At 36.3% G+C, this 72,089-nt stretch overlaps 4 protein-coding genes across 6 annotated transcripts; 2 read left to right on the plus strand and 2 right to left on the minus strand.

Annotated features, from left to right (window-relative positions):
- The first annotated feature begins 2,994 nt into the window (after positions 1-2,994).
- On the plus strand, positions 2,995-8,169 carry LOC104587361 (ACT domain-containing protein ACR10-like). Its single transcript, XM_010244939.3, has 6 exons — positions 2,995-3,467; positions 3,588-3,797; positions 4,119-4,224; positions 6,043-6,376; positions 7,034-7,318; positions 7,430-8,169. Exons 1-6 carry the CDS (start codon positions 3,314-3,316, stop codon positions 7,565-7,567), a joined length of 1,227 nt encoding a protein of 408 aa, XP_010243241.1. The 5' UTR covers positions 2,995-3,313; the 3' UTR covers positions 7,568-8,169.
- An 8,863-nt stretch (positions 8,170-17,032) lies between these two features.
- Positions 17,033-19,618, minus strand: LOC104587360 (putative glucuronoxylan glucuronosyltransferase IRX7). Its single transcript, XM_010244938.3, has 4 exons — positions 18,952-19,618; positions 18,504-18,865; positions 18,119-18,369; positions 17,033-17,868 (listed from the first exon to the last, which is right to left on the minus strand). Exons 1-4 carry the CDS (start codon positions 19,262-19,264, stop codon positions 17,409-17,411), a joined length of 1,386 nt encoding a protein of 461 aa, XP_010243240.1. The 5' UTR covers positions 19,265-19,618; the 3' UTR covers positions 17,033-17,408.
- Positions 19,619-23,371: 3,753 nt separating this feature from the next.
- LOC148802243 (uncharacterized) lies at positions 23,372-25,097 on the minus strand. Its single transcript, XM_088897850.1, has 6 exons — positions 24,542-25,097; positions 24,377-24,444; positions 24,169-24,278; positions 24,033-24,113; positions 23,633-23,924; positions 23,372-23,521 (listed from the first exon to the last, which is right to left on the minus strand). The coding sequence occupies exons 1-6, from the start codon at positions 25,095-25,097 to the stop codon at positions 23,372-23,374; spliced, it is 1,257 nt and encodes a 418-aa protein (XP_088753976.1).
- Positions 25,098-52,377: 27,280 nt separating this feature from the next.
- Positions 52,378-60,936, plus strand: ATRZ-1C (RNA-binding (RRM/RBD/RNP motifs) family protein with retrovirus zinc finger-like domain-containing protein). 3 transcript variants are annotated; one of them, XM_019196001.2, is made up of 4 exons: positions 52,742-52,836; positions 56,334-56,405; positions 56,504-57,202; positions 59,988-60,936. In XM_019196001.2, exon 4 carries the CDS (start codon positions 59,991-59,993, stop codon positions 60,792-60,794), a length of 804 nt encoding a protein of 267 aa, XP_019051546.1. In that variant the 5' UTR covers positions 52,742-52,836; positions 56,334-56,405; positions 56,504-57,202; positions 59,988-59,990; the 3' UTR covers positions 60,795-60,936. The 3 variants fall into 3 exon arrangements, with proteins under 3 accessions (XP_010243236.1, XP_010243235.1, XP_019051546.1); XM_010244934.3 differs by lacking the exons at positions 56,334-56,405; positions 56,504-57,202 and adding an exon at positions 52,378-52,538 and having other exon boundaries at positions 52,680-52,836; XM_010244933.3 differs by lacking the exons at positions 56,334-56,405; positions 56,504-57,202 and adding an exon at positions 52,378-52,538 and having other exon boundaries at positions 52,715-52,836.
- The last annotated feature ends 11,153 nt before the right edge of the window (positions 60,937-72,089 follow it).

The following is a 72,089-nucleotide window of genomic DNA, read 5'->3' on the forward strand; positions in this document are numbered from 1 at the left end:
AGCCCTTGCCTTGCCCCAACCCCAATTGTATACTTAAAATTTTTCATTTATTTATGTAAATATTTTTTCCAACAAAAAATTAATTAAAAAAAAGTCAAGGGGATGGAGGTTAACTTTTCTCTCTCTCCAATAAAAGGGTTGGGGTTGGGGATGAGGAGCGCTGTCTCTGTTTCAAACCCATATTGTTATGACTAAACTGATATTATGATAACGATTGCCTCCCATTGATCAAAGGTCTTGATCCACCACTGTGAATTCGCATTTCAATATATATGACAACGGCCTCAGTAGATTTTTTTTTTCTTTAAAAATTTGCAAACTGGACCTTGGCCATGTTGTTGTAGAAAGATCGGATTGATTTGGATCATTTGAAACTGATTTGAGAATCCAAGAAATCTGAATTTGATTTATACAGGGAGTATAATTTAATTCTTTTGTATGTCCAAATACCATATTTGAATTCGATTGAATTTAAATATCAACAAATTTGTATCAATCAGAAAATTTTACAAAATTAAATATAAAACAAAGAAAATGTTGTAAATAGAAATGTAGGTGTATCTGAAAATTCCATTGATCAACTTTCCCCCCTCTCAAAATCCGAAAAAACAACGCCCCCTAAAAGTTGGTCAATGGGATTTTGGTTTCTATTGATCAAGATTCTCATGTTCTTCTTTCAGATTTATGTGGGGATTAGGGAAAGTTTATTTTCCCGGGTATCACTTACCCCGATAAGTAATACCCATCTCCTATGTGGATAAATAACTTTCTCACCTAGGGGGAAAGTTGCCAACACTTGAATGAGATAAAAATGCCCCTTTTAATAATGGATTTTTATGGCTAAAATGGTCATTGCCTTGTTTATATGAGAAATAAAAGAACATGGGTAAATGCACTTACCCGGGCAAGTGTTTCTTAGGAAAAAATTACCTAGATAACTGCATTTACCTAGGTTGCTTACTTACCGAAAAGCAAATAGGGCCTTAAAACTAAAATTTTAAAAGAACTTTTGTAATAAGTGTATTTGATTATATCAGATTGTATCATAATGGATGAAATCAGTATGATTATAGCTATATGTGCAAATGCCTGATCCTGACTTGAACAATTTGAATTTGAACCGAATCAAATCCTATCCATTTGAAACCTGTTCAGATATATATATATATATATAGAGAGAGAGAGAGAGTATATCTCTATCTCACTATATGTCATTTTCTTCTTTACGCTTGCATAAACAAGAAATATGCTAATAAAGTTCAATTTGGAAAGAGTATAAATATAAATACATAGAATACAAATGCATACAAAATACAAAGTTTTACATTCCATATATTTGTATTTGTACTTTTTCCAAACTGAGCCTAAACAACGAAATTTATGCAACTCTTACGCTGTGTTGGGACTAATCCAAGAACACTAAAAGGCAAAGTTTGACATGTCTTATCATGGTTCTTATTTGTAAATTAATTAAAAAAAAATCATAGAAGCTGCATAAATGTTGATGATTACTCTCTAACTCTCCAACATCCCATGCCTCCATTTAACTCCCAAAATTAAAAAATTTTGTTAATTTTTTCTTTTCAAACCTTACCTCTTATAGACTTCTACTCCCTATCTCATTTTCTTGTTTTTGTCAAGAAGGCAACCAAGGGAAAAGTAACCCTGTGAGTGCCCTCCCTCTCTCTATTTGTGTTGTTTATGTGGCCAATCTCTATTATATAATTTACTTAATATAATTTTTTCATTATCATAAGTAGGGGTGGATTTGAGCTGAGCCAAGCTGAATAGCTAGCTAATCGAGTTCGGTTCACCAAAAAAATATGAGACTCAAGCTCAGTTCAAACTAGAGATTTGAGTTCGAGTTCAGTCGAGTCAAAAGCTCATAAGCTCGAGTTCGATTGTGAGTCAAATGTTTTATAAAAATAAAAAAATTATATATAAAAATTACTTTATTTGATATTTAAAAATTAAGAATTATAATAATTAGTTGTTATTATTATTATATATATAAATAAAAATATTATATATATATATATTATTTTCTTTATGTATAACATTTTTATATTTATTATTTTTATACATGTACATGTACATATACATGTATGTATGTATGTATGTATGTATGTATGTATGTATGTATGTATGTATGTATGTATGTATGTATGTATGTATGTATGTATACATACATATATGTAGAAAATCGATTAGGCTCACAAGCCTCATAAGCCGGGCTTTACTAGGCTCGACTAGTAAATGAGCCTGTAAATTGGGCTCAAACTCGACTTGAAGCTCGATTTAAACCGAACCAAGCCAAGTTCGAATAGCTCATAAAAAACTCAGCTCGTGGCCACCCCTAACCATAAGCCAAAAAAATTATATAAATTGGCCCCTCAAAAGAAATTCCTAGCTCCACCACCGGATATAGATATACATAAAATATTTTATATTTGAATGAAATGTACACCAATGAAGGATAATAATAATTTAAAAAAGAAATGTGTTTCAATAATATTTATTCACATAGTGTTAAATATTTTGTAAGTATTTTTTATATTACACAATACAGATTATGTGAGAATGATGGTAAATATTACAATGAATTATATAACAGCTGAATTAATGGAGTCAATTGCTTAGGATAAAATAATTAAATAAATAAAACATTCAGAATATATTAACCTATCTAACTTCAGCTAATCAGCTTTAGCCATTAAGGAACCCCCAACCACTTAAAAATCTTAAGATAAAACAATAAGTTTTTCAGCTGTTTTCAAATGATCCCTTTAAAGTAACTTTTCAAATTTGCATCTATATTAATCAATCTTTTGTTACCATTTTGGCTTTACACTGTTGCTGAGTTTACTCGCCCGAGTCACGCTTGCTTCAGGCTGTTGAATCGTCCGCTGAGTTTTCATACCATAACTGTTGCCGGTATCTCGTTGCAAGATTTTTTGACAGTTATATTAATATCATCCATGTCTCCCAGTCGCCATTGGCCGATGTGAGAGAGGGGAAAAAAAAGTGGGGAAGACACAGGAAGCAAAACGAGAACCAGAGAAGAACAAGTGAAGGAGAAGCAGAGAGACCCATATCTGCTTTACTGTTTGTTGCCTGATATTCTGTCCAGTCTCTTGGTGGATTGGAGAAGAAAGAAGAAAACTCTTTTCTTTTTGTACTTAAATATGCTCTGATTCCGCTTCTTTCGGAGCTTTTCTGGCCAGTTAGAGAAGAACAGAGCAAAAACAATCGAGCAAGAAGAAGAGAAGAGAGAAAGTCTTTACTTTTCTGAACGATCGAAGAGGAAGAAGAGATGGGTATTCCTTCCGATGACGTGGTTCTCATTAGGGAACCAGAAAAACCAGGTGACCCGAGTGTGATTACTGTCAACTGCCCAGACAAAACAGGCTTAGGATGCGATCTTTGCCGCATAATACTCTTCTTTGGGTTGAGCATTGTGAGAGGAGGTGAGGAAGATTTGTAGAATGAAGAAAAAAACCAAACATGGATGTTCTGGTCCTTCTTCCTTATGGACTATTGGTTGGTATTTTTTGATAATTTGTTTTCTCTTTGATTTCGTGGTCCAGATATTTCGACGGATGGGAAATGGTGTTACATAGTGTTCTGGGTCGTTGGAAGGCCGGCGACAAGGTGGAGTTTGTTGAAGATAAGACTGGCAGAAGCTTGCCCTTCGGCTTCAGGGATATACTATTACAGGGCAGAGTTGCAGCAGCCGAAGCCCCCAGACCTTTTCCTGTTGAAATTATGTTGTTATGATCGAACAGGGCTTTTGCACGGTCTCTCTCTCACTCTCTCTCTTCCCTCAAGTTTCTTCAACATTTTTTTTTTTTTGAAAATCATTAGACAGCGGAGTTTACAGTTAAATCTTTACTTATTATTTAGTTCTCTTACAACCTTTTTTTTCTTTCCTTTTGTTCTTTGTGGGTTTTGAGGGTTACAGTTGAACCTTTGCTCGTTATTTTATTTATTTTTGGGACTTTGGGATCTTTATTCTCTAAGTTTTGTTTCTCAGTCTGATGTGAGAATTGTAATTCAAGATATTGCTTGAATTCAGCTTTAGGGGTTGAACAATAAATAATTTTGTGGGGATTTTGCAGATGTCACCAAGGTACTCGGCGAGCTCGAGCTTATAATAAGGAGAGTGAAGGTATCCACCACACCAGACGGGAAGGTGATGGACTTGTTCGTCATCAAAGATACCAGGTTCCATATCTACCTTTCATTCTTTTCCTTTCCTTTCCTTAACATATGATATTGCATATCTGCATGGTCTATTTCATGTTCTTTCTTTTTGCCCTGTTTGTTTAATTTCTTGACTTTATTCTAGTTTAGTTCATTTTCATGGTCTTAACTAATCCAAATGGTATTGAGTTAATCACTTGGGATGGTGGATAATTTAAGGAGGCAAATTGATCCCCAATAATGGTCATAATAGTTAAGGGAGAATCTTCAGTTCACATATAGGAATAACAAGTTATACGTGTTTATTCATCTGTACTCAGGCCAGAGATAAAATCCTTGTTCACCAGTAATTGTGTTAGTTATTAAGTCTGATGGTTCAATAAATTCAATTGATCAAATATTACAAAATTGTTGAAAGATTCTGCTGAAAATTTTCTAATTACATGGTAAGTATAAGGTTGTTGATTGTGAATTACAAATGGTATTAAATGAGTGGAGACAGAAAAGTCTGTGGAGATGACAGGATATACCTTTCAATGGTAGTGGAATGTTAGGGAAAAAATAGAAAACTCGATTGTATTTATTTGAATGCTAAAATGACCTCATTTTTAGTTTCTTGCAAGAAAAATGATCTATGGAGGGACTTCAGCTTCAGCTCTGAACCATTGATTGATTAATATATATAGCAGAGATCAGGACCATTCAATGGGTCCCTGCCTGCCAAGAGGTTGTCTGTACCAAAATCAGTGTGATCTGATTTTCTTTTACCATCTGATCTGACAGATCTGTATGGTATTTCTAAAGCGTAGTAGCTTACTACTATTAAAATGAGCACACTAGACTTTTCGGTTATAACCATTTGATCAAACTGAATCTTGTTATAGGTAATCACTGTGGCAGGATCCATTAAGTGGCAGGCCATGTTCTTTGTTTTGTACACCCAAACATTCATGTGGTTTTAGGTAGATATAATATATAATGTGTGTATGTACCTCTGATGATGCTTAGGTAAAGCTAAAGGTCCACTACAATAAAAAAGAAAAATACTATTTCTAGGTGGTTTCCAATTAGCATATAGAAATCATACTATTTCTTGATTATAGGGGCTATCTACCCCTTTTTTAACATTTGAACTGTTATTTCTGTTTACTTTTCATTTGATTGAACAAGCCTTGCATTCAGAATACTCTTAGGTGAGATTGATTTTTTTATTTTCTATTGTATTTTCTGTGTATGGTGCCTCATCATGTGGCTGTATTGTTTTTCTTGTAAGAACAGTTTTTGGACTTGGTTTATTACATTGAAATTAAGATATGGCCATGTGGCCATTAATTGGACTCATGAAGGCTAGGCATCCTGTTAACAGGAACATCTCAGAATTTTGTATAATCCAGACTCTGTAAGAATCCTTTTATATGTGATCTGGAGGGATAGCTCTGTTGGATCACCAGCCTTGACTATTTAGTCCATTTAAATGTAGGTGCTCCTTACATATACTATGCCAAATATCATGGTGGCAACTTTGATCTGGATGATCAGTAATCAGTACCATAAAGAAAATGATGTAGTGAGCAGAAGCTCATTTCCTAAAAATTAGAGAGGCTTCAGTGTATCAAATTTGCATAACATCCAGAGTTTAGTCAGATTGGTAACTGCTTGCTGACATGTAGTATACATGTAACAGACAGTGACAAGACCCAGAACTGTGTTCATAGAAATGGGGGAATTTTCTTTCATTCATATGTGCATATCTCTTTTGGCAACAACTTTAAATGTAATTGTAGCTATATTATTCTTGTTCTCAACTTATGTTCAAATATTTTATGGGACATTGAACAGGGAACTCCTACATACAAAGAAGAGACAAGAAGATACATGTGAATATTTGAGAGCAGTTCTAGGTGATGCTATGATAAGTTGTGATATTGATTTGGCCGGTTCTGAGATGGTATCATGTCCACAGGGTTCCTCATTTCTCCTATCAGCAATCACAGAAGAAATGTTCAGTCTAGAAATGCCTGAACACAAAAGTGGGTCTTCTGCACAATGCAATGTATCCGTTACAATGGACAACATACTCAGTCCTTCTCACACAGTCATCCAAATCACATGCCAAGATCACAAAGGCCTCCTCTATGACATTATGAGAACTCTGAAGGATTACAATATCCAGGTGAACATTACTGGAACTCTAACACTACTTGAAATACAGTTTAGATCTTGGTATTACAAATATGGTGGTGGAAGGTGATTCTCTAAATGTCATTAAAGCTCTGTTGGAGACGAATTCATCTCCTCATTGGCGACTGCACTTGCTGCTAGCTGATTGCAGAGTTTACCTCTCAAGATTTCAAATGTGCTCAGTACAGTTTGCTCCTAGATTGGCCAACAGTGCTACTCATCATTTAGCCAAACATGGCCTTACCATTGAGCATACTCAGACATGGTCGCTTTGCCCTGATTTTCTTTTGTCTTGTATTAACAAAGACTCTATTGAGAGTGCATGTTAATTGAATTTCGCCTTTTCAGGCTTCAAAAAAAAATTCCCTTTCTAGATTACTTAATAGGTTCCCATGCATTGACAACAAAAAGCAGTATCACAGCACAAATATGATCCAAATTGTTTGGTTTGGGATTTTTATTGACTGACCAATTCCATATTTCCACCAATGATCAATATTTTTGCATGCTATGCGTTGCCATTCAGTATCACAGTATCACCTCTTTTGATGTATAATTTGATATGTTTTTTTCCAATTTAACTGTTTCAAGAATGAAGAACAGTAAAGTTGTATTCTTTAAACATTGTTTATAAATTTTATTGTGTCAGATTTCTTATGGAAGGTTTTCTGCAAAGCAAAGGGGTAGCTGCGAGGTGGAATTGTTTGTAATGCAATCAGATAGGAAGAAGATAGTTGATCCAAACAAGCAAAATGCATTATCCTCGCGCCTACGGATGGAACTCTTTCATCCTCTCCGAGTAGCTGTTGTAAGCCGAGGTCCTGACACAGAGCTGCTGGTTGTGAACCCTGTAGAATTTTCTGGAAAGGGGCGGCCTCTTGTGTTTTATGACATCACCCTTGCTCTCAGGATGCTCAAAACGTGCATCTTCTCGGTACATTTCTATCTTGTCTATTGTATAAATTCAAGTTTTTTTTTTCTATGCATGTGTATATCCCTAGTTAACTCAAAACAAATTAATCTGAACATTTTTTTTCTTTCCTAGGCTGAAATTGGTAGGCATGTGATTGGTGATCGGGAATGGGAAGTTTACAGAATCCTTCTTGATGAAGGGGATGGCTCTTCTGTACCAAGGAATGTGATTAAGGACTGTGTTAGGAAAATGTTGATGGGTTGGGAGTGATTATGGCTGAGAATGAGTTTGAATCAGATGACTAGAAGTTCCTTCGCCATATTGTACAGAATACTTCAATTGCTCTCTTCACTTCTCCACCTGTAGTTAGGTATCAGGTATCAAGTGAAAATTATGAGATATATGTTGTGAAAAAGTTTGAGAGCGAACCCCTAGCCTAAGGTCTTCACATAACTTGATTGTACAGATGAAAATGATGATGATGCTGTTAAGTCCGAAGAAGAGGAAGCATATGACTCCCCTGGCATTGTATATTAGTGACCAAATGGGAGATAATCTGTTCATAAATGTTTCTTTCTGCTGATGCACGTTTTTCCATTCTAATGGTCTCCCTCTGAGTTACCTTGATAATATATTTCACTGTTGTCTGTAGACGTTCCAAGAGAATCAAGTAACTTCTGCCTTCACAGAAACATGTAGACGTTCCAAGAGGATCAAGTAACTTCTGCCTTCACAGAAACAAAGTTCTCCACATGCGAGTAGCCCTGGTAGAGACATTTTGGTGAAAGTGGGTGTACTCTGACATGGAAAAAGATATATGTGCTTAGTTGATTTTTATATATGTGATGGCGCCAAAGGGTTAGACAGAGGAATTTGCCTAGTTGTAAAGTTTGAGTTTCAATAACTGTACCACCTTGAGGAAAGACCAGTGCATCTAATGGCAGCAGCTGGGGGACACACCACTAAAAGAATCACTAGATAGGAGCTTCCTACCATTCAAAAGAAAGGATCTTTTGCAGATAATTTTGTTGACAAGTTGAAAGATGGGTTTGGCTAATGGGTATGTTTAGAATTGCTCTTGCAGCAACTTTGAACAGTCCATGGTTTTAATTTTGTGGGCACTGAACAATCCATGGTTAGAACTCCCAAGAAAATATAGAAAAGCATTGAAACATAATCAGAATTTGAGAAACTTAGCTCATCTGAGCTGAGCCTCGTCCCCAAGTATATGGGGTCGGCTGCATGAATCCTGTTCTACCTGTTATGCTGTTCCACTCTGTTTAAGTATCAGATTCATTGTTATATTACTTACGGGCTCTCAAATAATTTCACTACCCCAACCCATGTCTTTTCTGACCTGCTCCCAACTCTTCCCAGACTTTCAAACTTGGAACATATTCTCACTGGTGCTGTTGTAGATGTCTTTTCTAACATCCTGACTTTCAACAACTTACTGTTAATAAATAGAGTAAGATGCAACTGTTTTAGAGAGCCAAGGAAGATAGGTTGAAATGATACAACCATATCTCTATAATCATCAGTCGAAAGGATTATGATTTCTGTCGTTAGTGAATAGCCCAAGCTCACCGGTAGGAATTAGAATTACTCATAACCTGTTGCATCAAAAGTTTTCTATAACCCTTCCAGCAATTCCACAAGGTTAAGATTTTATTGCTTATTAGCCCCGAAAGCAAGGTGCTTTGCTAGGCTATCAAGTAGCAATTCCACATCGTCCCATACTAGTTTTCACCCAGTGTCTTAAAAGAAATGGGAGTTGACACGACACCACACATCAGAGAGAAAAAAGATCAGCTTCATACCTTGAAATCTCTTCATTTTTTACTGGAAAATGGAAATAGGCGATGAGCACCCAACCCTTTCTCATAGACTGGGCTTCAATTTCCTTACTTCGAAATGGGCCTGGGGAAGAAATTGGGCCTCATTCCAGCTTGGAATTGATTGTCGGTAGTTGGGATTTGGCCTAAGGCCATTCAGAGCCCACAAAACATTACATAATGTATAGTACAAATTTGTACATTATTGTACTTGATATAGGCCTATATGCTTTTTAATTATATAACGCTTATACTTTATCATGTATATTTAAATTGTATTTATGTAGGATATTCGGCCCATGTTGAGCCCAACCCGACTGCCTGACCCGCTTAAATTGTATCTCAGTAACCTTAGTAGGGGGTGTGTTTGGTATCATTGTGCTGTGTGTCTGTTTCTCCATCATATGGGTGATTAGATTTTACCAAACCCTAATCCTGTTTGGTTGGGCTGATCAGGTACAAATTTTTCTGTACTGCATTCTATCTTGGGTTATTTGAAAATCACTTTTGGAGGGAACACCTTTTGGATGTTTCCTGCTCAAGGGGGTGTTGTGTAGGCATTTTTTTGGTATACTGCTTAGTGGTGTGTTAACGCTTTTTGCCGAGATCGGCTTCTATCAGGGAAAACCTGTGCCCATACCGTTCTAACATCTTTTTGCAACCTTGCATTGGGAATATCTCTCTATAAAATAAAGCATATAAGTACAGAGATATTCTCAATGCAAGGCAGTAAAAGCTGCTTGAACGGGCTTTATCCTGACTGAAGTCAAACTCTTTTTCGCCACTCTATATGATCCTGGTTGCTTTGGTTGTATTTGACAAGTCTTTCTATGCAGATCTTTCAACAGCCTAGTAGAAGAAAAGATACATTGAACGTTCGGTATCTTATCTTTAAAGACCAAGACTGTTTGATAAGCATCGTGGTCTATTGGGCTGTTTTCAGTATAGAAAGGCCAAATGAAAAATTTCCCAATTTTCATCCTTTTGGTTTTTCCAACACTCGTCTTGTCTTTGGGCTTTATGACTTAGGAAAAATATCTTTTATGCAGGATCCGCCCCAAAACTAGCCAGATGTCATAGTATCAAGGATCAGGAGATATTGACCAGAGAGGAATCAACTTGCACAGATGATCACTTTTAAGTTTTAACTGTGTCAAATTGGATGGCTGAGAAAAGTTTACTTTCAAAGTACAAAATATCTAGCATAAAGTGAGCTCCAATTAGATGGTCAAAAATAAAATTCTAGATATGACGGTGGGTCATGATGTGTATATGTCAATGGGACACGTGGCAAGCTATGAAAGGCCCAAGTTGAGTGCCTTATCAAATCAAATATTTTGATTAGTGTCACTAGTTTAGTGCTAAATAATACAAAAGATGAAGTAAAATTTTGTTCTGATTAGGCTGTGTTTGGTTGCAGTGCAATTGTATTTGCACTAGTAGAAATGCATGGGAGTGCAAATGAAAAGAATGCAAATTCTTGTTTAATTTTTTTTTATATTTTACTTTATTCTCTTCAGGTTTTAATGTATTTCTTTTGTACTAAAATCAAACAAAATATGTTAAAATTTAAAACAATAATAAATCAGAATTTACACTCAAATCATTTGCACTATAATAATTTTGCATCAATGCAAATAACCAAACGCAGCCTTAAGGGCACAAATGATAAGAGCATGAAATATTTATACCATGGTTTTTAAAAACGAACTGGAAACAGAACCGGCCAGGGGACTGGTTTCCGGTTAAGCGGTTCAACCGTTCGGGTCAAACGGTTTGAACCATGACATCATAAATAAATTAAAAATAAAAAAATATGGATAAATAATAAAAAATAGCATAAATTAAATAAAAAACAGAAAAATACAGAAAATAAAACTATCTAAATAAAAAATAGTACAGTACAAAATACATAGAAAATATAATAATAATATACAGAAAAATTCTAAAAAATACATAAAAAACACAAAAAAATTAAAAAATACAGAAAAATAAAGCTATCTAAATACAAAAATAACAAAGTATATAACAAATAGAAAATATAAAAAAAGTACAGAAAATATGGAAAGAAAACAGAAAACAGAAAAATAAAACAGAAAATTGCAAAATAAATACAGAAAAATACTGAAAAAACACAGAAAATAAAACAGAAAATTGCAAGTTCTTCATTTCAAGGTCATACAAGTTTTTAATCCTCGTCATGCTGCATATTAAGATTTCAATTATAGAGAACCAAACAGATAACAAATTGTCAGCACAACTGCACAAGTAAAATAATAGCTTCTGTATTATTGAGTTTGTAGAAAATACAAAAACCATATTTTGCAAAAAAATAAAAAAATCCAAAAAAAAGAGATTTTAATATCTTATCATTCCTTGACATCATTTGATCATCATCATCATCATCATTCACATAGCAAATAAGCATCGAATTGAAAAAAAAATAATAAAACAAAATTAATTAAGCCAATTTGATAATGTGAATCTCTATAATTAATTAAGCAAAGGATTCAGAAAAAAATTATTAAGTAAGATTAATTAAACAAATAATTAAGCAAAAAAATCAGAGAATCAATTAAATTCAGAAAAAATTATACCTTCAGGTCATTCACGGTTTCATTGTCGGTAATGGTGGTGTAATAGTGGGCTTGCCGCCTGTGGGCTTGGGCTTGGTTGCAAGCAAGTTGCCACTACAAGTGTTGTTGCAACTCGCAAAATCGCCAATGGTGGTGTTTGCAAACTCCCCACCCGCAGCTGCAAACTCACCGGACAACCGCTGCAAATTCGCCTGCTGCAAAGCCTAGAAGTGCTGCAAATTGCAAAAAATGTTGGCCGCCACTGCAAACTTGTCGTCGGTCGGTATGTGTCACCATCGAACGTTGGAGGTGCTAGCCGCCGCAGGTGGTCGATTGGGTGTGAGGGATGGCCGTTGCTGCAAACTCGCCTGCCGCAAAGCCTAGAAGTGCTGCAAATTTCAAAAAACGCTGGCTGCCACTACAAACTCGTCGTCGCCGATCGCCGTTAATCGCCATCGATCGGTGTGTGTGTGTGTGTGTGTGTCACCGTTGAATGCCGAAGGTGCTGGCCGCTGCAAGTGGTCAATTGGGTGTGAGGGCTGAGAGGAGGGAAGAATGAAGGGTTAGAATGAAAATGGGGTATTGGGGTTCTAACCCTACATTTGATTAATCGATTTGAGTTGGGGATATTAAAGTAATTTTATTTTTTTTTCTATTTTTATTTAAAACAGTGACAATAAAAAAGAGAACCCACGAACCGCTGCCTGGGTCGAATGGTTTAGCGGTCCCACTGCCTGGATCAATGGTTTTTTGACTTTTTCAACGTTTTTTAGAAATTTCCGGTTTTTAGTATAACTGGACCCGGGGGCCTGACTGATTAACGGTTTTTCCGGTCCAGTCTGGTTTTGAAAACCATAATTTATACACTTACACTTTGTTGTTTTGATCCAAGGATTAAAAGAGGAAGTACGTCATTGTAGCTTTAATCAAATGGTAAAATACACCTCTTGTAAGGGGCGCCTTATCCCACCATACATTTTAGTTTTAAACGGAGAACCATGGATTTTTTTTAAACATGATAAGGTGGAATTCATTCAGTAATGCTCAGTTACAATTCAAGAAGCCTACCCACAAACTGTTCCAACATTCATACCCAGGTGGCACTATAGGTATATTGGGAATATCCCTCTTTGTCATTCATGAAGAAATTTTCCCAACACACACTAGTAGTGCCTGGTGGGTATGGAGACGAAGCAGTTGGTAGGTATATAAGAGATCCAGAATGAAATACATGTAGCAATAAAAGTCTAAAAAATCAAGCATCTCTGAACATGACAATATAGAATATTTCACTAGGGGTGGATTTGAGCCAAGCCGAGTTGAATACTTGGTTATTCATATCAAGCTCAAGTTCAAGCTCGAGCTCAAACTCGATTTGATCTTAAGACTTGAGCTCGAGCTCAACTCAATTCATAGTTTGCAAGTTTGTGCTCGACTACAAGCTAAGTTTTTTTTGAAAAATAAAAAATTATATGTATAAAATTATTTTTTATTTTTTAGACAAAAAAATTAAAAATTATAAAAACTAATTACTATTATACATAAAAAATAAAATATTATTATATATAATAAAATTATTATATATATGTATATTTATTATATATGTATATATGTATGTATGTATGTATATATATATATAATAAAATTATTTATTTAATACTAAGCTCGCAAGTCTCATAAGCCAAACCTTTCATGAGATATTAAAGCTCGGAACGGTTTATTAACTACAAAAGGAACAAGAAAAAGATGCAGAGAGACTTGGAGCTGGATCAAACAAGAACTGTTAGCATTAGCCGTTTGAATATGGTTGAAGTGGTTAAACTTAATGACTGACGTATTGTCTCTTAGTAGATAAAACAATTAATTAATAAATCATCGAGGGTATGTATAATAATCAACCCAACTTCAGCTCCATTCAGTCAAAAAGCAAAATTTTCAAACTTATATTCAAGATTCGAGAGTACAAGTGGTCTTTCAATTCAGCCATATGACCACCGCTACCAGAGGTGCTCTCATAAACAGCTTAAGTGGTTGACAACAGTGAGATGCTATACCAATTCTAGACATACCCTACTGAAATATATATCTTTTCTGTTGATCAACAGTAAAAGAAAGAAAAAGGTGATCGATGCTTAAATTTTTAAAAATAGAAGTTTTTATCGTTCAAGGTGGAATATCATAATTCCCAACTGAAACTACTAGAGTCTATAAGATGGCAAGCCCAGTTACTTGTTTCAGTTTTCCTTTTTTGAATGACAATAAGTAGAAGCATAATATAATGAGGACGTCCTCATCAAAATACCAATATAATCCAAACTATTATGAGGTTTATAAGTTCTTAGACCCAAAATTCAGCACGCCCTAATGATTCTAATTATGTATATTTGGATAGAAAGCTACATTTTTTCTAATAATGATGAATTGCCTAATTTTCTTTTTATTCTTTCGTATGGGCGATACTTTTTATACACGATTTAATTAGTAGGTCAATAGGATTAATGACAAAATGTACATAGGACCCATTGGTTCATAATGGGAGGAGCCGGAGAGATTGACTTCCATGATATAACCCCACGACTCATCAATACAAGAGATGCCTTATGACCAACTTGGCAGTTGGCACCAAGTGGTCTGGTTGATAGGAAGAGGACACCCTCAATGTGGGCTGGTTGAAAATTGAAAGTAGTAGTAACAATGAAAAGTAGCAATAAACTCATATTCAAACTAAGGGAGAATTATAACCCACTAGCAACAAACCAGAATTCGGACTTACAGGCATTTGCATCAAAGCAAATAAAATCGCATTGCAAAAAAAAACCATGAAAATGTCTAAAATACTCATATAGTTATTATTGAAGCTGGTTTCTACCGGAAGAAAACAATACAAAATTTATGAACAACAAAAATAAAGAGAATTTAAAGTTGTACCTTTATCTTTGAGTGATTAATATGAAGAAAAATTTTAAAAAATAAATCAATTTCAGAAAAGAAATTAGAAAAATTTGAGATAGTGATTCATATGAAGAGAAATTTTAAAATATAAACATTTTTATTGAAAATAACTAAATGGATATTTTAGACATTTTTTACAAAGTTAGAGGTTTAAGCCATTTACCCTTAATATAATATGCAAAACGGCATCCGTGAGTTCATAATTGTTATAATCATGAATGGTGCCTTGTTGATTGTTTGAGCTAGTACAAATTAAAATAATGGCGTCCCAAAATGCGATACAGTTACTTATAGACGTGATGAAATAATATGAATGCAAATATCAAGACCTCACCGGTCACCAGTACGTGGGGCTGGGATGTGCTATTATTGCCTCGCGCTGTATGTTGATTGTTGATTGTTATGCATGGCTCCCTCAAATTGTGTTTTGCAATAAACCCCGAGTTTCATTCACTTTTTTCACAAGGGCAACTTTTGGGTCTTAATTTCAATAAAATTAATCTTTTTAATATAATTTTTGGAATAGGATAATTTTTTTAAAAATATTAAAAAATGGTAAAATCAATGTTCATCTCTTTCCTCCTTCAGACCACCGAACAAATCTCACCGCCTCAGGTTTCTATCTTTCTCTTTCCATCTCCTCCTCCTCTTATTCTTTCTTCTTCTTCTCCACATCTGAATTTAGAGCAGAGCTGCTATGAGTTTTTTTGAAATAGTTAGAAGAACACATGAAACAATATACCAAGTACAAGAATCGATAGTTTGGTTCTAGCTAATAAGCATGTTAGAGGTATCTGAAACAGTTCTGATTTCTAAACACCATTAAGTGGAGAAGCGAGGTGCATAAAATAAAATACAAAAAATGCAAGAATGGGCTTCGCCATTTTTACTTGTAGCAAGCCAATAAGTACAAGGTTGAACAAAAAACTAGAGATTTATGATCAATATTTATTAATTTTGAGAGAATTTATTCGATGGTTTGGAGGAGAAAGAAGATGAATAACATTTTTGCCCTTATTTGATATATTTTTAAAAGAATTATTTTTATTGATATTAGGGCCCAAAAGTTACAAGCTATAACCCGTTTTCACAACACAATTAAATCCCTAACTCATTCTATGAATCTTCCTCCAATGGATAGTTTAATAATTTTACCTTTGCTCTCAGCCTCATTGTCATTGGGGGGTAGGGAAGAAGTGCTAAAATCCAAAATTTCAAGGCGTTAAATATCACTACCCCTATCACTACCCCTAAATACAGGTGGTAGTCTGTAATTTACACTGAAGAAACATTGTGTGAGGAGCGGATCCGTTCCGTGAAGATGAAAGACCTATGGGCCCACCTTAAAAGTCAATAATTGGATTACTGCAACCGTTCAAGGTTTCACAAGTGGCAAGCTGCTACAGCCCACCCACGCGTCTAAAGGGGTTGGGTTGGGTTGGCTTGGTTAGCGCTGACAAGAGTTGCACATCAGCTACCAACACACGGTCCCAACCATGTCCCAAGCATTTTGTTGATATTTGATAATATATCTCTACCTGGACTGTGAATAGAGCCTAAATTCAGTATCCGATCTGACATCTGATCCCATTAGTCGGATTTGAGTTCAGATTAGCTACTAATACATTGTCCCAACCACGTCCAAATAAGCCATTGCAGCCATAGATTGGGAACATCTCCCCGTAGGATTGTTGAAGCATTCTGGTGAAAGTATATCCCTACTTAGACTGTCAATGGATTCCAAAAATTCAATGTCCGATCTGACATCAGATCCCATTACTCGGATTTGAATGTTAAGACCTGTATCCGTAATGACCGGATCCCTTGCGGATTTGACCCGTCCGATCCGATAAGAGTATTATACTCATATATCGTATATAGATATTTAATATTATATATTCGTTAAATATAATTAACTTTTTTTATTTACTTCAACGATAATATAGCGGAGTCGGAGTAATCTGATCCGAATCCAATATTTCGGATAGGATTTCAGTGTTTCGAATTTCAACAAACCAGAAGTCCAACCCGATTACAGCCCCATGTTTGGTTCAGCGTGTGAATGTGTGATGGCCTGATGGGAGAGGTCAGACTTCATTTTACACGGCCACGGCCACAGGGCCCAACGCCCAAGTTGGTGTCCACACTTACCGCCCTGGTGTACAAGGACAAGCAGGCAAATACACAAAATGGGGAGAACACATTACACAACAGAGACAAAGTCCACGTTTGCTGCCCACAAATTGATTCCGTGACCACCACCTAAAAAACAAGCAAACACGCAAAAGTATTTAAAGCTTTCTGACACTTCAGCTGGCAACCAGCCCACTTCCCTTTTGCCATTAAAGATTCTCTCCTAGCCCAGCTGTAAATTTATCCATTTCCGTTTTTTTATTCTTTTCAAAAATAAATAATAAATAATAAACAATATTTCCTCTCTCTCTCTCTCTCTCTCTTTCTCCACATACATGATCAATTCCATTATTTTATTCCTCTTCTCTTTGTCAAAGCCTTTTTTTTTATTTTATCCTGTAGCGCTGAGACCATCGTAGATCCGGTCTCATCGTAGTTCCCGCACTACGGATCATCCAGCCAACCAGATGTCCCCATCTCCAATGTACATACACGTGTCCCCACCAGGGCTCCCGTGAATTCGAAGCAGTCCAACAGAAACACAGCTGTCCTCCATTATTTTGCCTGCATCAGCACCCACGTTGGGAAAAGCGCCACGTATCCCGCTTTCACTCGCTACGAAGTGGCCCGTCTCCGGTACGACCTCTGAAGCTTCTTTGACAGTTCTTGTAGCACTTGCCAGGTGGCATCTCCTTCTTGGACTTGATCGTTGAACAGTAGGGCCCGCCTATTGGCTGGGTCCCACAAGTTCCTTTGGATGGTCGACAGGTTAGTTGAAGCAACGTGGTCGAGTATTTTGTCGAGGCTCCCGACGTCCCTTTGCGCAACGGTGAGCGATATCTCCGGCCACCGGACGGCATCCGAGAATGGCAACCGAATGCCGTCCGCAATGATGATCGGAACACAGCCGAGGGCGACCGATTCGACAAGTCGAGGGCTCCACGGGGCCCAGCCAAGTGGGCAGAGGCAGAAGACCGACCGTACAATCTCTGACTGATAACCGACAAACCTATGCCGCTTCAAGTAAAACTTCCGGTGCCGGTTGTATTTCTCCCAAATCACCGTCCGTACTCGCCTACAAAAATTAAGGGAATTATCTCAGAAAGTTAAATTCTAGACATCGTGTCGTTCGTTTTTACAGAAATACCCTAGAAAATCCCGCCCGCTTTGTCAGACAAGACTCTTTATTGTTAGTTCTTCGGATTGACCAAAGAGTCCTATACATCTACTGATTTTCGCCGCAGACGACCCTCTTCGTAAGGGGTATTGCTGTAATTTAAGATTTTTTTGGGATTTTGGTTGACAGGGGATAACTAAGTAATTACTTGCTGTAAAACCGTCCGCTGATGTTCTTGGGATGAACTTCCATCTTGCCTCTGAAAAATGCCCATATGTCCCTTTTGCCGTTCTCCGGCGCCGTTTCCAGCGTCGACCGTATACTCTCCGGCGAAACGTAGGGCGGTATCAACACATTTTCGACGTCTTGACAGGGATGCCGGAAACTGACACCAAATGTTTGCAGTATGATCGATTTCTTCAAGAACGGAGGAATCCCGTCTGCGATAGCTACTTCCTCCTTCACGAAATTACAAAGAAGACAAAAGATTAAAATAAGTAAAACCCTTGTTTCTTCGAGCAGCCCATTTTGAGTAAACTGGAAAACCTGCACCGGAGAAGACAACAAAGGAAAATGAAGAATCTTTGACTCACCATAGCGTGAAAACAAGCTCCGTAATCGTGGGAAGCGACAAAGACGTGATCGGACCCGCCGCTTCGGTTCCAGAACGGCATTTCCAAAGAGATGAGCTGCACAGCTGACGCTAGAAGAGGCCGCGCGTGACCGAGCGACGGGAAGCCATTAACGGTGCTGAAGTTACAGGACACGTAAACGGGAACAAAGAAGAAATCGGCTTCCCATGGGTTTAGCGTCCGGACGTCACTATCCATTAATGCCTTGTGTATGGCTACTTCGGCTGCAAAGAGATGGTTGCTGCATCGCTCGTTTGCTAACCAGTCTGCGTTGTACCTCAAAGGGAGATCGTAGATATAAACCTTCAAATTGTCGAACGACCCTAAAGAAAACGAAAGAAAATCGAATGAGATGGATGAGTAACCAGAGTTATGAAGCAGGAAGCGAAACAGATCAAATTTATCGAACCTCGAGACAACTCAGACAAGTGTATTTGTTTGGTTCTACTGAGTTGTTGTGAAAGAGTTGTATTGGACTCGAACAAGGCTCGAGAGACAAAGCTGGTCTTTGAAACTGAGACGGTGGTTTTAGGGAGCAAGGTGGGTTTGCTGGAGCTACTAATGAGGTAATAGCTGAAGAAATAGAGGGATAAAGAAACCCAGACAACCCATCTGAAATATCTGTAGCAGGAGCTCTTCTCTTGTCTTCCATGTCTGTTGTGCAAGAGCTTCATCCTGACATAGAACCCCCTGCTCTTGGTGGTTCTCTGCAGTTCCACCATGCCACCGGGGATTTGAAGAATAACCAAATAAGAGAGCTTGGAGAGAGGTTCAGTAGTTGAGATGGGGCTTTCGTTTTAGGTTGGAGAAAAAGTGAAGGCGAAGACACAAAGATTAAAGAGATGGGTAGTTGGTAGTTCGTTTTTCCATCGTTTCTTTAAGAAATGAAGTCGATTTTCTTGGTTGGTTCGGTTGGGATTTGGATGTTCAGTCCTCTTTCTTTCTTGAATTTCTTTTTCATCTATTAGTGTGATTCTTTCTTTGAAGAACAGAGGAAGAAGGGGAGAGAGAGAGAGAGGGAATTGGGATGGGCGTTTTCAGGAAGTCACATGGAGGAGTAGCATAGATGTGACCGTGAGGAGAGTCTCCGTTATCGGCTTCTTTTGTCTTTAGGAATGAGAGGATGAAATGACTAAAATATCCTCAATGTTTTCAAAATGGAGTATTCCAGGTTTTCGGTACTACAGCCTTTTTATGGTATTATCCAACCAAATTGGAGTGTTCTACTGATCTTCTTACCTCGGTGTAACGTATCGGCTCCGGATGCAACTTGCAACGAAACGTATCGGTTTTGGATAAACGGAGTCATGTTTTCGTGTCCTTCGAAGTTCAAAGTATGGGAACTCCAAGATAAAATCTGACATTACCTAATTAATTAATGAATTATTATACATTAATTGGCATTATGTCATTATGGAGCTAATAAAGAAACACAAATCACATGGTAGACATGTGCCCAATGGGCTGATCGAACGTTTCCCCAAATCCCAAGAACTGATGGAATACCCGGCTGACCCTCCGATCTATTCAGCCAACAAAACATGTTCCAACCCCACATGTTGGTCGAGAGGTGGAACGTGTTTTATTGTCAAGGTGAACCGGACTCTATTCCACCATGAGGTGGAGGTGGTATGGTGCGGGAAGGATGATATATTAAGGTTCTGTTTGTTCGTCGATATCTTGTCGGATAAGTTGGTCATCTGGATAGTTGATAATTTCTCTGCATTCGTGCATCATTATAATGAGTTTACAGAAAATGAATATTTTAGAAACTATCAGTTTTTCAGGCAATTGGTGCTTTTCTTGGAGGCTGAATAAATTGCTTATCATACACTAAAAACGTTAATCATTTTCTGCCTTTATTATTATTAAAAAATGTAAAACCCGATCAAACATTGGCACTTAAGCAATTCCTGCCTGTTTATCACGTTACCTGGATACTGAAAAACGAACCAGGCATGTTTGGTTTGAATGAAAATGTAGGTAAAGGTAAGAAAACCTTTACAAATTTTGTACTGGTTTCCCGTCTTTCTCTTCCTTTCCCTATCTTTCCCTTCAAACCAAACATAGATGGCCGGGATTCCTGGGGACCAATACTGTAATACCCAAAAGAACCCACTAAGGTTAATAATGGGAGAGTGGGTGTTGTAGGAGGGGGCTATTTGGAAATTCTTTTTAAGGGAGGATTTCTTAGCAAAAGGGAAAAATGTATTCAGAAAAGAAAACCTAATTTCTTTAGCTAATGCAAGAATTATTTCCTCCTTTTTTTCTCTTCAAGCTAAGAGAAGGTAAAAACAATCCATCTGTCAATAAAAGAAATTAAAGGAGTAGACCGTTAACAAAAGCAATTGAAAAGATAGAGAACCCAGGACTTAGATAAGAGAAATGTGTTTCTCTCTCTCTGTATCTTTATTCAGAAGTCTTGAACCCAATAAATAGACAAATTCATAATAGAAAATGCATGTAAATAGGACTCCAAACAAACCCACGTTCTGCACAATTACTTTAACTATGGACTCTAAACAAACCCATATTCAAATACTATAATTAATCTCCTAAAGACTAGGACACATTGACTGAGACTACAACTAGAAACATAAACGTGCAGAAAACAATTAATATTATCTTAACAATCCCTCCCTTTAACTGAACACTGCAGTGCTTCAGTTTACTTGTGCAACAGCAACATCAACATTCTTCAAAGTGCAAACACCCATCAACCTTCTCAAAGTTTGGAAGGGAGAAATTTTGAGAGGCTTAGTAAATATATCAGCCAATTGTTCCTCACTTTTGCAATACTTCAGATCAATGGTGCCATCACTGCTTAGGTCTCTTAGAAAATAGTATTTCACATTTATATACTTGCTTCTTCCATGTAACATAGGATTTTTGGACAACTTGATGGTTGAATTGTTGTCACAAAAAATTGTAGTAGCATCTAGTTGCTTGAATTTCAACTCTTCAAGAATTCTCCTAAGCCAAATCGTTTGACAAGCACAAGATGTTGCAGCAACAAATTCAGCTTTTGTGCTTGACAAGGTGACAATCGATTGCTTCTTGGATGACCATGAAATAGCACCTATCCCAGACATAAAAACGTAACCCGAAGTACTCTTCCTATCATCTTGGTCTCCTGCATAATCGTTGTCAGTAAATCCCAGCAAATTAGACTTTGCACCCCTTTTGTAAAACAACCCAAAGTCCTTAGTTCCTTGCAACTAACGAAGGATTCTTTTGGCTGCCAACAAATGCAATTCTGTAGGTTTCTCCATATATCTACTAATTATGCTTACAGAATACATTGTGTCTGGTCTTGTTGCAGTTAGATACATCAAACTGCCCACAATCTGTTTGTAAAGTGTGTTGTCAACCTTCTTCCCTTCATGGTCTTGGTGTAGTTTCAAGCCAACCTCAAATGGAGTTTTTACAGGATTACAATCTTTCATTTCAAACTTGTCCAGAATTTCTCCCACATATTTCTTCTGAGAAATAAATATCCCATCACATGATTGCACCACTTCTATTCCAAGAAAGTAATGCATCATACCAAGATCAGACATTTCAAACTCGTTCATCATAGATTTCTTAAACTCTTCAAACATGTCATCACAATTTTTAGTAAAAATAAGGTCATCAACATACAAACAAACAATGAGCATTTTCCCTTTATCTCCAATCTTCACAAAAAGTGTATGCTCGTAAGGACATTTTCTAAAACCAACTTTAAGAAAATAAGATTCAATGCGACTATACCAAGCCCGTGGGGCTTGTTTTAGCCCATAAAGAGCTTTCTTTAATTTGTAAACTTTATGCTCATTTCCAATCTTGACATAACTAGGGGGTTGTTCGATAAATACTTGTTCCTTTAAGTACCCATGCAAGAATGCTGATTTGACATCTAGCTGAAAAATAGACCAAGAATTTTGTGTCGCCAAAGCAACCACCAATTTGATTGTGTCATGTTTTGCAACGGGAGAAAACACTTCTGTATAGTCAATCCCATATTGCTGCTTGTATCCCTTGGCAACCAAGCGTGCCTTGTACTTGTCAACTTCACCATTTTCTTTCAGCTTTGTTTTGTAGACCCACTTTACACCAATGGTTTTGTGTCCTTTTGGAAGGTCAGATAGTTCCCATGTATCATTTCTTTCAATGGCATCAATTTCATCATCCATCGCTTTTCGCCATTTTTCTTCTTTAACAGCACTCTCAAAAGTTGTAGGATCACAATATGAAAATAAAGCAAAGTGAGTAATTGGTTCTTGAATTCCAATTACCTCATAATCTTCCATCCAAGCAGGCTGTTGGGGTTGTACTTGATGAATTTCAATGCATACAAGGTGCTGAAATTTCTTCCAGCTCATCATTGTTGTCATAAAGGACTTGGGTAGGTTGCTGCCTATTCCAATCCCAAGTGTTCTCTTCTTCAAAAACAACATCCCGGCTGGTCACAATTTTCTTTGTAGTGGATTGAATAATTTATATGCCTTTGATGCTTCACTTACACCAAGAAAGACACATTTTTCAGCCTTGTCATCAAGTTTCTTCCTTTTCTCATCCGGGTCATGAGCATAAGTGATGCATCCAAAGATTCTAAAGTGATCCATAGCTGATTTTCTCCTACTCCAAGCCTCTTCTAGTGTCATATTTTGAACAGCAAAAGTTGGACTTCTGTTCAAAACATAAATGCTTTAGTTTACTGCTTCTGGCAAAAAAGTCTTTAGAACTCTTCCTCTTGCCAATAAACTTCTCACCCTGTTGAGAATGGTTCTGTTTTTCCTCTTCGATACACCATTTTGTTGTGGTGTATGCGCAATTGTAAGCTCTCTTCAAATGCCATGCTCTGAACAAAAAACTTCAAATTCTTTTGAGCAATATTCACCACCACGATCTGTACAAAGGCTCTTAATGGACTTTCCTACTTCAGTTTCCACATGAGCTTTGAAGTTTTTAAATGTAGATAAAGGTTCTGATTTTTCCTGTAAAAAATAAACCCAAGTTTTTCTTGAAAAATCATCAATAAAGGTAACAAAATATCTTTTACCTCCACTAGAAGATGGGTTTATTGGTCCACAAATGTCCGAGTGCACCAGCTCCAAAATATCCTTTGCTCTCCATGACTTTCCTTTGGGAAATTGAGAACGATGTTGTTTGCTAACAACACATTCTTCACAGACTTGGGAAGGGGTAGTAATTTCTGGAAGGCCTGTGACCATGTTCTTCTGTTGAAGGGTCTTCAATCCACCAAAACTCAAGTGACCATAACGAAAATGCCACAACCGTGAAGGATCTTTTATTTCACCCATCAAACAAGATTGGATACTTTCAATCTTTAATGGAAACAATTTGTTTGAACTCATTTGAACAATTGCAATAACACCTCTAACAGGATCATAAATTTCACAAAGACCCTTTTTAATAGTGATAACATAACCCTTTTCTTATAACTGACTAGCACTCAATAAGTTACTTTTCAGGTCAGGAACATACAATACATTAGAGATTGTTTCCACAAGACCATTCTTGGTTCTTATCTTAATATCACCTTTTCCCATCACTTTCACAGTAGAACTATCACCAAAACTCACAGTAGAATGAAAATCTATTGCATCCTGTATCCACATACCAGATTTCTGACTCGGGTTCTTTTTCGTCTTGAACAACCATCAGCAATGTTTCTGCCTCCTTTTTCTCGATAAAATTTGAAGTCTCTTCATTTTCTTTGTCATTAAGCAGCTTAGTGTAACATTCAGAATGATAATGACCGAATTTATGAAATCGAAAACACTCTATTTTGGATTTGGCATATTGCTGATCTCGTCCTCTGCCTCTACCTTGAGAGTGATCATCACTGCCACCCCTTCCTCTGCCTCAACATCTACCCCTGCCTCTACCTCTACCTCTAGAATTTGAAGAAGAAACAGGGGTAGAAGTCTTTAAAGCTTGTTCCTCTGTAGTTGAATCTCAATTCATGTTCTGTTCATAGACCAGCAGAGAACTTTGGAATTCATCAAGGGAGAGTGTGTCAACATCCTTGGATTCTTCAATTAAACAGACAACATAATTGAACTGGGGTGCCATGGACCGCAATATCTTCTCAACAATGACAACATCTTCCATCTTTTCACCATGGAACCGCATGGTTTTTGCAAAATAGCTGGTTACAGATTCACCATTCTTCATCTGTAGAACCTCAAATTCCTTTCTCAAGGCCTGAAGTTGTGCACGCTTCATTCTAGAAGAGAATTGATATTTCTTATTCATTGAATCCCAAATATCCTTGGAACTTTCTTTGCAAAGAATAGTTTCCAGGATAGATCGATCAATAGCCTGGAATAAGTAATTTTTCACATTCAAATCTTTCAACTTCAGTCCCTCCAACTCCTTTTGTTGAGCGTCTGTGAGTTCCGTTCCAGCCGCAGGTGTTGCTACACTAGTTTCAACAACATGCCAGTACTCTTTAGACTGCAAGAAATTCTCCATCAGCATGCTCCAGTGATCATAATGACCATCAAAACGTGGAATGGTTGGTTGAACAAAATTCTCAGAAGCCATCAGAAGTCTTGAACCCAATAAATAGACAAATTCATAACAGAAAATTCATGTAAATAGGACTCCAAACAAACCCACGTTCTACACAATTACTTTAACTATGGACTCTAAACAAACCCATATTCAAATACTGTAACTAATCTCCTAAAGACTAAGACACATTGACTGAGACTACAACTAGAAACATAAACATGCAGAAAACAATTAATATTATCTTAACACCATCATTAGAGAATCAAGTTGGGGATCTATCTCAGTGATTTTTGGCATCAAACCACTCTTTAAGTAAGTCTTTTTCTCCCTTAGATTTTCTGAAGTATCTATCAGACCTAAAGGAAAGATAACCCTATCGGTCACTATAAGGACCAAACCTTGTCAAGTCTCTCGGATGATTGTGTTATTGGTCGTGAATATATACTCACCTTATAACGCTATCATAGGAAGGTCGACCCTTTATGCACTCAAGGCGGTCATCTAATCTTACCACCTAGCCATGAAGTTCCCCATAGAGCATGGCGTAGGGATAGTTAGGGGAAACTAGCATGCTGCCAGACAGTGCTATGTTGTGACGCTAAAAGGCAAGACCAAGGAAGCCCTACCACTAGAGGGGCTCGACTTCAAGGATGAACCATTAGTCCAAGGCTAGTCGGTCGATGACCTCATTTCAGCTCCCCTAGACAAAGCCAAGCCCGAGAAAATGGTAAGACTCTGGTCTCGCCTCCTTCAAGACACACTTTCCGAATTGGTAAGTTTCCTCAAAACTAATACTGACGTGTTTGCTTGGTCCGCAGTTGATATGCCAGGAATTGACCCCTCAAGAATGGACCCAAACTGTAGGCTAGTTTGGCAAAAGAATATAAACTTTGCACCGAAGCGCTAGAAAGCCATCAAAGAGGAGGTGGACAATCTACTCGGCACTACTTCATAAGAGAGGTACACTACCCTAAATGGCAATCTAATGTGCTTGTGGTTAAGAAAACTAATGGGAAATGGTGTATATGCATTGACTTCACTTATCTCAACAAGGCCTGCCCCAAAGATAGCAGACCTCATTCATTATAGAGCACGACACCTAATGCTATATGATGATGCCTTTTGGACTAAAGAACAGCGGGGCCACTTACCAAAGACTGGTGAACAAGATTTTTAAAAGGTGAACGGGGAGGAACGTTGAGGCCTACATAAACGACATGGTTATGAAGAGTCTTAGGGCTAGCCAACACACTTCAGACCTTGGCGAGACATTTGGGCTATTGAGACAATACAACATGAAGTTGAACACCACCAAATGTGCCTTCAGGGTCACCTTAGGAAAATTCTAGGGTTTTGTAGTCACCCAACGAGGCATAGAGGCCAACCCTAAGAAGATACAAACCATACTGGACATGGAGCCCCCTCGATCAATTAAAGAAACCCAAAGGCTCATTAGCCAGGTCGCAACCCTTAACCAATTCATGTTGAAGTCGGTCAATTGGTGCATACCCTTTTTCTAGGCCATTAAGAAGTTGAAGGATTTACAATTGATAAAAGATTGTTAGAAAGTCTTCGAAGAGTTAAAGTCTTACCTCACATCACCACCTTTACTTACGTGGCCCATCCTCGGAGAAACCTTGTTCTTATACCTCTCAATTGGGGATGAGACAGTCAGCTTGGTGCTGGTTCGGGAAGACAAGGGAATTCAGATGCTGATTTATTATGTCAACAAGGTCCTCCATGAGACTGAGACTAGATTCCCTGAAGTAGAGAAAATAGCCTTTGCACTAGTGGTCTCAGCTAAGAAGTTGATGCCTTACTTTCAAGCCCAAAACATCTCAGTGTTAACCAACCAGCCCCTTAAGTCGGTGCTCGCAAAGCTTGAGACCTCAGGTCGGCTAACCAAGTGGACTATCAAACTATCGGAGTTCAACTTACACTATCAATCGAGGCTTGCAATAAAGGCACAAAGCATTGACAGACTTCTTGGCTGAATGCACCATCATCCACGGCCATAGGCACGCCCCAAAAATGAGGAGCCTTGGTCGACCTGGACCTTATTTGTAAATGGATCCTCCAACGCCAAATGAAGCAAATTTGGCCTCATAATTCTCATCCCAGATGATAAGGAACTGGAGTATGCACTATGGTTCGATTTCCCTGACTCCAACAACGAAGCTGAGTACGAGGCCTCGCTTGCGGGCCTCTAGGCAAAAGACCTCGGAACCAAGCACATTGAAGTCTTTAGCGACTCGCAATTAGTTATGAACCAGTTGAATGGGGAATGTGGGGCCAGGGAGCCAAATATTGCCAAATACTTCGGCAAAGTCTGAGAGTTAAATAGTCACTTCTAGCGCTTCGCTTTGCACCAAGTCCCACGGGCCGAGAACGCTCGAGCTGATACCCTATCAAAACCTACAAGCTATTCAGTATCGGCCCTCGCCTACACTTTGCACCTCAAGAAGTTAACATATCCCATCATCAAAGAGAGGCAAGTGAAAAAAAAACAGAAATTATAAAAACACTTGAAATTATAACAACACTAAAAATACAAAAGAACAACAAAATTGAAAAACTAAGAAATATCATTTTTCCTTTAACTCGCCATTCAAGGCTAATTTGGTCATGAAAAATGTTATTTATGTTGACATGGACACCTCTGTTAAAAAACATTAACAGTGCACTAAGGGAAGGTGAGTTTTGGTAAATAAAAACTTCATAACATGGTGAGTTTTAGACATTTTGAAAAATTGTGGTGAGTTTAAGGGAAATGTTGAAAACTCATGGTGAGTTTTAGACAATTTCCCGGTGTGACAAATACAAAGTAGGCCCACATAATTGATTGAATATATATAGTGGGGTATGAACCCAAAAGCTGGATTAAGTAAGATATTGCTCACAAACTTGGTCAGAACAGGACTGGTTATAGGTATTAGGCACAACGTTTTCGAACCCTCGTTGACTCAGATGGTCGGACCGTTTGGCCTAGAAACTGTCGAGGCAACCAGTTCTGTTTTACCCCAAACCCGAAATCTGGTAAAAAATTTGAAAAAGTCAACAAACCATTGATCTGGACGGTTGAACCGTCAAACGGTTTTTGACTGTTTTTATATATTTTTAATTATTTTTATTTTTACTGTCAAAGTAAGCCATCCATTCGAACGGTTGCATTTCCGGGTCTTTTTTTAAAACGTTGATTAAGCATGTGAAACGAAAGAGATGTTTATTTACTGTTGAGGAGGAAAGTGAGAGGTTGGTTATCTGCCGGAGTCCCGTGAAGGGCAAGCGAGGGGACGGAGTTGTTTCAATGGACGCGTATGAAATAAATGAAGGAATTAATGAAAAGAAGTCCAAGCGTGAAGCGTGAACCAACCTAACCGTATCTCCATCTCCATGGCGCTGAAGCCCAAGATGGTAAGGTTTTTTTGTTAATTGATGTTATTAGTAATAATAAATAAGGATTAGTGAGTCTATTATGATCAGGGTTAGTATTTAAGTAGAGCGTGATTATTAGTATTAGTAATAGTAAACAAGTCGCATAGGGACTTGTAAAGGTAGGCATCGGTTTATATATATATTTATCGTTGGGGTAAGTTTTATTTAACATTTTTCTATTGGGGATAAGTGTTTATTCTATCTAATGGCGTCTAAGTGTTAATAAATAGGTTCATTATTGATTTTTTCGGCTTTTCAAATAAATCAATTACAAAACGTTTAGTCAATAAACGTCCATGGTTTCAAATGCATACCATATATAATTTTTTTAATTTTTATACGTATAGTCAAGGTTTTAAAAACCAGATTGAACACGGAACCATTTTAACCATCAGTTCCCAAGTCAAATTTGAACGAAAGGCCCATTCTAATTTAAAAAATAAAAAGACCAAAAATTGTTGTTCGATTCGCCAATTCGACTGCCAAAGTCTGTGGGTTGCTAATCAAATGAATGGCTTTTGACTCAAGAATTATTTTAAGGTTAAACAGAACCGATTTCCCGACTGATTCCCAGGTAAACCGGTCTGACCGTCCGATTTAATCCAATATATAAGCTTTTACGTTATGCTGATTTTGAAATCATGTTTTTAATTGTAATTGAGCTTGAGACTGAACTCAAACCTCATATTTTAATACCAAATTGAATTTAAATAGAAAAATGTTCATGTGGACTCGGCCAGAATCCTGAATCCCATCCCTATCAACATTCCTTTCAACCTACGTCCTCCCCACGTATGTATTTGCATGATTGGGCTTTCAAGTTTGGAACCTTTTCAGTGGCATGTAACGGATAACTACCAAAGTATGGAGCCCACGATGCGGAGAATGGGCCAGGCTCTTATAATGGACCATGATGGGCATAAGTAGCCTGTAGCCGGCCTGTCTCGTTCACCGGTGAGTAAGTTGATGCAGACACTAGTTGGGAGTGGGGACCACTGGGTGCCGCTGCCGCATCTCTTCTCCGTTCTGCGAGGAAACCCATCGATACCCTAAAAAACGCACATCCTTGAACTCAAACCATCGGGGCCCACATAGGGTCAACTGTTTGAGTCAACAACATAACCCACTGGCCAGTTGAAGAAACAACATCAAAAGGGTTGGATCTCGGAGGGTCCAGTCAAACCCGGATCCGTTTTTCAGTGAAATCCCAAACATATTCGTTGGGGTGGATCCATACCTCACCCACTTACTCAATTGGGCCGGACCATTCCCTCAACCCTATCAGATCAAACAAACCCTAAAGCCTAATCTAATGCTCCATTTTCAAGGCATGTTTGCACCCGAAAAGAGAGCAAAGTTTATATATTCAAGGATGTAAATTTTTCACTCAAAGTTGATAAATATTAAATTAAAAATGTATATTTCAAGGTGTAATCGCCACGGCTCATACATTTATATATATAATATATTATATAAATTATAATTATATAATAATATGTTAATAAAATAAATAATTGTTTTCAATTTATTATACTATTTTGTTTGATTATCGTATATATAAACAATTGTAGACACCAAAAATTCATATAAAATAAAACGTTTAAGATTTTTTTAAAAAATAAATAGCTTTAGCCTAGTCCATTGTCCGGCCTGGCCTAAGACTCAGTCCATAGGCCAGCCCGACCTGTGGCACGGCATGGGCCCGTACAGGCTTGAATCATGGGCCGTGCCAGGCTGACCCCCTAAAATATTCTAGGGGAAGAAGGCACGACCCAGCACGACCTGTTTTACAGCTCTATTTGCACCCATTACAATTAAAAGTTGTTTGACAAGAAAGTATAATTTATCAAATGCAAAACTAAACCAACTTTACATTTGCATGAATCAGATTTGAACTTTGAAATTGATAATTTTGTTTAGATTTTCGAGAGGAGTAAAGCTTGTGCCACCCCTCCACCCGGGGTAAAGCAAAAAGTTAATGGATTTAATTACCAGCCATTGTTCAGCTTACTGAATACATGCATATCAGTTTTTCAGGGCGGGCAATAAGTGAAATACTGCAAATTTGAGAGAATGAAGATGTTCAAAGCTTAAGATTCATAAGAAAGGATGAAGATGTCAAACCTTGTCCTGAAATATTTTCATTTTCTGAGAGCATCAAAGTTCAGAATCGGGCAATACGCAATTTCTGTATTGGTACTATGAACGATGCTACCAGCAGATGGAGTAGCATGCAAACAGACCTTAGGTCACGGACTAAGCAGTAAGCAATCCCTGTAAAGTCATTTTTTTCTATGCTTTTATTAGTTGGAAGAAAAGGCCAGGACCATTGGTCCATTGCCCATTTGTGAAAAGTGCCACACTTCGGTAGGGAATGTAGTACCCTACACATTACTAATCTGGAACTACTCTGTTAGTGTCAATATTTTAAAAAATGACCCAGAATCAGAATTGTTTTGGACACCGGTTTTTGGGTCGATAATTTGACTGTTTGATTTGAATGGATAATTTATTTTAACAATAAAATTAAAAAATAATTAAAATAAAAAATGGTCAAAATCGTTAAATGGGTCAAACGGGTCGATTGTTCAACCACTCGAATCAATGAATTATTAACCGATTCGATGATTTATGGCCAAAACATAAGTTTAGAGTATAATGGAATTGATTCCTGAGCCGAACAGCCCAACCGACCAAGTCAACAACAATTCGAAAACATTGATTAATATTGTCAGAAGATCTCTCTCTCACATAAATGATGAAACAACCTTTTTAAAACCATAAAGAATACCTTTCTAGCAAGGGAAAGGATACACCCTGCCAAAGAGGAAAAACCAGTGGCGGATTGATGGATATAAAGTCTTGGCCTATGAGAGACATGGAGGTCCATGTGCCTGCTTCATTTGGACCATTGAATGGAAGTTGGCACTGAACAGACTGGATCAAAACACTAACAGGCCATGTTCATCCATCCAATTCCTTAAAATGGGTACCACTCCCAACAATTCAAACGAGGTGGGCATGGCCCCACATCCCTTCCGGCCCACAGAAGGGCTCTAAAAAGACATGGACACATAGCAGAGGTAGTAGGGCCCACGACCGTGGAGGGCCCAAAAGAATATGTTCAGCTTTTCAAAGTAGTGATCCAACTGTCATTGGTGAAGAACAGAGAATTATTGAGAGAGAGAGATGCCTTTGTCACGGGGAACAGGAAGAAAACAAATCGCCATGTTTCCATGTGCATGTGAGAAGGAACAAATCAATAGCAGTTGCTAAGGTCTTCATTTATATGGGTGTTTGGACTGTATTTGGAGAGTGGAGGTGTGCAGTGGGCCTGGAATGTGAGCATCCGTAGAACATTAGTTGGGTGCAATTTAGACTCTATTGACTAACATAGACAATTGTGGCCTGTGGGATACTGGGCTGTGGTCTGTGGAGCAGTGGAGGTGTCCAGTCCACCATTGAATAGTTCCCCCCAATTGCGCAATGTTGTCACATACTCACATGGCTGTTTGATGATCTCAATCATCTCCATTAAGGCTGCATTTGATTGATATATCCTTTGTTGTAGTTAAAATGTTCCTTGTGAATACTGAGTTTTTAACTGCAAAAATAAAAAGGAATGTCAAATGAAGCCTTAATTATGCTACATATTACATATAAATGAGAGCAGACTGGTCGCTGATATAGGTAGATTCATTTCGAAGCGTGTTAAACTGGCCCAATTACCCTTAATCAATGTATATAAATGAATTTTAGTTGAAGAAATCAATTCACTTATGGGGTGTTTGGTACATTGGAATTGGGTTGATTAATACAAATTTGTGAAAAAAAAAGTGTTTTCTTCTTGAAATATTCTGAGTTGTTCAATACAAATTGTTATTTCTACCTAAAACGTCAAAGTTGATATTTGTTATATACATGTATTTTTCTAATTGAAATGACACTTATAACACATACACACACATGATGTATTATGTGTGTGCATGGCAACACATATTTTCACAGATTCATATAGATCAACCCAAAACACAAACCACTGTACTAAATACCTCTAATTTAAAACAACTATTTGGTTTCACCGTTTATCAAATAAATGGTAGAAAACTGAAATGTTTTGATTTTTATGCATGGGACATTTGGGGAAATGTCAAATTCTTATTTCCCCAAATGCCCAATGTTTCTTGAAACTAAATGCTGATGTGACACACTTTAATGGATATTACTTTGAGGTGGAGAGTAAAAAACATTTAAGGTAAAGCCCAATCAAACAACAAAAACAAAAAACATTTGTAGTGAAAAAGTACAAATAAACGTTTAAAGTGAAAAAAATACAAATAAACAGTCTATCCATAAACGTCCACGGAACCAGACACATACTTATACGTTGCCACATAGGCGCCCCATCAGCAAAGGCCTCATTAATTGCATCCGTGCATATCAAAAACAAACATCGATTTCTATGTGTCTCTCACATTTCAGAAAGCTTTATTTTTGGAACTTCCTAAAACGGGTATATTGACACTTTATTGATGTGGTGCCTAATGATGCCTATGTGTCATAAACACCCTCATTATTTGCTTTACTCATAAATATAAACTGAACCAAAACACCCACTTAATGTTTCTCGATTCTGTTTGCTTGAAGCAATTTCATTTGAACTGGTAGAAAAATAAATGAGAATAATACAAAATTTGGTTGGCTTTTTTATTTGTACCATGCATTGTTTTTTGGTACCACCATTGTTTTTACTTGATTTTGAATTAATCAATACAATTTGGTGAGAGATGTATTGTCTTTGTCACATCACATCACAAAAAGAATCATAAACTTAATGTTTCTACAAATAGTCCCCAGCTATTAAGTTTAAACTCTAAAGAGCCTCAAATTATAGTTGGGTAATTTATATTAACCAACGTTTCAAATAAAAACAGCAACGATGCCAAACACAAATAACCCAAAACGGTAATCAAATATTCTTTTGCACCCGCCATGACATAAAGTCCATAGAATATAAGTCCAGCTGCAGATGCTGAGGTAAAAGTGGTCCAGACGAAACAAGAACTTTTTTAAGTTTGCATTGTTCGGGCCATAAGTGGTCCAGACGAAGTGTATCAGAATACTGCCATTCCAGAAATCAATCAATTCAAACAAGGAAACCCACCATTTGTTCTGAAGAATGATCCCTGAGAAACATAAAATCAGTCCCAAGCGTATCCATTAATTGCTTGGGCCTCTCTGGATGATCCTCGCAAAGAAGAATACAGTTGAATCATCCATCATGAGTTTCATGTAGAAGACAATTCATGTTTTAGATTATAGAACCATATAGAGTTTCCATAGAGAAGGCTAGGTTATTATTTGCACAAGGCATTTATTTGTATCAGTGATTGATCCATTACTGGTTCACAGTCTAGATGGAGATTGTACTTAGAAGCTGATTTTTGTTGAAACAGATAATATTCCCTTACAATAAAAAACTATTTTAGAAGCTTATTCGGGATAAAATGGTATGCCATAAATCATTTTTATGCTCTATTTACAGTACAAATATGAACTAGATACAAAATTTGCACCGGGTTCAGCTTTGCATCCATTTGTGTGTGACTATGCTTTGCACTTGTACCAGGCATGGAATTTGCACTTTTGTCTCATTTGCACTCATTGGCACCATGCAAATTTTGCATGTAAGGCTGCATTTGGAAACGATGCAAATGAAGTGTAAATCTCGGTTTAGGGTAAATTTGCACTTTGGTTCATTTTTGCCTTGTGTTTGGCAACATTACATTTATGCATTGACAAATGACAGAAAACACATTTTTCAATGCAGATTTACATTGATAATAAGATGTAAAGAAGTAAATTTGCATTCAAGTGGGATTTTGATAAAAAAAAAAAGTCATGCTTTATTGGAATTTGTGTTTGCATCCATTACAACTAAAAATCTGTTTGGTAAGAAGCAAGGATTAAGGTATCGATATGATTTTCCCGATACGGAGCGTATCGCATCCGTATATTTGATCATAGATACAGGATACGCTATGACTGGGTACATAACCCACAAATCGTGTGTATCAATATAGTACACCTCCGTATTGGGTTGTATCGTACTGTATCGGTGGATATGGTTCGATACACACCAATATGGAGGCGTATTTGTGTCTAGTTTGACAAAAGTGTACATTGACTACTTTTGGATTATTTTTCACCTTTAATACAAGTTAAAAAAATAGTATTATGAAAACTGAAATAAATAATTTAATATTTAAATTTTCCAAAAAATTTATTATAAAAACAATATATTTCATCTACCTTAGATGATTTATATATTTTATTTTACATATAATTATATGTTAAAAATGAATACATAGTTATTATTTGAAAAAAAAATAGAGTTATTATATAAAAATACTAAATAAATAATTTTTCCCAAAAAATAATAAAAACTGAAAATTAAATATAATTTATTTTATCTACCTTTAATGGTTTATTTGTTTTATTTTACAATTATGTGTAAAATAAAAACATTACATGTTAAAAATGAAAATATATTTATTATTTAAAAAATAGTTGTTATTTAAATAAAATGCTAAATTAATAAATATTCCAAAAAATTAATAAAAAACAAAAATTATAATTATAAAATTGAAAGAGTGATAATTATTGTGCAATATTGGAATGTTCTAGAGTCACGATATTGTTTATTGTAATATTTCTCTTCATATAACCTATTGAAGCATGCATTTCTCATGTATTTATATCTTATTCATAGATAATTCAGCTTTTGTTTTAGTATTATTAATGTATTTATGTGATTTGTATGCATTTCCCTAATGTATCCAAGTGTTTTTATATCTTTCGTTTGTATCTATGCATTTCCAAAGCATATCCGTATCCGGATACGTATCCAACTTACCCAATACAATACCCAATACCGATACTTTGATCTTTGGTAAGAAGGTAAACTTGTCAGTGCAAAATTAGCCCAACTTTACAATTTATATGGACCGTTTTACACTACATATTTGCATCGTTTTCAAACACAGCCTAAGAAACTGATACAAAATTTGTACTACATTCCCCCTACTTTGATTCCATCTCATAAAGTGGGGAGTACATTTTGCCTCCTAGCTACCATATTCCTCAAAGTCTCAAACAAATAACCTTGTCTAGCTCCCTCAAACTTGGGAACTTATTTCATTCAGTGTGATGGGGGAGTAAACTATGGAAACAAAGGAACTTTCAGGTTTTACATGTATGTTATGCAGAGGAATTTTGATTGGCTGCAGGTGAGAACTTAGGATTACTGAAAGATCCAATTGAAGTTGAACTATGGGTGATTTTTTAAGCAATTCCTTTTGCTCCGGCTCAAAGATGAAGAGATTTAATAGTACTTCAGATTCATAAAAAAATGTGGTGGATGCACTTCGGGGAAATGTATAACAGGTGGCTGAGGCCATGGCTTTTGCTTCATTTGCAGCTATTGTTGTATCATCATCCATGCATTATACATGAATTCTATTTCGCAAATTCATTCTAAGTCATGTCCACTGTTAAATTATTAGTGCTTAAATCACTTTTTACTACTATCCATATCCTTATTTTGATCTACCCTAAGAGCTATCTCCCCCCCCCCCTCTCTCTCATTTCATCCTTTCTAATTTTTGCACTCATCCAAAGATTTCGGATGACTGCCGATACAAGTTCACTTTTAGTGGCATAGAGAGCAATGAAGCTGCCCCACCTGGTTGCCAAGTTTGATCTTGTTTCAGCAGAATCAGTGCTTGGTTGATTACATACCTTCGGGCTATTTTAGTGTGCCTAATGGCTGAATCGAGAAGTGATGTGTGTTTGTCTGATTTTGTGGTTTTTTCTTGTATCTTTTTTCTGTTAGTTTGTCTATTGGTGACAGGTGAGGCGAGCCTAATCTCTCTGTTTATCGTTTTGGGATGTTCTTTGTTTTGTTTTATTCAGGCTCAGTTTAGAAGAAGTATAAATGCAAATATGTACAATACAAATATATATAAAATAATATAAAATATAAGGTTTTGCACTCTACAAATTTGTATTTGAATTCCTTCCAAACTGAGCATCTGTGATTTACGAGGACTAACTTTACCGGAAAAAAAAAAAAAGGAAAAACATCATGGGCCTTGGGCTGTGTGGCATCTAGTCGGTTGACATCTGCGCCCCACAACGTCCCACAGCACATCCCTGCCATGTATTGGGAACATCTCCCGAGGATGTGCTGTGGGACGTTGTGGGGCGCCCCCTTGTTGGGCGTATATCTGAACTCTCGTATAAGGCCTAGGCCATATATTGATTTTTGGTGTTGTCTTGAATTAAAGATTGGTTTGGTTTGCAGCTGGAATCGGAATGATCTATTGCCTGTATGTTTGACGCATACGAGAATTGGAATAAACTGGAATAGGAATCTAATTGCCAAGGGAGGGGAAGGAGTGACAATTCCCGCGAATAGGGAAATGACATTCTAGTAGGAAATGGGCTATTCCAATTCTGATTCCAGACTCCTATTCATGTGAATCAAATGCAATGCTAGATTTGCCTTTCAAACTCAACCATTGCGCAAGCTTTTATGCGGAGATGTGCTACAACTTTTGGGCTTTGGTTGCTGGTTCTGCATCTATCTCTCACATCCCAACCGTGTATTGGGAGATGTTCCCAATACATGCTGAGATGTGCATGTGGGGCACCTGCTGTAGGCTGCCTTATCGAAATCAATAAAATTGAGAAATTTTTGCTACGGAGAAATTCCAAATGTCAATATACAGAGCTCGAGACCATTATAGTTGATGAAATTGGAACAGAGCTTGAGGCATTAGCTTCCAGCACAATAGCTCAAAGAGGTTTCCAACTGGTTGGATCAGCACATGGAATGACTATAGGATGTCTGAAATTTTCTGAAAATAATTCTTTTGTTTTTTGAGATCAAATCTCATACTAAGACTCGGTTCTTTTGAGCTAGTAAACTTTAGCTTCAAGAAAGAAAATTTTTTTGGGTCAAAATTAATTCTTCAAATAGTGATTGTTTGAAGCATAGTTTTAACTAAACATTCCTAACTTTACATCATGCTCAGTCATCTACGATATGGATTTGGTGATTTGTTTGAATTCTCTCTTAAATTATCCTCTCTTGGGGAACAGGATGCCAATTATTTGAAGAAATGCTTTTTTCAGACTTTGATTTCTTTGTGCATTGTTAGCTAGTCAAGCCCATTCTCAGCAAGAATAGAATACAGTATTTTTTTTTTTTGGGAATTCTATATAGTATTTTCAATGAACCTTTTTAGCCAATTCCCTCTTGTAGGGGTGGTTTGGTTACTACTCCCTACTTCCCAGTTACCAACAGATCATCACCTCACCTATAGGTGAGAAGTCAGTTGTTATGGGTTGAACACAGGATTTGAGCATAGGTCTTAGGTAGAAAACTTACCCATGCTTTACCAAGTAGTTAATTTACAGCTTCCCATATTTTAATACGTCAAACCATAAGAAACTTTGTAGAGAATAACTATTTTAGAATTTTGTGGATTTAAGTGTTGAGACACTCATTATTGAATGTTGAATGTTGAATGTAGAACCATGATTCAGCATATTGAATGGAATATGCATACCATTATTAATGTCCTTGATTTTGAGAAATAGGGTTATAGCTGTTTTCTGTAGCATATGCTTTATTAGTATACACTTAGTGGGTTAGAGCATAAATTGAAAATTTTCCATAATCTTCAAATTTGCAGTTTTTCTTTACTGTTTAAGGTTTCTTCAACTTATTAGAAATAAAAGGAAATTTGACTTAGAAAAAGAAGGGTTTCCTCCACTTAAGCCCCACCCTAATCTCATTGCATTTTTCAGAACTGTTATTTTATCAGTGAACTATGATTAACATGCCTCTTTTACATTTCTCAATACCATGCGAAACTTGTCTAAATATTGTAGAATAAATAAATAATTATAAGTGTTTGAGTAATATCATTGTACCTCTAATAATAAATTTAATGTAATAGGGTATGACATAGCTGAAATGAAATTTTTTGCTTTCTTCTACTCATATCTTCTTCTTATGATGCATACTGCTTTGAAATATAGTTAAATACCAATAGCCAATCCAAGGAAATGCCATTCTAAACAATGTTAAGCAAAAGAATGCTATATATGGTGCTGTGAGAAATTGAAATATATTCTTTAACAATTTATTCTCCAGTGGCAGTAACTAACTTATCGGATTAAAGATGTGATGATTTAAGTAAATTGATTTTACTACCTTGTCAATGACATTTGTGTGCTAAGTGTTGCACTTGGTGGTGAGGAAGCAAGGAATAGGAAAGTTCAGAAGACAATCTTAGAGAGGAAAGGACCTCCAAATTTTACCTGTGCCACTGAGATGATATCAGAACTGAGTGTCATGTTCATCATAGATTAGATGCAACAGTAGATGCTATACTGGCAGGTTGGCTTGTCCTGCTTTTGAAGGCTTAATTGATCTCCAATTTTCCCTTCTTTCTTTTTCCTTTTCATTATGTAATATTGTTCTGCCCCTTTCTCTAAACTGGAAAATTTTTATAAACAATTGATCTTGATTAGAGATTTTATGATAATAGGAAAATCTCCTGTTTATCAGGTCCACCAGATGAATGTCAAGGCCAATAGTTCTTTGAAAACCTACCCTGGAAGGCTGGAACCCTAAAAGCATTTTGTAGAAGGATCTGACATCACTTAAAACTGATAATAACAGTGCTGAAGTAGAGCCCTTGGAAGATGTTGCTAACTATCCTGCTAGCTAGAAATACCAAGAAATGGAGTAATAATGGATCCATGAACAAGAGAAGTTCACAAGTGTATGTTTATACTTGCAAGGTAAATGGCTTCCATTCTACTCTTTTCGATCTTTATTATGCTTTATTTATTTTCAAGAGATTGGAGCCTGGTGAAAATGATTATGCTCTTGTTACAAACAAACTTGTTAACTGTTCTTCTTTAATCCATGCCACAAGGAGTATATAGTTTTGAACATGATCTGATTTCCCCTCAAACCTGAAGATATAACATATAAAATGGTTGTATTTTGGATACTGGAAGCCGAGCTACTACAAGGAGCAAAAGTAATGGGGCTGGGTGATGAAATAGATGTAACTGATGACATTGGAACTTCTGATGAAATTGGTATTATGTTCTGAAATTAAGCAGAATCCCTGGATCCATGGTGTAGCTAAGTTCCATAACTTACCAGTATTCATTATTAAGGTAACATTCCACTTCTTTTCACTAACCATATAAATATATGCATTCTGAGTCATTTCTCCTGTGTTTGTAAGTCCAGTCAAATGTCATGGCCCAAATGGTAAAGGCAGTTCACATGATTGTAATCGAAGATGATGCACCAAAAAGAAAACTCTCATTGGAGGAGATTGATGCCTTCGAGGTGCATATTTTATTTGCTTTTATCTTTTTTTCTTATTTATATATTGCCTTTTGTACTCTTTACTTAAATGTTTGGTATCCCTTTTTAAGCAAATTGATTTTTCTTTGAGGGAAATTCACGCACTTATGAAAATTAAAGACTTGTTTGTTGTGATTTTTTCTTGAAATTCTATGGCTTCCTTTTCCATGTTATTATATATGTGCCTGTTAGCTTGTCAGTTATTTGTGACTTCAACTAAACTTGGCAGAACTTATTCTGTTAAAGGAGTTCTTCCTCTTTTTGCTAAGGTAAATGAATGAAAGATGAACCTGAAATAGATTTGTACAGAATGGGAGGAGGTACATGATTATATAAATCAAAAACAAATTTTTGAATACAAAATTTAATTGTGTTATTAGAGGAATTACTTTAATATTCAATATGTAATCATCAAGTTTATTATTTGAGCTTAATAATCAGTAATATTAGTAGTAGAGTCAAAGTCTATGATTCGAGGTAACTGAAATCAAGAAACCCGTATTCCAATGATTGAGAGTCAATACTGAAGCCTGTTGTAGTTCCATTGTATCTAAGGCCATGTCCATTGCTAAACTGTGAAACCATGTATTTTTTCTAACTAATTTCCCTGTAGCCCTTTCAGAACCCTCAACTTCTAGTAGATCACTTCTCAGTTCTCACTTCCCTTTATCTTGGAAATTATTGGGGCTACTTACAGTTTCTCATGGCTGAACTTTCTATTTATTTAGATTTTATACTTGATTGCAAAGTTGCATTATAAAGTGAATCACACTTTCTAAGGTGGCAAACAAACAATAATACCTTCCTACTCTTTCTATTCATCCAAAAAATGCCATCCTTGGTTAGAGACCCAACAACTCTGATGGCTGAAATGTTGATCCATCTGATGTATTATTTTATTTTTTAAAATTGTTTATAATTATGACATTACAGACTGATCCATTGACATGGACTGCTGAACTGCTGACCTATTGACTTGGAGGGAAAATCAGTTCAGCTCCAGGACAAGTCTTAAAACACTGCATAAGAGGACCAAGCTCTACTTGAAAAATGACATAGAAAAAACCAGAAGAAGAATCATTTTCCACCAACTACTACTGACATTTTGAAAAATGCATATTTTCCATATCCAGCTTTTCTCAATCATCCAGATTAATTTATTTTCCAAGTTAAGCCAAAGTATAGGAAGTTAAGAAAATGATTCATTTTCGTATTGAATATCATCCTTCTGAGGAGGTGAACTTCTTCCAAGCCACTCAGAGATAGTAACTAAACAACTGGAGCTGGTGGAGAGCTAACAGCTAGCTGCTGTGCGGTCAAGCACAGAATCGAATCCTAGATTGCAGATTCTCCTGCAGAGGCTGAGCAAGAAAGCTTCTTCTGTTAAACACTATAGATCTAATCAAAGGGAACTAAGTTCTAAGCCCATAACTGGTGGTAGCAGAGGTACTAGTGTTTCTCGACTACCCCTTCTACCCGAATAGCCAAATTATAGTTCCAACTTGCAATGCACATTGCTGGATACATGCACCATTTCATGTAAATTGTGATCCCCTGTATCATGTAATCTTTTGAAATGTCAATGCAATTTAAAATCAATTCTTCAATGCAAATTTCATTTTAATTGCATATTTGTCTGTTTTCCTTATTCCTTTTTTGTTTAAGATATTGTATATTGAAATTACCACAATTAGAAATACACAAATTGTGACCATATATTGGTGAGACATGAGAGATGAGACTGCTCTGGAATTCCAAATGTGATGTTTCTTAACTGATGCCAGTCAAGTCAAAGAGAAATTAAAAGTAGCAAAGATTTAAACCAGACATGGTGAAAAACATTTATTATCACCCACAAGGGTCACAGGAAAATGAACAATGTTTCACTTGGAAGTGTTGATGGCTTTCTTCAAGGACATGATGGAGGCATTGAACATCATCATCCACAAAAGGATGATAGCAGTTGTTAAAGGCCTCAGTTCTGTCCTCTGAATTTTCCCAAACAAAGTTCTGTTCTTTGATATTCTTTGCTCTTTGGTACCATATGCTTTGTTACTAGAACATATTATTTCTCCCTATGCAAACAAATTGAATATTACAAAAGCCCAAAGACAATGGATCAAAGTTATGAACAATAACAATTATTGTGCTGCTATTGGAAGCTACCTCACTTCGAATGTTTGTACTGCTTTTGTCTTTAATTTATGAAATGCCTTATTAGTAATCCTGCTATCACAAATTTCCTTCATCATTCCACTAGATACAATAGAGAGCTATATCTGAAATATGCAATTTATAGATCTACCATTAATAATAAACCATCCTTGCATAGTTGTAATCAAGTACTTTCATTGAACTATTTATTGCCACTTTTATTGAATTCTTTTCATTCCCTATTTAATCCAATTTTTGTTTATATACGTGTGTCTGTGTCTGTATGTGTGTGTGTATTCCTTGGTGGATAAAGTTAAATCCTCTTCCTATTGTCCCGGGCAATACACTATGGAAATCATTTGCTTCAATGGTGTTCTTAGTGTTGAAGAAAATTTTGTAGGTTTTTCTTTTTCTGGGTACTAAAATTTTGCAGGTTTTAGTATATCGATATTGAAGTAAAATTTGTAGCACGCTTTGTGGAAGACACACCAGAGGTTTATAGTCCAAAATGGCACAACTGGCAAAACCTTTCATCTTTCTTATATGTATATGACACTTGACACGTATTTGTTCCATCCCAGTGTTTTTTTCCTATCTCCACTGAATTCTGATAAATGATCATCTCACAAGTAGTTTTTTTTTTCTTTTATCAAAAACTGTCTGGCAAATATATAATCCCTCATTTTTATATTTTGCTTCATTAATTTTCTGTTTTATCAAAACATATTTGCTTCATTGTAGGTCCAAAGTCAATGACATAAAAAAAAAGGCAACGAATGTTCTATATTAAAAAGTTTGAGCTAAAAGAATAAATCATAAAAGGAAATTATTCATAACCTTTTAGGCATTTGTATAAACTAGTAATTGTCATAATAATAACAATAATACTAATAATAATAAGGTAGTAGTATGGTGATAAAAGTAATTATAATATGGTAATTTTTTCTGTAAAATTAGAAATATATAATAATAATAATATCTGACATCTATCACTATTAGGGGTGCAAGTTGGACAGGTTTGGATTGGGCTTTTGTCAAAATTTGGAGGGGTCCAGCTTGAAAGCCCCAGCCCGAAGTTGTGTAAATTGCCCACTCGGGCGAACCTGAGTTGCACCCCTATTTATTATATATGACATAACAAATTGGGGATTTTTTTTTGGAGAATGACAGTTCAGCCCAGGATCAGAATTTTTAGGCCCAAAATACAGTTGGGGTAGGTGTCAGCCCGGAATTGATGCCAATTCATGGGTGGGCATTGGTGTATAAAGTGGAGGTTTTTGACATTTGGGGGGGGGGGGGGGAGGGGGAGGGCATCCCCCAACATATAACCCCCCTAACCTGGCGCAGGTGGGATTCAATTCCAATTCTCCGTTACAACCAGCCGGAGACCTTACCAACCCACTGGTTGGCACCTTGCAACAAATTGGGGCTTTTTAAACAATTTTAAAAGTATATCCTCATTTAAAATGGTAATAAAGAGTAAGGCAGTTTTATGTTGATAAAACAGTTGTTTTGGGATATGGGTATAATATTGGGGTTCAAATCAGCCCCCCGCAACCTCCCACAGCACATCCCCGCCGTGTATTGGGAACATCTCTCAATGATGACATCATTATTTCTGCTATTATCATTGGGAGATGTTTCCAATACACGAGGGAGATGTGCTGTGGGACGTTGTAGGGGCAATCTTGTGGAGGGCTGATTTAATCTCATAATATTGCTTGTTTTTTACCCTGTCATTGTAATTTTATGTGTTTCCATCATTAATGATCAGCATTGGTTTTTTAATTTTTTTTGGTAGAGCATTGGTTTTTTAATGGCTGTTACTTGTTAGGATATAGGTTTCGTTGTAACAGAGGAATTCAGATTAGCTAAACTTAATGGCTGTTCAACGGGCTGTGGAAACAATGATAGTGTTCCATGACCCCACTGTGAAATGGGTCCCATGTGTTTTATTACCGCCCATTGAACAGTCATCCGTTCAATTAGTCCTTGCTCATAGTAGAGACCTAGGAGGGGGTGGAAATTGGGCGGGCTTGGGTGGATTGGATTTGAGTTTAGCTTTAGCCCCATCTAATCCATCAATCCATTAATGACCCATTTAGAGAAAATCAAATAGGCACTTTGACTCAGCCCAATCTGCCCAACCCGTTTATGGAACATACATTATAAAATATTATAAAAACACAAAAAAATTGAAAAAAAAAACAGAAAATATAGAAAATGAGGAAAAATAACCGAAGTTGCAAGAACAAATGACATAAATTATAAAAATCAAAAGATGCTACAGGGGTAGAGGGTCCATTAAGTAGTCTGGTGTCTATCGTTCTATTCAAGAAGAAAATGCTCAAACCCAATTATTTAATCCCATTCAAATTGCCCAAACATCCTCTGTTTGGGATGATTATCGAGATTTGCCAAGTTTTATTCAAAAAAGATGGAAGTTTTAAGGATTCAATTCAACCATTCACGCGTTATTTGAAATCCAATAAAAAAAAGAAAATAAAAAGATGGAAAATGAAATAAAAAACGAAAGAACTATGATTGAAAGAATGTTCAACAGACGAGACCGATAAGTAAAGCCCAACATGAAAATTGAAAAACTGAGAGAACAATAGGTAGAGAGCAAAACATAGAAAGAGCGATTTTTGTTTCTGTTTTTTTTTAACCAGTTACATAGCTAATTTCTTCATGGTTCAAACTCCTCGCCATCTTCATCTTTGTCTTCGTCATCTTACTTGTTGGATTCAATTCTACTTATAACATTTCAGTGATGAGCATATATCCATGTGGCTAGTCTGTTATAGATGTGCCTAAATTTCCCCTTTTTAAAGAGAATTATTATTTATCACACTTACATTTTATTAATATGACTAATATATAATATTATAGATGTGTCTAAATTTTTCTTTTTTTTTTGTATTTCCCTAATTATTGATATTTTTATTTTAAAATCTTATCATATTATTTAGCTATGACATAGATAAGAAAGTGGTTGATCCATTTTCACCCAAATGGTTGAACCATTGACCTGATACGTAGATAATAAAGTGGTTTTCATTTTAGTGTTAATTATGAATTTTGCATTCTCTATTTCTTTTTTCTTTTTTGCAAATATTTGTATTCTCTATTTCAATCATTAATATAAAAACTTCTTATTTATCATATTTATTTTTGTTTAATGTGATGAATATAATATTAGAGATGTGCAAAAAAAATATACATTTTTTTATTTTTTGTAATTTTATTTAAAATTTTGACATTTAATTATGGCATAATGGGTTGGCGTGTTTGACTCAAATTGTTGAACTATTTACCCACCACTTGAAAGCAGTGGTTTTATTTGTGGGTTTATTTTAAAAATATAGTTTTCTATCATAAAAATTATTGCCCATAGATTTAATTAGTGAATTTTGATAATAAAAATCAAAGGTTCAGTAATATAGGATTCAATGAGAGAGAATTGGATTTAATGCCTTAAATATAAGTTTAATTGGAAGGAATCTAATGAATTTAATAGTTGTATTCAAATTAAAATTTCTACCATTAAAATAGACATAGACTAAATTCAAATAGAGAGACATTTTGGTCAAGAAAAAGTCCAAAAACCATACGGTTTAAAACCAAAAGATTAGGGAAGTAAATGCATTAGTGAAATACCCTTTTCATCTTTAACTTTTCTCCCTTTTTAGTTTTTAAGGTTAAATAATGGTGGCAATTTTGTGAACAGAAATAATAGAAAATTGAATGCAAAATTAATTAAAAGATATCTTTACAAATAATCTCCATTAATTATTTGTCCTTTTGCATTTAATGCTAAGATAAAAATGTCATTTATAACATCACTTTTTGTTCACATTTAAATCAAACATACGAGGGCATTTGTCTACAGGAAAAAAAAAAGAAAAACATCCATTGCGATATTCAACTGAATTTTCACCATCATCTTCTCTCCTATAAAAGGAATAGGTGCATTTTATTCACACTTTTTATGTAGTATCATATGGATGGTATAGACTTTGCTTTGTTCAGAGCACAATCTCATTTGCACAGGTGCAAAAGTATGGATGTGCAAATGATTTGAATGTAACATAATATTATTTCTTATATACATTAGTATAAGGTCACATGCTATGCATGTGTGCAAATAAATGATACAAATCTAAGTTGACAATATAAATCAAAACTAACTTTTATAACTTGCATCATAACCAAGATAAGTATGGGATTTATAATAGCATAGCTAAATCAAGGGTAAATTGCAGATTAATACCCTATACTTTGGGCCTAGTCTTACACTCTTACTTTAGTATCCAAGGTTTAAAATGTGCCAATTTAGTACTTGAACTCTCAAAATGTTTTACTTTAGTCCCTATTGTTAGCAATTCGCCAGTTATCTATCTCACATGATGACATAATACCCTATACTTTGGGCCTAGTCTTACACTCTTACTTTAGTATCAAAGGTTTAAAATGTGCCAATTTAGTACTTGAACTCTCAAAATGTTTTACTTTAGTCCCTATTGTTAGCAATTCGCCAATTATCTATCTCACATGATGACATGTGCAACTCAAACTTTTGAAAATGCCAAAATTACCCATTCAAAATTATACAATATTCATCATCTTCTTTCTCAAGCATCAAGATTGAACCAAAGCAATGGTAAATAACCCGAAGGACATTTGGATTTGGGCATTTGGATGGTTGATAAAGAAAACTAAATGATACCCGTAGGGCATTTGCATTCTTTCACATGTCACTTAATGGTGGTTAATGATTTTGGACTAAATTGGAACGTTTTGGGAGTTTAGGTACTAGATTGACATGTTTTGAAATTCAAATACTAAAGTGAAATTAGGCCTAAAGTGCAAGGTACTAATTTGCAATTTACCCATCAACCAATACACATATCTTGCATTATAATTAATTTTTTTAGGTAAATTATAGATAGTAATCTTGTATACTTAGGGGGTAGCTAGTAACACTTAACCTCCTAAACTTTTTCTTTCTTTCTTTTTTTTTTTGCATTAAAGACCATTGGACTTCTAGATTATAGCATTTTGCCCCCAAATTGCTCTATTGAAGCAAACATTGAATGTAATTATTAAATTGTCCAGACCATTCGAGATACAATGGGTTGAGAGCAGCATATATCAAGATGATTAAAATAATTGATGTTGCTTGAATTGCCCAACTTCCCTGTTGGAGGATAGCTCGGATGCACATATGCTAAGGCTAGTAGACCAATATGCAAGAGACACATTATCAGAGCACCCGAGGGCTTTTGACTCGGGATGGGCACTCCGATGCTTAAGCTAGCCGAGCTAGGGGGTAGCTAGTAACACTTAACCTCCTAAACTTTTTCTTTCTTTCTTTCTTTTTGCATTAAATACCACTGGACTTATAGATTCTAGCATTTTGCCCCCAAATTGCTCTATTGAAGCAAACATTGAATGTAATTATTAAATTGTCCAGACCATTCGAGATACAATGGGTTGAGAGCAGCATATATCAAGATGATTAAAATAATTGATGTTGCTTGAATTGCCCAACTTCCCTGTTGGAGGATAGCTCGGATGCACATATGCTAAGGCTAGTAGACCAATATGCAAGAGACACATTATCAGAGCACCCGAGGGCTTTTGACTCGGGATGGGCACTCTGATGCTTAAGCTAGCTGAGCTAGAGAGTAAGAAAGCAAAGAGATTGAGAGAATCAAAGAACTAATTTGCATGTGGTCGAGTATACCTTGTGAAGGCATGCATGTAGGTGCCTTGATATAGGCTTCGGGTCTTAAGCGAGGTATTTGAGATATCTAGGGGTGATAAGGTTTATTGGCCCATTATCTTCAGGGCACATTCCACTAGCATTATTGATAATATTCATCTAGTTCCCCATGAAGCAGGCAACATCGGGGTCATCCATGTCAAGTGGGTGACATGCCGCCATCTATTTCGGAATTGATAGGCATGCTAACTAGATGAGAACAACCTGCCACGTAGGTCGATGCCCCGGATGTTGGTCGGCTACTCAGGTCATTGACTACCCAAGTTGGGGAGGACAAGTAGTATCCGAAGTCATCGACTCACTTCTCTGAGGTGATGCACTTTGTCCTGCTGTGGAGTGATCTGTCGGTCGAGGTCCAATTTGGGATTGGTCAGTTTAGGCCGGTCTGGTTGGGTACGACTTGTTTACATGTGGCGCCAATGTGTCATAAAATGGTTTGGACTCACCACATGGATTTATGTGATTAGAAGGCCAAATCACCCCTCAATAATAACCATCCTAAAACATAAGTCGCTCTTGATGCTTTGATGGAACCAATCATTCTTAAGGCATTCTCAATTTGAACATTATTGGACAAAAAAATAATAAAAATGTGTGGGAACTAGGACTAAAAAAACTATGTCAAAAGAGGAAAATGGTCTCAGACAAGTAAAGTTTGGTTGAGTGCGATGGTTGTTCAACAGGTTGTGGAACCAATGATTCCACACTAGTAACAAATTCGTGAGCCCCATGTATTTAAATATTGGCATGGAACCTTATCATTGGTTCCACAATCCTGAACAACCACTACGTTCAGCTAATCCGAATTCAAAAATAATACAAATGGTAGTTTTTTTTTATTAAAACATCAAGGAGATATATTAGCAAAATCAAAAGACAAAACAGAATTAAGGTCTATTTAAGTCTTTGTTGGCTAGGCTTTGGATCCACCCAGGTGGTCCATTGACAAACAACCCAGACTCTTTTAAACCCTGTTTAGCCAGCATGTGGACTACCCTGTTACAATGCCTATTCACATATACAAAAGAAATAGAAAGACTATCAACAATCACATCAATATCCATGCACAGAAAGTGAGCATCCAACGCCAAGTCAAAGTTCTTAGAGCTTAGCGCTTGCACTAGAGAAAGACAATCTGATTCCACTTTTATAGTTTCTTTGTCAAAGTGTTTTAGATTCTTCAAACTATTGAGTAATGCCATAGCTTCTGATTGGATGGGGGGAGCTATAGTTATACCAAAAGATGCAACTACTACAGTTCCTATTTAGTCCCTCAACACAACACCATACCCTGAGCAACTAGGGCTCAAAAATTGCCATCAACATTTCGAGCCTATTGGTTTCCTCTTAACTCTTATCTTTTAAGAGGAATCTTTTAACTCTATGTGAAAAATGGTTGTTCGTTTCCTCTTATCTCTTATCTCTTAAAGTGCAATCATACAACTTTTTGTTTTCCAATGGTACCCCAAAAAAGGACAAATAAAAATTATCATATATGGGGTCAAAATGGATATTTGATAATTTTCATAATTTAGAATTCAAAATTCAGGACAACATTCTTTGCATTCAAAGTTTAGAGGAAAGAAAAGTTCACCAATACCAATATACCTCTTAATGTAATTATTACACTTTCAGATGTCAAACTTCAGAGAAAATGAATAGGCGCTTAGTTTAAGTTGACTTGGCTCTGGAGCTACCCAAAAAGTTGCAGGTGTCAAACTAGGATTTCGAGGCAGATGAGAAGAACTTTGCAATTCTGCTCGAGAAATCCTCATTCTCTCTCTCCACATCTTGTAAGACACAACAAGGGTAGAGCTCGGGTCTAGATCAACATTTTCAAAAACTTTCAAATGTCTACATTTCCAAATATTCCATAGGATTATAAAAGAAAAGGCAATCAAATCATCATTTCTATCTATCTCTTTCATGCAATGATCAAGCCATGTTGAAACCCACTGTTTGAAAGAAGAATAACATATTCCTCTACCTACCTTAACATTGAGATGACCAAACCACACTGCTTGTGCATGATCACACTCAAATAAGCAATGCATTAGGGATGCAGTCTGTTGAAGATAAATTGGGCATATAACATCTAAGGCAAGCTTTATTTTTTATGAATGTTTTCTTTGACTGTAGCGACATTTAAACAACATTTCCATATGATTTTTTTTGGGTCAATTTTAGCTTTCCAAATTTCTGTCCAATGAGATTTTCTCAGACCCCTTGTAGTTGTATTGTACTCACTGCTATTGTGGTCATCATTACTGATGGCATTTATTGCAAAGTATCCTGACTTTATCATGTATCACCCACTTGGATGAAGCATCCATCTAAGTTTGTCTTCCCAAGAACTTGTAGTCAGGCTTATGCTTAGAATGTTTCTTGCTATAGAATCCCCAAAATTCTCCTCAATCAGTTTGGTATTCCACCTTCTACCACCTGCAACAATGAGATCCTTCACCCAGTTAATGTCTGGATTATTTGGCCTAGGACCCATTATTCTAAAAGATTGGATCTGTTGGAGCCAAGGATCCTCCCAAATTTTGACTTTAGTCCCATAATTTACAGCCCAACAGGCACCCCTTTGGAGGACTTCTCAGCTATAAGGCTTTGCCAACCCCAGGATCCCTGTTTAGGGAGACTCAAAGTTAAGAAATTCTTGCCCCTAAGGTACCTGTCCTTAATGAGTTTAACCCAATGATTGTCCTCCTCCCTTCAAATCCTCCACGCCTGATTTGCTAGTAAGGCTAAATTAAATTTATACGGATCCCTGAAGCCCAAATCTCCTGCCAATTTGTTTTTACTAAGAGCCTCCCAACTTATCCAATGAGTCTTTATAGAATCTTTTGATCCTCCCCCTCCCCCCAGAACATGGTTTGAATCCTCCTTAATTCATTACAAACATCCTTAGGTAGCAAAAAACAAGACATAGTATAGTTTGGGATAGCATTAGCCATTACCTTTAACAAAACTTCTTTTCCAGCTTGAGAGAGTAAAGATTCATGCCACTTAGACAATAATTTTTCCACTCTTTATATCAGGAAATTAAATAAGGCCTTTTTGGATCTACCAATTCTTGTAGGCAGCCCCAAGTATATAGAGGGAGTATCCACCTTTTTCATTTTAAGGAATCTGGTCAGAATTCTTTGGATATTGGGATGCAAATTTATACTGAAAAAGAAATCTCAGATTTTTAGAAATTTACTTGTTGACTATAGGCTTCTTCATAGAGCTTGAGAGTATCCAAAAGAACCTGCCCCTCCCCAAGGTCTGCTTTAGTAAAGATGTAATTGTCATATGCAAAAAAAAAAAGAAAAAGAAAATGAGAGACAACTGGATGGTTTATGGTAATTGAAATGTCAATTATTTTCTTTTGGGTCACTATCTCTGTTATTGTTAGTTTAGCAGACAAGAACAGGTAAAGGGATAAGGAGTCTCCTTGCTTTAAACCCCTTTCTGGATAGAATTTATTGCTCGAGCAACCATTTATCAACATTCTATACGAGACTGTGGTTACACACGTGACACCCGGTTAACCCACCCTAGCTTCAACAACACCCTCTCTAGGAATGTCCATTCTACCCTATCATAAGCCTTGCTCATATCTAATTTGAGGGCCACCCATGGGGTTTTTGCTCCTAATTTCTCTCATAAAATCATATCTAATTTGGACGATACATTCAATACAAAGGGTAGTTTGGAGTCTTATAAATGTTTAAGAGAATATTCTGGGAAGCTAACTATTGAATGCTAATAATTTCAGGGTCTTAATTGCAAAACGAAGTTTGGGAGGGGGTTGACAAAGAAGAATAATCAAACAAATGAAAAAGAAATTGACAAACATTACAAACAATCCATCACGTACCCCTATCACAACCACACCCTCCTAACAGGTTTAAGGTGAAAGAATTTCAAACAATTATATGAAGTTCGGGTTTGGGCTCAAGCCCATTTAAAATTTAACAGTTTTTTTTTTTTTTTCCAAAAGGCCCAAATTGCACATTGGCACCTTTAGTTTATTTGGTTTACAATTAAAATCAAAATCAGAATGATCTATTCCCATCATCTATTTGGTTCAAATCAAAATCGAAATCAGAATTAATTAAAATAGATTCTCATTCCCGGAGGTTCCCTCAAATGGGGAAATGCTATTCTAATGCGAATCAAATTTCGATTCCATCCAACCAAACAATCAAACAGTTGGAATCGAGATAAACCCGATTCTGAACTTCTACTCCCACAAACGAAACCGACCCTAATTGAATCAGGTTGTGCAATGCATCAACTCCAGATTCCTAATCAACCCACGAAAAAAAATTTCAATAAAAAAATCAACCCACAAAAAATTAGTTATATTTTCGGGTCTAGTTGGATTGGGATCGGGTTAGACCAACCCGAGTTGCATCCCTGGCGCGCTAGCAGTGAGCGGTAACCTTTATATTTCCTTCCTTTTCGGTGTAAATAGAAAAAGAGTGGGGGAATATATAACGCAAAAAGAAACATCTGCGTCACCCGTTCTCTAGGGTTTCGCTTCAACGTCCGCTAGAGTTGCAGTTGCAGCCAGGCGAAGAGACCGAGCCTCCACTGGAAACAAAAACTCCTAGTATTATCAAAGAAAGAGAGTGGAACTGTAAGTGCTCTCTCCTCTTCTCATGCTCTAACATATTTGTATTTCTGTCGAATATTAAAATGGCGAAGTATCCCCTCCTCCCCAACCCCTCTTTGTTACTTTTTTTTTGAATTGCGGATAGATTGACTCATCTGGGTTTAGGGTTTTGATTCATTCTTCTCTACATTGGTTTGAAGTGCTCTGGGAGATGGCTGGTAAGGAAGAGATGCGTATTTTTGTTGGAGGTTTATCGTGGGAAACTACGGAACGGCAGCTTGAAGATGCATTCAGCCGTTACGGAAAGATTATTGAGTCCCAGGTAAGGATTTTCTTGTTACTTTTTTCGTTTTTCTTTTGCTGCAATTTCTGGTTCTAGAATAGTAGAATGTTTGATTTTCCTATCAAAAAGAAAAAAAAATAGTAGAATGTTTAATTTATCAAAAAAATGTTTAATTTTTTGAACGGAAGTTTTCCAAGTTTGTTTATGAATCATGATGAAGAACCCAAATGCGTAAAACTCTTTACTCGAAGGTTGAAAAAAAGTAATGGTGTATATAAGTTCGTGATAAAAAGTTTAGGATTTTGCTCTTTGTCTCCTCCTCGAAATGGTTGAAAAGGTAAATTGTTACAAGTTGTGAATGGCCGTGCCGTTGGCTTTTAGAGCCGTGTTCGAGGATAGAAGAGTGGGGCATTATTCTGAATGGCTAACCTTTTGAATTAGATTTGGTAGAAGTTGTGCATGATCTACTTGCAGATTTGTTCATGATGGCGTGCGTAAGTAAGCGCCAAGGGTGAAACTTGTTCCTTTGATATTCAATGTTTGCAAGCATGTGAATCCCTCTTCCGTTTAATGGATTTAGATCTTGAAGCCTTACATTCCTTTCTTACCCTGTTGAAAACTGAAATTAGTTCTACTAGATGCAAATGGCTATTCTATATGTGGGCGAGGTTTTTAGGGCCTGCTTTTGCTATGCTATTGATTTGGCGTGTTTTACAATGGCTCAAGCAACTCGTAATATTTGCTCCAATGGGGCAACCCAGTTGTTAACATTACAACACAAATAACGGTAAACCATCATGGTGCATGTGAAACCATTGTGGTTACTGGGTATCTCTGTCTATACCTCTTCTCGCAAGAAGGGAAATGTGTTACTTAGCAGCGGTTTCAGCCAGGGAGTTTATTTAGAAATCTTGTCATTATTTCTGAAAATCAAGTGCAAGTTGTCATTTCATGATTTACTTATTTGAATTTGTGGTTGAATAGCGTATAATTTATTTCATAACACTTATGTATGATTACTTGAATTCCTTATAAAATATGTATGTATTTAGTTGTTAATTTCTGTTACCTAGGCTACACCCAGCTGTTGCCTAGGCATTGACTCACATTTCTGGGGCAAAGCACCTATGCATCACTTAGCTGCCTAAAAATTTTAAACAAACTGTTATCGAACTAGGTTTTTTACGTATCTTTTTCTCATGAGTGAAGTGTGGCTAGAGGTGCAGATTTGATCTCAAAAAGTAGTCCTGTTAAATTTATACCAGTTGCATCTTCTATTTTAAATTGCTATCTGTGCAATCCTATATATATCTATCTTTTGGGGTAGGCTGATGCTGGCTTATTACCACATGGTTACAAAGTAGCAATTCATCCAATTGGTTAACTGGAAACGTTTAGCCACAGGTTATGTCTCAGGAGTCCTAAAGATGTGGAATTTTGCTTGCTTGGTTTTTACTTTTCCTCTGGGAGCAAACTTTGAAGCCCAATCTTGTTTTATGAGTTAAGCATTAGGAGTTGATGTTATCATCATTACTTTAAGTTGATCAAAATATTTGCTTTGGAAACATGATTGCATGCAAAAATACTCCCTAGTTTGAAAGGAAGAAACATAACAGTATGTGGTAGATTTGAGGTGACTACCTGTCCAAGCATTTTTTTTGTTAAGGTCGTATTTTCTTTACTTGACCATGCTTAAATCCTTAACACGAAACTTGTATTGGAAAGTTATTAACATGGGAAAGCATTCATGTAGAATATGGAAGATGGTAAAATGATCCTGATGCATGCTTAATACAAAAAGATCTGGAAAGCAGTTATCTGTTGATTCATTGCTTTGTTCCTGCTACAATGTCTTTCATTAAATTATTTGATAAAAAATTGCATTTTTGCTGCTATCTTTTACTATTTACCATTTGCCTTTCCATATATTATCCAGTGTATTAATTGTCTTTCTCATGTTTTGTTTTCTTTCTGGAATGCTGGTTTGATCTATTGAAACGCATTAGATGGGTTCTGTAAGAGATTTCTGTTTGGTTGGATTGCATCGAGTTGAGAAGCTCGATGGTGTTTGTTTGATTACATTTTATTTGGGTGTTCCCATTTTGAGATTATAAAGCTGGGAGTTATCAACTTGAGGAGATGATATCTAGATATGGATATTTAGCATTGGATTCACATGATGCAGTTTTGGTTGGATGCCCATTAATCTGTTTGAAGTCTTACGCAAGGAGAAACAGTTCAAGATCCATGAAAGAATTCCACAGTATGTTTTTTACACATGATTGAATGCTATGGCTCATAGATGATTTGTTAACTAGTCATAAGGATGTAATAAACATTGTGAAGATTCATTTTACTGTGAAAGGATTGGACCTCTGGATACCACAGTAAACGAAATGGATTGTGGGCACTTTTGGTTCATATCTGTGGAATAAATGCCATCTTAATGAAGAAATTTTGCTCGTTTCAGACTGTTCAAACAAATCTCACATTGTGTTTTGTGCAAGCCACTAGGTTGAACTGGACAATGAAAGTGAGATGTTTGTTTAGCTTGAAATGAACAAAATCTTCAGTTGGATCTGGGACATTCAGTTTTGGTGATAATTCTGTGTATATCAAACAATGGACATTTCTCTAATGGAATTTCAGGAAGTCCATTGTTGGAGTCTTCTCAAACACTGTTACTTCATTTTGATCCCATAACGACATCCTATCATGCTGAAATGCAGAAGGGATAACATGCCTGATCCCTGATAAGCATACTTAAAGGAGAATGAGTGTGAAAACCCCAGTTTATTGTTTTATTTTATATAAGAGCTATCTTCCATACTGAACAACTACCCTAAGGTTTATAAGAACGTTCAGAAACCTTGTAAACAAAGATGCAGATGTTTGTAGGGGAGTGCCCATTTCCTTCATTCAGATTCTCAGTGGTAACAAAAGCCATGTAATACTTTCTTCTAATAGTTGTTGAAACTCCATATGCTTATTGCTTAGTGCCATTATAGCCACTCCAGATCATGTTCTTCAGTTCCCTTGCAAGAAGACTGATTTTAATACTTGCTTTCAACTAGTTTGATCTTCACTAGGGTGATAATTCAACATCAAGTTGATGTGCTGAATGTTTCTGGTTAATCGAGAAATGAATGCCTGTTTCTGCCAGAATTATTTGCGAGCCTCTTCCTCAAATTTGTTGGTAGAGTTCTGTAGTGTTGCATTGTGATATTTGGAAATCTGCAGTTCCAGAAATTTCAGCTCGGAACCCAAGTTTTGTTCTTGCATTTACCTAGTTTTAAGGCTGACAGAGTTGCCACCCTGAGTACCCATTTCCAAATATAGTGTTGCATTATGATATTTGGAAATCTGCAGTTTCAGAAATTTCAGCTCAGAACCTTATTTCTATTCTTACACTTATCTAGTCTTAGGGCTGACAGATGTTGCTGCCTCGAGTAATCATTTCCTAATATAGTTTGAGATATGGTAGAGGTTTTTATCCAACATGATGTGTCCTCATGGCTTGTTATTGCTAGTGGCAGAAGGCAGATATTGCACTTTCAAGACCCCATTGTTTCTTAGATGTCATAATAGTGTGAGCAGATACTTCACCGGTAAGTACAAATCTTAAAAACAGAAGTTTGTAGAGGATCAGCACTTTCTTATGTCCATGCCAGATGAGTCTGCTTATTTCTATGCAACATGTGAACAGTTTGTGCAGTTGAATTCTTCCATCACCTTCAATCTGTAGAACAAATGTTAACAGATCTCAGTCTTCCAACTTTGATGGTTTGTAAGTGGCATCAGTTGATTAATTTGTTGTGAGTTGGTGTTGAAGCTTGCATGGTGGTTTGTATATCCTGCAAGAGTTAAGTTGGTTGTGAGTGAGGTTTATTGTGTAGGGAAAACGTTTTGATCATTCCAACAGTTTTATATTTGTTGGCAACTGGGTTTATGATGTTGGTGATCAATCTCTGCACTTCTAGTTCATTCTCATGGATAACATATACAGAAGAAAAAGTAAGCACTGATTTGTGAACATTTTGATAAAGTAATAACCCAAGTGTAAAAAAATGATGGTAGCAATCATTGGAGCCAGTTGTCTGTATTGAACTGTCAGTTACATGGAAGGTGACATTTGAGCCTGGAACAAGTGAATATTGTAAATACTGGTGTCCATCTGATTTGCATTACTGCTTTACAGAAAAATTGAAAGTTGGCTAGTATTACCACATCAAAGAATATGCTGTCAGTTTTCTGTTTAGACGCCAGATCAAGTGGCTTTTGTCAAAATCATGTTTGGGAGATTAGGCATTTTTGAAGGTTTTGTGGCATCTGATTATATTTAGTGTATGTTGGAATTTGTGCCGGTTGACTAGGTGGAATTTGAATTCACGGTTTCATATATTAGGTAAGATGTCAGACATATTCAGACATGCAGATTTCGTTGTTTCCATTAAGAAGCTGTTGATATCAAGCAAATTTATATGATTTAATTGTTATTTATTCATTATTGCTTTTCTAATAGCTTCTGCCCTCTTTTTAAAGTTGTTACTTCTTTTCTGACTCTGTGAATGGTAGTTTTTTTAGTTAGAAACAGTCATCCACAGACTGTGAAAGTAAGAAACTCACTTTGTTTATTTTTATCTATATATTATATGTTGATTTTCAACTAGTTTTACTCATAGTATCTTATATTGTGAATTATCCCCCATATGCATAATTGTTAATGGACTTGTACTTTTTTTTGATAAAGCAACTTGCACTTAATATTATATTGGGGCATACATACATACAGAAAATCTTTCTATGGACACAAACAAACAAGGAAGAGCTCAGCTTCTGCCAGTAGACTTTGGCGTGCTTACAAAGTGTTACAGAAATCGCCTGATTGTCCAAACAGGCTATACTACTTTATCATCCATTTACATGATAGATTGCAGAACTCTAGCCCAATGTAGGAGGAGGATGAAGAAGAGGAAGGGAGATACTTATCAAAAAAAAAAAAGAGGGAGATCTCATCTTGTTTTTCTTTGTTCTTTTTTTTTTTTTCAAATCTGTCCTATATTAAGAGGCAAGCTAATATGTCCTCGGCCCAGACTTCCTTTCTTTTCCCTTCCCTTCTGTTTCCTTTTTCTTTTCTTTTCTTTTTTCTTCTCTTTTCTTTGTTCCTTTTCCTCTACTTTCTTTTGTCTCTTTGTATGAGTTATGCATGAGGCATATGCACCAGAGTTTTCAATGCACATGCCTCAGGTTGTTTTAGGGGTGCCTTTGTGTGCCTCCAGGTTCATGCCTCCCATGCCTTTTAAATCAATGTTCTAGCCTTGTTCCCGTAATCCTAAAGCTTCAACTGAGATCACCATGGGGACAGGGACATGCTTTGAGGTTCTCATGTTTAGTAACATTGGTAGATGATGAAGATAGTTCCTCCCCTCCCAACAGAGAACCTTGCAGTCATTGAAGAAGAAGATGGTAAGACAATAAGGATTTGAATGGTAAGAAGAAACTGCAAATGGGATGCTTTGGACAACCACAGAGTCTTGAAGATGTGAAGGGGTATTATTCGTTTTTTTATCAATAACAGAAGTTCATTAATTAAGAATAAAACGACAGAGGAGGAGAGCTAAAATATCTTTACTCAAAACAGTCAACATACATCCAAAATTATAAGAACAATTACAACTGAGCACAAAAAACAGAACCCCTATTCACCCCTTGCCTAGCTAAGCTTTCTGCAAATGATTTTGCACTTCTGTTTACCCATTTGCATCGAACTTCAATGTCCTTAGCCATTTAAATTTCCTCTTTTCATTGCTGTAGTTCCAAAGTCTAGAAATGTCTTCTTTTAGCCAGTTCACTTCAATCTCAGACGATGATCAGTTTATTGACATTCAGATCTTTAGTCCTTTGTACCCCTTCCAGAGCTGCTGGTATCTCTTCCTCAAACAGATGCTCTCATGAAAGGCATTTGTGATTGGCTATTTCTGCAATACGACCTGTATTTAAAAAAAGGAAAAATAAAAAAATGAGAAAATTAAGAGGGGGGTTTGGAGCTGGATATGAAGTATCTGACACAATATGGCACCTTTGCACAGACATCTGGGTATCATAAATTCCTGCATGCCTAACCTAACCAACCTAGGTCTGTTGGTGCACCCATCCAGCAAAACTCTTTCTACCAAATAGGCTGTATTGACAACCAGGACAAACTGCTGAAGTCATAAGGCTTTGTTTTTATTTGCTAAGTTTTATAACCAGTGCTACCAGGACTCCTAAAATTTAAAGTGTCTAAATATGTTGAAACTTGGTACAACATTGCAGGCTACATCTCAATGATGCTGAAAGCTGATATATGCAAAAAAAACCTTCTCACTTGACACTCATGACCAAGATATCACAAGAAATGACTCATCCAATATAGCATATGAAATTTGTTTTATCTTATTTTTAGTTTTCAACTATGTTCTTTGGATTGTTTATGTAATTAAACATTGCTATTCACCATGACACAATACCATGCTTTTTGGAGGATGATGTGCTGGACATCCATGCTGACCTGAATGCATGGCACCCTTGCCACAGAGAAAAGGAAGCACTTGCTATAACATGTAAAAGCTCCTCTGCTTAAAAAATATTCTGTCCAGTAATTCTGTGCATTTCTTTGAGCCTTAGATTCACACTTTCACAGACTAAGCTGTATTTGAACTTTAAAATTGAAAAGGCTTTTGCATTGGATGAATGATAAATAAGGAAAACATTGTTAACGTTTTGGTTGTTATAAACTCGAGGGGAAGAGTTGGCTAGTATGATATTTAGATTGTATAACCTTTGGCTATAGCCTACAACCATGTCAGCCACAGAAGAACATCAAGAGTAGTGACCGAGTACTGCATTTTTTTCAGAAATGCATGTTGACTTTTCATCTTGGTTTCTTCAACTTTTAATCTCTTCGTTTTCCAATATATTTTCAGGGATTGTTGATCCATTTAGGCTGTGGCAATCCCTAGAATTATTAATGGTGTTCTGATATAGTGACATGTTTGGTTGTCATACTATTCACCATCCTTATTATATAGAATTGTTTTCTAAGTGTGATGATTGTACATGAAAGTTAACTTAGAATCTCTTTTTAACAAAACAGTTTATTTGTGCAAAATTACTTGGTATCAGTTTCTTAGTTTGTGATGCTTGTGTAGATCATGTTGGATAGAGATACAGGCCGCCCTCGCGGGTTTGGATTTGTGACATTTGCAGATCAACGGGGAATGGAAGATGCTATCAGAGAGATGCATGGCAGGGAATTAGGTGGTAGGGTAATCTCAGTGAACAAAGCCCAACCCAAGATGGGGGGAGATGATCCGGGGTATGGTTACAGCGGAGGCTACTCATCAGGTAGCAGGGGCAACCGTGGGGGAGGAGAAGATAGGTCTGCAGGACGGTCTGACTGTTTCAAGTGTGGGCGCCCAGGGCATTGGGCTCGAGAATGCCCCTCTGCAGGTGGTGGTGGTGGTGGTGGTGGTGGTGGACGGTTTTCTTCACGTTCTAGGTTCAGTGGTGGTGGTGGCCGTGGGGATCGCTTTGGAGGAGACCGCTATGGTGATCGCTTTGGAGGAGACCGCTACAGTGATCGTTTTGGGGGAGACCGTTATGGTGATCGCTATGTGGATGATCGTTATGATGGTGGACACTATGGAGACAGGGAACGCATGGACAGCAGGGACAGTGGCAGGTATGGGGGCCGTGATCGTTATCCCAATGATCGGTACCCCCCTGGTGGGGATCACTTTTCAGGTGACCGTTATGGGGGTGGTTCAGATAGGTATCCCCAGAACGGATATGGAAAAGACAGGAATTATGATAGAGATGCTGGTCCAAGAGGAGGCAGCGACCGGTATGGTAGTGGAGGCCCAGCACGCCATGAGGGAGGAAGCTACAGGGACAGGCCAGGGCCGTATGATCGCCCCAGTAGGGGAGGGCGTCCATCTTCTTATGACCGCTATTAAAAGGGTCATTGTTTTTTCAGGACAGTTAGGTCTTTTGTACTCAGTTTCTTGCACCTGTTTCAAATGAGAAGGCAGTTTTAGATAGAACTGGATTGATGATGTTGCAACGTAATACATTTTCGTGCTTAGTTTGTGCTTGTCACGTTGAATGGCTTCTTACATGAATACTGTGGAAAGAGTTCTTTAACCTATTTTTCTCGATCACAGGGATGAATGCTCATATATGACAGGGAGAACATGCAGAGTCCATAATTTTAACATATTGCGGGGAAAATGGTGCAATGGATTTTGTGCACTTCTCATTCACACACCGACGTCTTGGTTTTCTATTGAGATCCTAATAGACCTTTACAGCCATGCTGACCATCTTTGGTTGCGGCTGGGAAAACATTTGAAATTGCGTTACTGTGCGAGACAGTTGCAGGTTATCCTTTGCAAAGCTAAGCAACTAGAGTTGAGCTTACCCCAAACAAACAAAATTCAACCGGAAGTCAGGAATTGGTTCACAAGATTGTACCACGTCTAAATGATTCTCCAACCTTCAAAAGCTGAGGTTTGATTTTTCGTTGCAGTCGGTCTACTACACAAATGATGCAGTCGAGACTCCACACAGAAGAGGTTTCGGAATACAAAGTTTAGAAGAATAGATTAATGGGGTGTTTTGTATTATGGATGAGAAATTGGTGGTTGCTTGTGAATAAATCCATATCACTTTTTGATTTCATGCATCTCATATACATTTATGAGTGATCTACACTGTTTTAAAAAATGACTTGGAAATGGAATCGTTTTGATCATTGGTTTTCGGGTTGACGGTCTGACTGTCTAGTTTGAACGGACGACCTGTTTTGACAAGCAAATTTAAAAAAATATTTACAAATAAAAAGGTCAAAAACCGTTGAACGGGGTCGATGGTTTGATGGTCGGGGTCAACGGGTTGTTGACTTTTTTAACGGTTTTGGCCAAAAACCGGGTTTTGGGTCAAATGGAACCGCTTGCTTGGATAGTTCCTGGGTCGAATGGTCCGATTGTTTGGGTCAACGACAGTTCGAAAACCTTGATCTATACAGTTAATCATAAATATTTAATTTTTGCATTTTATATGATAAATATATTAAAAAATGCATCAATGAGTTAATATTAGCCAATACACATCAATTTTTTATAAAAATAATTAAAATTTAAAAAATATATTTTAAATATTTAAAAATATTATTTTATTGATAAAAACATAAAAAATTTAAAATTAAATAAAATAATTAATATTTTATTGATAAAAATATTAAAATGTGAAACGAACAATAAGGTATCAGCCTTTTAGGGAGTGTGAAACGGGGGATAAAAAAATAGTGTGGATGGGTTTTAACCACGAATTTTTGTCGTGGATGAGAAATTGAGGTATAGACGAGATCAGTCTATGATATAATGTGGATCAGTCCCATCCATAACCAACTGAACGGGTGTTCATCCCGTGGACGGTGCCGAACACCTCCTAAATTGACTTTGCGTTAGATAGAATCACGACTTGCTTTCCGTCTTCCTCTTGTACGTCTCCATCTACTTTAACAAGTAGAGGTCTATAAAACAATCAACTTTCTGTTTCAAATTGATGTGCAATGCATACTTTCAAGATATTAGGAATCTTTTAGTAACTTTGAACACCAAGAATATGCCAAGTTGGCGAGGCGTTTTTCCTTGGTTAAAAGTGTAATATAGATTGGGATGGTTGTATTGTACCCATGTGAATGGCCGGCGCATCTCTTTGATATGCAATTGATGCTTACTCTAGCGACAGCAATAGGGAGGGTTTTGAAAATTCTAGATACCATCTTCTTTCCCAAATGTCTCAACCTTTATCCTCTAAAAATCCACAGCAGGTTGGATTATGCAAAATCTTTCCCCACTCTAGTCTCCCCTCATTTGAGGATGGGCAAGTCGGGTTCATAACCTGCATATGATTTTCTATTTATTTGTCATCATATATAAGCAATAAACAAACAAAACGGCATCAACAAACATACAAAAAAAAATTACAATTATTTGATTGAAACCTGTTGAAAACACATAAATTTCATTTACCCTTTACATAAGCTTAACACATAATGCATAAGTTCATATGCCTTAAAATGGGTCAGAAAGAGTCGCTTTGGAGTCTTGAGTCTTGAGTAGAACAGAAGTCAAGTGGCAGTGTCATCCAAATGCACTGTGTTGATTTGGAACTTAAAAAGAATTTAAAATAAAGATATTACTATTTGGTGTTAAAACAAAGGCTATTTTGTTAATTGAATGTAGTGTTTAGAGTTTGGTATTTATCTGGGTTTGGCGAGGCTTGCTTGATAATGATGAAAATGGTTCTCAATAAATTTGAATTATTTGCAAGAAGTTGAGTAGATTTTGATTTTATTTATGATTAATTTGAGGCCTAAAGGTCTGCTCTAGACAAGCAGCCTGCAACTTCGAGTTCCACAACTCCAGGCAGCGAAGAGAGTCAATGTGTTGCATGTTCTTACGAATCTAGATTTGCTCGACTGCTCCCCACAACACATCCCACAATATGTTTCTTAACTATTCAACTTATATCTCAGAGTTAGGCTGCGTTTTGAAGTGTTTTATTGGCCTAAATGGGCTTTTAGAAAAAGCACTTTTGAAATGGGCTTTTTGAAAAAAATAAATAAATAAAACTTTTTATTTTGTGTTTGGCTTGGTATCAAAATTTTGCTTCAAAATAGCTTCTTACAAACGTGAGATATAAGTTTGGTTCACTACTTTGGGCTTCATTCTTTTAATTCTTGCTCATTCTAGGCAAAAATCAATAACATTAGTGTTTGATTATAAAATTATTGTCATGGGCCACATTACTTTTAGAATAAAAAATCAGCTCATAACCTAAAAATTGAGGTAGCCTGCAGCATAAAAAACAATCATGCCCCATCTAGCTAATTTTCATTCTTTGAAGAAACTCTGTCTACAAAACTGCTGTCATAGATGTTTATTAGTAGACTAATGTGGAAACTCAACTCGACAGACATTGATTGCCGATAGGGGTGTCAATGGACAGGTTTTGGATTGGATTCAATCCATTCTAAACCTTATCAAGTCGGATTTGGACGGTCCGTTATAATTATTGGATTGGGCCTATCCAAAATAAATTGGTCCATATTCTTATCGGTCTGAATCGGACTTAAACCAAATTCCCAATAATTCAATATGGTCCATTTGCATTTTATTTGAACCAGATTAGACTTGATTTGTATGGATTTGGACTAGATTTGGAGACCTAGGCTAGCGCTTTATGAATACCAAGACAGTTCTCTCTCTCTCTCTCTCTCTCTCTCTCTCTCTTTCTCTTCTGAAGAATGAAACTGAGTAACATAGGACACTTGTCAATCTAAAAATAATTCATTTTTAAGAAAAAAGTGTTTGGTTCATAACAATATTCTCTCATTTTGCCTATTTTTAATCATTCTTGTCCATTTTAGAATATCATCTTAGATAAAAAAGAATGAGAATTGAACCACAAATGACCTAAATGGATTTTTTTTTTCAAACAGACTTTTTTTTGGATTTTGAGAGATGGCCAAACAATTTTAAAATTTTTACTGGATTTTAACATCACAATGTAAAAAGCAGAAAAAAAGCCCGTTTGAAAAGAAGTTCCAAACACAACCTTTAAAACAAAAATCCTCACTTGTCATGCTTGTTAGCCACATGATGACATAATGCACATTAATGAAGTCAGGCTTCCGTCATAACTCTTCTGGAAAGAAAAAGGGATGGAATCCAGCCCTTAAAATAGGACATTTAGATAGATACATAAAGTTGACTTAAAACTTTTTGGCCACGGCCAGTCAGCCACGCTACCTTTCTTGTTCTTGCTTTCCACTCTCCTTTGTTGAACAAGGAAGACCTTGATTGATACGTTTCCTAATGGGTCAAAGTGAAATTGATGACTCAAAAAGTTGTTTTAATTGGTCACTAGTAATTAAAGTCATTTATTGATTTGATCTAATTTACCAAAAAGTTAGATATCTTTCTATTCGGGAATCGGTCTCATTTGGCAACTCTTTTTAAAATTATTTTCCAACAATCCAAAAGACCAAAAAATGCATTGAGCCCTTGGTGTTTTGTTTTTAAAGATCAACGCCATTTGGTAGCTATCTTGGTCTATGGTGGTTTATTGGGCTGTTAAGCAAAAGATTTTAGGCCTTGTTTGGATAGATTTTTATAAAGTACTTTCATACATAAAAGTACGAGATATTGTATACTTTATGCTTTTACTTTCATACATTTTAAAAGTATAAAAACTGTCAAAAGCACGAAATCGGCTTTAGATACTTCATGCTTTTGGTGAAATAGTGCTTCTGTTTTCATGCAAACGGGTGGTCATGTCTGACTACCTTCCGGTAAAACTCTCGATCCTACCTTTGCTCTCCACTGTTGGAATTGGATCGTTGTCGCCGGTCTCAGATCGCCAAACCACTGGAAACTATCACCGGAAGCATGAATGGATGTACTTTTGCTAAACAAAAAATGGTACTTCTGTTTTGAAAAACATATTTTTCAAAATTTTTGACCTAAACGGTTTTTAAAACAAAAATACCAAAATAAAAGTATTTTATATACTTTGTAATTTTGTATTTCCAAAAGTTCAAAACTAAAAGTCTATCCAAACAGCCCTAAATGTTATCTTTTTGAAAAATCTCCCAAAATGGTTTGCCAAACAGACTAATTAATATATGGTATATATATATATACTGTATAAAGAAGAAATTAGAAACAACCACAACATACACTCGGCAAATGCTGTATAATCAAGGGATCATGTTCTCATTGTTGAATGCTCATATTGTGTGTTTCTCATTGCAAGGAAAATGCGTCCACATAGTGATTGTTCCGAACTACCAAAGTCCAGTCCACTCTGATGGTAGAGTGGCCATAGGCCCTCGTTTAATCCTCAACATGTTGGAATATCCAATGGCCATGTGATAAGCCACATGTTGATGGTTGATGGCTGTCTCCATGCAACACTCTCACACACAATCATTCATTTTAAATAATTACCTATTTATTTATTTTCTATAAAAACAAATTTATTTGATTGTTTATTTGAAAACATTTTTATGCATGGAGATACCAATGTTGTTGGATTATTTGGATCCATATTCCAACTCTTATTGGGTCAATGGATATCCATTTGACCCAGTGTAGACTGGGTGACCAAGTGGTTAGATCCTTGGTCAACTTGAGACACTTGTCTCAAATCTGATGGAGCATAAATTCTAATGCTTATCTCAATTGGTTATTCTGGTAAATGTTGTTCTTAATGTCAAGGAACTTAACGTTGGAGGAGCAACTATTTAAGGGATCTCTCCCAAGTGCTTCAAACACAATGAGAAAATCCCTTTACTGAGAAAGGAAAATTATCCTCTCAGCTTTAGCTCTAATCAGATTAAGCTACTCTCTCTTACATATTGTTTGAGAGGTTGGTGTCTCGGGTCCGATACTGTGAAGCTGCTCTCATTCTATTTGCATGCAGGTAAAACCGCCAGAGACTTCAGCCGTTCGATTGTACATGCACTTGGATCAACACTGGTATCAGAGCACAACAACGAATGGTATAGTGTTCAAAGCATAGTCGCGCTTCACCAAATCGTGTCTCATCTTTTAAGATCCGAAGGAGAGGAGAGAGAAAACAAAACCCACTTCGAGGGTTTCCTCTCTACATCTCTGCCTCTCTGCTCGTTGCTCCCATCTGCGCATCTCTCCCATAAGCTCGCTTCCTCCCGTCTGTGCAATCTTCACAACAAGGACAGAACGACAACGAGGGTTTCGTCTTCGAAAACCCTGTTCTAAAGCATCACTGGGGGACTGTGAATCCCCTGTTCGACTGTCCATCTCCAGCGGCTCCGGCAACTTCGAGACAACGGAACCCTCGGCTTCGATCCTGCACTCTCATTCCAAATTTTCTCAAGCAAACCTGCTGCTCGAATGCTGCTTGAAGAACTACTGAAGCTTCACCCTCTCTCCTTTTTTTTGGAACCATCTACAAGATCTAGATCAAACTCGCGATCTTCAGAACTTCACAGAGCAGTGACGACCTTTCTCTCTCGTCGGTAGACAGGTTACGAGTAAGAGCTCCCCTCATCCATCATTTGTCTCAAATCTGATGGAGTATAAATTCTAATGCTTATCTCAATTGGTTATTCTGGTAAATGTTGTTCCTAATGTCAAGGAACTTAACGTTGGAGGAGCAACTATTTAAGGGATCTCTCCCAAGTGCTTCAAACACAATGAGAAAAGCCCTTTACTGAGAAAGGAAAATTATCCTCTCAGTTTTAGTTCTAATCAGATTAAGCTACTCTCTCTTACATATTGTTTGAGAGGTTGGTGTCTCGGGTCCGATATTGTGAAATTGCTCTCATTCTATTTGCATGCAGGTAAAACTGCCAAAGACTTCAGCCGTTCGATTGTATATGCACTTGGATCAACACACTCATTTGTTACTTCCACCTAGCTACCCTCCATAAGTTTTCTACTTTATTATTATTATTATTATTATTATTATTATTATTATTATTATTATTATTATTATTATTATTATTATTATTATTATTTTTCTGATAGATGAAGGTTCCATGTTAGGGTTTGGGAACAAGAGGATCTAAACAAAAATCGTATGATGTATTTAACAATTTCTATTCCAATGCCATCAACATACTATCTTTTTGAAACCCAACTCAAGACCCACATTTCCAAAGGATACGTGTTGTGACTTGTGAGAGAACAAAGAGCGACAAAGAAACATAAGACCCTTTCTATTGGCTTTGCAACCACATTTTTCTTGATATAAACATTTCTCATCAATAATTTGGATTAGCTGAACGCGATGGCTGTGTAGCGAGCTGTGGAATCAATTATAATTTCCTGCTATGACTTACGTAAGCAGTGAAACATTCTACAGCCTGTTGCTATTGGGCTCAGCTAATCCAATCTTGTGCATTAATAGGATAGAGCACTTTTTACTATCGATATATTCTTGTATAGTTAATGCCCATTAGGCCACCAATGATACTTACCTATTATTGTTATTTAAAGTTGCCACCTGTTCAATATATATTGATACTTTGAACCTTGTGCATAAGTAGGTATTTGGAAAAATTGTGTGTATATATATATATATATATATATATATATATATATATATATATATATATTAGTAAACCGGGTGTAGACCAAATTAAACCAAATTAAATGCTAAAATGAATCATGAACGGATGCCGCTGAATAGTACTTAAACCCATAGCGGATTGGATTTTCAGAATCCTAATCCTTCTCACTTATGAAAATGCAAATCCTCCTTGCATTTGAGGGTGAAGCAGGTTGGGTCCAAAACCCACTTCTAATTTCTTATTATTTCCTTTTATATACAAGTAATAAACGAGTAAAATAATATGAATACATATCAAAATTTCTAATTATTTGATTGAAACAAATAATGAACAAGTAATAAACAAGTAAAAGATTCAATGGTTCAATCTTTAACAAAAGATTATGAAACTACATTTTTAGCTGGACCTGGATCAGGTAGGCACACTCAATGAACACACCGAGTAATCACTCACTTACTTTCCGGACTCCTCCTATCCTATAAATATCCTCAACTTAAGCTTGAAATAGTAAACTAAAATGTTATCACTGATTCCCATAATTTGAATAACAATGTGACGACGAAGATGGAGAAAGAGGAGAGTTGAGATATGTTCATATCATAACCATTTACTTGTATAGTTTGGGGACTTGATCAACTTTCAATTAGGTTGAGAAATGCTCATATCATAACCATTTACTTAGTTTGGTTCAAATGCCAAAACCTAGGTGCAAATTGGACTGGGCTAAGTCAGGTTGAAGTCAATCCTAATTCAACCCAAGTTTTGTGTTGTTTTATTTTATTTTTTTAAGGTTTAGTTTGGAAAGAATATAAATGCAAATATGTATAGTACAAATACATATAAAATAATGCAAAATATAAGGCTTTGCACTTTACATATTTACATTTGTACTCCTTCCAAACTAAGCCTAAGGGGCAAATCCAACCCTTAATTCCCTCAACCCTGATCCGGCTCAATGAAGACGTCAGTTTCGGTTCGGATTTGACCAATTTACTAATTAGATAATTAAGGCCGACTAGTTTCAATAGTATTTCATAATTTCATTGATACTAAAAAAAAAAAGATTAACCTAACTTTAAAGTTGTTGAGGCATATAAATATTAAATACTTTCAAATATATATAATTAAGTATGCATAGACTGATAGACATAAAAGGTTTGGGTCAGATGGAATTGCATGAACTTTCAAACTTAACCTAATAACCCAAATTGAAGTCAAGTCAGGTTTATATTTTCAACTCTATTCATAGCCTGGCTTCCTCCCAGCCTAGGTTTTTTCGGGTTGGATTTGGAATGGATTCAGATTAACCTGGTTCAAGTTGCATCCATAGCCAAAACCATTTTCTGAAATGGGTCGGTTCAAAAACACAAACCTTATATTTGACAATATTATGACATCTACATCAGATCTGTTTAGATCGGGTTCAGAGGTTTCATCTCCTCATCAATCTATCTTGTTGCTCAGATAATCAAACCTAAGAAGAAGGTGGTAAATTAGGTTCTAAATGATTTTCCTCAAGTAAGGCCTTCTAAATTAAAACTTGTCAATGCAAAATTTAATAGAATGGGAGGTTGTGTATGCTATACAGATGTGATGTAATCATGTAAATAATAGAATAAATTAACTGAGTTAAATAAATAAGTAATGCAAGAAAGTAATACAGAGATTCTAATTTATAGAGGTTTGGATAAACCCAAGCCTGTGTCCTCTCTTTAAGCAATCTCTTCAGAATTTCCACTAAACAATTGCATTTTTGGGGGCCCAAAAAACCCAAGCCTGTGTCCTCTCTTTGGACTTCTAGGTGCCTATCAGACCTTACAACAGTTATATTGAGACTGATCGCCTTACCCAAGGAGGGAGTGAGTTGAGTAGAGCTTTTATGAATTATCTTTAAATTCAAACTGAACTCTTTTGGCTCTCAAAACACTTCCCCTCAAACTGAAGCTAAACCTTTTTGACAATGAAGATCAAGATGCAACAAAAGATTAAGCTTGGTTAATTTTGTTCAACAATTAATTAAGATGTTACTCTTAAATTAACCTAACTGTTAAACTAGAAATCTACAACTACAAAAAAACAAACAAACAATATGATAGCAAAAGTTGAAGGGGTTTGTAGTCAACAAATAAGAACGATAATAATATTAAAGATTGCATAGTGTTTTCAACCAGCTATTGACCCACCTGGTTGCACCATTTGAACTGTCACTCGGACATGATTCTGGGTTCGGTTCTAGTAAAACCTAGAGTTTTGTCAAAAACCATTGAATAGGTGAAAAACCATCCAACCCGACTAGTTGAACCATTGATCCGTTCAACTCAGTGACAGAGCCATAGGTTGTATATATATAAACGTATATGCAAACTTTTGGATGCTATAACCTTGTGTTCCTATGTTTGGGGGTGATTTTTTTTTTTATTGATTTTGAGCAACTTTGTACATATACACTAAACTTGTAGGCACTTTTCCCCTTTATTTTCACAAAAAAAAACTTTTTTTGGCCTAAAGTCACAATTTTTTGATAATTTTTTACAAATAAAATTTTAAAAACTGAATTCAAAAATATGAATTAAACATAAAAAAATGCATATATTACATATATATAACTATACATTATTTATAGATAAAATATATGTACACAAATATACATTTGTATGTATAAAACTATACATATACTTAAATTACAAAACACTGGCGTGGCATAGTCTAACCTATTCAACCTAGATGGTTGAACCAGTGACTCGTGATCTGGAGGAAAAAATGGCTCCGACTCCAAGTTAGTTTTTAGAACATTGATAATAAGAAGATGATAGCAACCACAAGGTAGCTATGCCAACTAAGAATTGCAACATGCTATCAGGTTAGTGGTTCTAGAGTAAAACAAATGAATATAAATAGTTAAAATAAATAATTATAGAAAAGTAAAGGAATAATTGAAAATAAATGAATGGTAAATGTAAATGAAAGTTGCACTATGTGCTGTGTGCCTGAGCAGCTAGAGAGAAAGGATCAACCACAAATAGTAGCAGAGAATTGGACTTGCTACAATATGATAGCTGAGGAGGATAACTATCCAAAAGTAATCAACTTGAGATTCAAAGAATGATCAATTGCTAACGGAATCTCAAGGATAAATTAATTGTTGAAATGCAAATACTATTGAATAATAAATGAGCAACAAAGAAAAACTACAATAAAAATGTAAAGCAATTAATGTAAAGTTAGTGCATTTAGTAGAGTTAATGATGCTAGAACTTAGTAACTACACGAATTGGTCTTGTATCTTGCAGATCCAAACAATGAAAAAAACAAAACAAAAAATAAATGTATGCAAGATCTCACAAACTCAACTTGAAAGAAATGAAATGAACACGTCACATGAGATTTTTATAGAGGTTCAGCCCATCTTGCTTACATCTTCTAATTCAGACCACCACTAAGAATTTTGACTAACAAACACGACTTCTTGGATGCCAATCAAGCCTTTACAACCAACAGGACTTTTGGGTTGCCTATAATACCTAAACCGGTTGGACTTCACAAGTGCCAACCCAACCCGAACCAACAGGACTTCTAAGTGTCTACCTTGAAATTAGGCTTAACATAGGTGACTACAAGACCTTGATGGTGTTTAGCAAATTGAACCCTTACCTGCTCAAATATTCTTTTTTTTCTTTAGCACAGGAAAAACAAGTGAAAACCCCTAAGTAGGTAGATATATACAATACAAGCACAAACTATTTCAGTTTCTAGAGTTCTCACTAATCACAAATGCTTAGCTCAGAGAAGAAGATTCCAATAGATGGGTGAGACTATACAAGCACAAAAGCTTCTCAACTTTGCTTACCTTTAACATTATTGAAGCATAAGGATCTCTTCTTCAAAATGACTTTAATATGACTTGCTCTCTCTAAAAAACAATTATATACAACATGTATAAGAAATGCACAGGTTATTTTTCACAAGTATTTATTTAAATCTCTTCCTTTTTTTTAATTAAGTTGAGCTCCCCTATTTATAGAGGATTTGAGAGAAAGTGACATTTTTTAGCCATTGGAGAGATTTTCTCTCTCTCTAGTAATGATTCAAATTTCCTCCAACTTGTTAGAAAGCTTTTCAAAGATGG

Source organism: Nelumbo nucifera, chromosome 2, assembly GCF_055504915.1.
Source record: "Nelumbo nucifera cultivar China Antique chromosome 2, China Antique-T2T, whole genome shotgun sequence".
Classification (NCBI taxonomy): Eukaryota; Viridiplantae; Streptophyta; class Magnoliopsida; order Proteales; family Nelumbonaceae; genus Nelumbo; species Nelumbo nucifera.

Coding starts and splice junctions, on each gene's coding strand:
- LOC104587360 (XM_010244938.3), bottom strand. CDS start 19,264: ATGGTGGAACTGCAGAGAACCACCAAGAGCAGGGGGTTCTATGTCAGG. Junction 18,866..18,951: donor CTTGTCTGAGTTGTCTCGAG/GTTCGATAAATT, acceptor CGTTTTCTTTAG/GGTCGTTCGACAATTTGAAG. Junction 18,370..18,503: donor GAGCTTGTTTTCACGCTATG/GTGAGTCAAAGA, acceptor AATTTCGTGAAG/GAGGAAGTAGCTATCGCAGA.
- LOC148802243 (XM_088897850.1), bottom strand. CDS start 25,097: ATGGCTTCTGAGAATTTTGTTCAACCAACCATTCCACGTTTTGATGGT. Junction 24,279..24,376: donor CAGTGATGATCACTCTCAAG/GTAGAGGCAGAG, acceptor TGTTACACTAAG/CTGCTTAATGACAAAGAAAA. Junction 24,114..24,168: donor GAACCCGAGTCAGAAATCTG/GTATGTGGATAC, acceptor TTTTGGTGATAG/TTCTACTGTGAAAGTGATGG.
- LOC104587361 (XM_010244939.3), top strand. CDS start 3,314: ATGGGTATTCCTTCCGATGACGTGGTTCTCATTAGGGAACCAGAAAAA. Junction 3,468..3,587: donor GTTGAGCATTGTGAGAGGAG/GTGAGGAAGATT, acceptor TTCGTGGTCCAG/ATATTTCGACGGATGGGAAA. Junction 7,319..7,429: donor TCAAAACGTGCATCTTCTCG/GTACATTTCTAT, acceptor TTTCTTTCCTAG/GCTGAAATTGGTAGGCATGT.
- ATRZ-1C (XM_010244934.3), top strand. CDS start 52,726: ATGGCTGGTAAGGAAGAGATGCGTATTTTTGTTGGAGGTTTATCGTGG. Junction 52,837..59,987: donor GAAAGATTATTGAGTCCCAG/GTAAGGATTTTC, acceptor ATGCTTGTGTAG/ATCATGTTGGATAGAGATAC.